The sequence below is a fragment of the Hevea brasiliensis genome, chromosome 11, assembly GCF_030052815.1.
Source record: "Hevea brasiliensis isolate MT/VB/25A 57/8 chromosome 11, ASM3005281v1, whole genome shotgun sequence".
Lineage (NCBI taxonomy): Eukaryota > Viridiplantae > Streptophyta > Magnoliopsida > Malpighiales > Euphorbiaceae > Hevea > Hevea brasiliensis.
In genome coordinates, this window is record NC_079503.1 from 1,974,934 (window position 1) to 2,038,882 (window position 63,949).

The following is a 63,949-nucleotide window of genomic DNA, read 5'->3' on the forward strand; positions in this document are numbered from 1 at the left end:
ATAAATTAATAATATCATTTTTAAACGTTAATTTATATTTTTTATTTTAAATTAAAAAACACGTTAATATAATTACTTAATTTAAAAATTATTAGTAAAATTAATAATAAAAATAAATTTTTTATTATTTTAATTAATATTCAATAGATTTTATGTTAAATAATACTTCTATTTACATTAAAAATAATTATTTTAATTAATTTTTATAATTATTTGATTCAAAAAAGTGAAAATACAATTTTAAATGATATATTTAATATTTGATATATTCACACATTTTTTAAGATATTAGTTAAGTAAATTATATTTTAGAAAAATAATTTTAAAAATTAAATTATAAAATACCCTTCTTTTTATTCTCTCATATGCTGCTTCGTCTCCTTCCTCTCTTCTTATGACTTGATTATACGACAACTATGGCTACTTTGTACTTTATTTTCAATTATAATAGCAAGATAATTATAATGCAGAAATAAATAAACATTGAAATTGAATCCTAAATTATTGGGTAACTTTTAAATTGGAAGGTCCAATCAACATAATTTTTGTTATATATAAAAAAAAATTATATTAGTCTAAGGTCTAATGACAAGGAAAGTGGAATTTAAGTAAGTTTGAATCCGTGTGAGATGACAACAGAGAGGGGCTGGCTGCTGCCTCTATAGTTTCCTTAGTGGGGCACATCTTATTAATCATCTGATAATTATTATTAATTTATTTTATCAACTCGCTAATCTCACCTTCATCAGTTGCATTCACAATGATGTAGCGTTGAAAGCAAAGATCATTGGCTTTGTTAAGAGTTAAAAAATAATTAATGACATAATAGGTAATAGCATTTAGTTGGATGTTAATAAAAAAAAAAATTTTAAATGAAAGTGTAATATTACTCTATATGTTACATCTTTTTTTTTTTTTAAGATTAATATTTAATATTAAAAAAATAATTTATTTTTTTATTACATTTAAATAATATTAATAAAAAATTAAAAATTAAAAATAAATAATTAATTTTATTAAATTAATATAATTCAATTCAAAATTCGATTGTGTTCGGGTTGAACTTAATGGTGACTCAACCCAAACATGGCAAACTGGCTAGGTTGTAATTTGACCGACCTTGGTTGAGATCGATTGAGTTCAAGCCATGAAATAATTGCCCGCAGGATCATTGGTAGTTCAATTACAGTACATCACGAGGAGATCGCTCTGCAAAACTTATCATTAGCTTGGATACAAGGGTGAGCATTCGGTTTAAACCGAACCGAATCAAATTAAATTATAAAAATCAAACCGTAAATTTTAGAAACCGAACCGAATCGAAATGGGTGAAAAATCAAATCGAATCGAACCATTCTATTTCGGTTCGATTTGGTTTAAACCGATCAATTTGATTTTTTATTAGTGTTTTAATTTAGACTTAATTTTCATGTTATTTGGTCTAATTTTAACTTTGGTTTGAACCTAATAACCATTAATCAATGAAATTAAACAATTAATATATATATAATTAAATATAATTCATAAAATTTTCATAAAAATAAATCAATTCAAAAATCGATTCGATTTGATTTAGTTTGATTTAACTATATAAATTACTATTCGGTTCGGTTCGGTTTAATCGATTTTTTTATCTTCAAAACCGAACCGAACAGAAATAATCGAAATTTTTATAATATAAAATCGAACCGAACCGAACCAATTTAATTTTAAAATCTAACTGATTGAACCGAATTAACTCGGTTCGATTCGATTTTTCAATTTGAACCGAATTCTGCTCAGCCCTACTTGGATATACTTGGACCCAGCATGACGTGAGCTTAAAAATAAATTCAATTAAATGCGGAAAAAATGTGATTCCCAGTGAAAATCACACTACCTCGTGTATGAATAATGGAGCTTATAAATTAGGATTATAAAATTCAATAATTTAGATAATTTCCTTTTCTAATTTTGCATATTAAAAGTATTTTATGGTTGTCACCAATGTGCATCTAATTAATGGGTTATGGATACATCCAAAAAAGTTATAAGATATACCTAGCTGGCCTTTCATTTTTTGCAATGTGAGATTCCATTAATTAACACACTAGTCCATTAATCATATTGCCTCATTTTATGTATTTTAATATGAAATCACATGAAACAAATTATTTCTATTATTAAAATAATTAATCATCAATTATGCTAAGTGATTTTTCTTTTTTTACTTCATCAATTGTTTTATACAATAAAAGTTAAATAATTTATATTATTTTAATATTTATTTTAAATACATAGTTTTTTTTATGATTATTGAAATTAAATTCTATCACAACAAAAAAAAAAGTTATTAAGATTCATAAAAAATAATTAAATGTAATGATAATGTTCATTGCACTTTTAATAAAAATTTTAGATTTGATCAGATATTATTAAGAGGGATAATAATAAATTTTAAAAGATTAGCATTAAAAAATACCTAATAATTAAAAAAAAAAAGGTTATTGAGGTTGAATAGTCATAAGGTATCATACATTTGGAGGGAGAAGGCTTTTGACCAATGCACTAGCTAGGTGTTTTCTTTCCTTAAAGCATCAACTTTATAATATATAGTTTTTATAATAATTATAGAAAAGACCCATGATATCCATGAGGTGATAATATAAAAATCTCCTCTCCCACCTCATACAATTACATACATAATATAAAAGAATTTCATAAAATTTGATGTCACCAACTCATCAAATTTTGAAGTGCATGAATATCTACTCCAATTTGACCACATTCTGACACACTCACTTTGTAACACCCTCACTGTAACAATTTCGCATATTCTACTATTTCGGTGATCGGTGTCAATCTCAACAGGTAGAACGTTTAAAAAAAATATTTACACTAGAATGAAAAGTCATAAATAATTCAAATAAGTGTAAGAAAAATTAAGTATAAAAAATGATTGAAATAAAAAATAATATTTTTATACACTGTGTGACATATCTTATTCGACTATACTATAGACGGTAAGTTTCATCTTCCTCCATGCACTTTCTACATTGGTTCAAGTTAAAGGTTCTTCCCCTTGCCTCATTATTTAATCACCACTCCTTTATTATCTTAATCAACTTGTATTAGACACACTCCTAAATTTCCTACTTAAATTATTCTTTTTGTGGTTGTCTCATTATTACAACCCTCTTTGATATTGTGGATAAGCTCAAATTAGCCTAGTACATAAATTATTTTTTGAATATTTGTATGGATTAATTATTCTTATAAAATTGAATTAATTTGAACTTAAATCAATAGATAAATTAAGCTAAAAACTAAAAAATTTAAAATGACAAAAAAATTTAGAGGCAAAAATATTTTTTTTTTCCTTAATATTTTAGATTATTCTTCTCCTCTTCTCCCACATGATCTTTCTTTGCAACTTGCTAGGCATTTGCCTAAATCCTACCCAACATGAGCTCATGGTCTATGGACTTTTTGTTTACTTCCTAATTAGTGCCTTTTTTTTTTTTTAAAAGATTTAGCCAGCAATATCTTAATTAGTTAGACTAGCCCAACAAAACCCATCAATATTAAAAAAAAATTGAGATATTATTTTATTTTTCTATAATCTAAGAGAAAAAAAAAAGAAAATACTAGTAAAAATATAAAAGGAGTAAAAATATTATTTTATTTTTAAATTTCTCAATTAAATGACATTTTTTTTAATTTCAAAAAAATAAATTTAAAATTTGTTTAACATTATTATTAGAGTTATTTTTAAGAAAAAATAAGTTTTTAAATATGTTAGTTAAAGAATATTTAAAATTAAAATTAAAAAAATTACATTAGTTTCAAACAGGTGGATAAGCTAACTAATACACTTGTGGTGAATTTCCTGGCAATTTCTTCCAAGAACCCAAATGAAGCATAGGAGCAGAGAGGGTTATGGCGTTCAGAGAGGTGAGTGGTGTGATGTGAGATGTGATGTGATCCCACCAAGCCATATGCATAGAAATTGAAATTCCAATTCCATCATAAACAAGATTTAATTGTGTTGTAATGTTGGTGGATAATAGGATAAATGGAGTCCATGCTTGCTTGCTGGCTGCTCTCCTCCCATCTTATCACCTAACATTTCATTATCCCACACCCACTTTCTATGTTGCAACTTGGCCAAAGTTTGGTTCACAAATTAAGACCTACCTGATTAAATTAGATATCCAAATCAGTTAATCATTTACGCATTTAAATCAAACTATATATATATATTTCCATTTAAATAGAATTAAATGATTTTAATTTAGGCCATTTCCCTAACAACTTTTAAAATAACATTTTATGTTTTGACCTCTTTTTATTTATACTGTTTTAGAGCTTGAAAGAATAGTTCATAAAAATGTACTCTCATATGTCGTTTTGACTAGAATTGATAAGATAATATCACTATTTTACATTTAACGATTAATTTAATAATTATTTAAGTGTTAATTATAAATTAGTTGGAGTTCATTATGCAAATATGATCTCATCTTTTTCTTCTATTTTTTTCATTATTAATTTATTTTTTTATATACAAATATTTAATTATATGCATTACCCTATGATTATTTATAATCTTATTTATTATCGTGATAACAGAAATTTATCTCAATATCATTGTGAATAGTTAAATTGACTTAAAATGATTGAATCCAGAGTTGATTACATACAATTCAATTTAAAGCATTTAATTCCATTAACCAAAATTGTCAATTTCAATCTGAAATCAAAGCGAAATTAACTGCGGCCGAACTAGTTGGATGTATGAAGGAGTTCTACCTCAATACAACGTTCCTTTCCAATTCAATGTTTAGAATTTGAATAGTTGCCTTTAGGTTGAGCACCGCAGACCATTGAAAAGAAACAAGCTTTCACACTATTTCATTTTAATAATTTTGGATGGTGAAAGTCAATGATGAAAATAAATTATGATGAATCTTCACTTTTCATAGGCAAATTAGGCATCCATAAGCATGAAAACCACATGGTTTAGCCTTTTAATCACATGGGCTAAGAAGGTCCAATCCATGATGGAGGCAATTTGACTTCTGAGTATTTTGTTTTTACATTCTAGATTGCTATTATCATATTATTTATGTAATTTCAACTGAAATTGAATTTAAAATTTTATTTGATTAAGAAAAACTAAAAATCAATAACATAAAAACAAGCTACACATTTTTGTTCCACCCAAAAGGCCTAAAAGGAAAAAAAAAAAAAAAAAAAAAAGGCTGCTATAATAATCATACAGAGGAATTAGGAGACTAGAACCTAACACCTGCTAAGTTTGAGGTATGCCATTAGCTAATGGAACTAAGCCTGCTAGGTGCAACCTTTAGGCGATATTCAAGGAAGGAGAAAGCACTTGTAAAATTTCCAGCTTATTTAGTCATACAAACCCTCTTGTTCCCAAACGTCAACAAGAAAATCCACCATTTCCTGCCATTAACATCCCAGAAGATATCAGAAGAGGAGGAGAGTAGCTTGCAAATCAGAAGAATACTTGCAAAAGGAAAAAAAGTTGACTTACACCAAGAGGGACAGGTCGGGGGAAAGGCTTGTTTATCCCAAGCAAACTATCGTAAGTGGCATTCCAACTGCAAATTCACAAAATTGTTGATAAAAATCTGTGAATGACACAGCCAAATTGCAAATAACAAAATCCCACTAAGCTGAAATGGTAGCAGCTTCTGCAAAGACGTTTTGTCTGCAAAAAGGTTTTTTAGTGGGTAGCATTTGATCTAGGGAAAAGTACAAAAAAGTCCGTTGTGGTTTGAGTCGTGTTCAAGTAGGGAGCAGTGGTTTGAGTTTTGACAAAACAGTACGATGTGTCGAGGAGGAGGAAAGAGGGAGGTGGTGGAAGATCAACAGAATCAATTAAAATTAACTGTCACTTGTTCACAACATGATGTGTGGATCAAGAAAACCAAAGGAAGCAGAATTGCAAGGAGACATAAGAGAACATTTTATGTTCTAAAATGCATACATGCCATGTTGGCAACTAAAATCTTCACAGGAATTTTAGCTTCAAAAAGGGGAAAGGGATATTTCACCTTATTGCTGGTTCTCGAACTTGTTTCCCGCTTGGAGACCTCTTATTTGCAAGCCATTGCTGCCTTGTTTGCATCCAAAGAAGAAGGCCTGCATCCAAGAAGCTTACATTGTTAGAAGTAATTTCATAGATGCATCAGCAAAGCAAGGGGAAAAAAGAGAAAAAAAAAATGCATAATTATTAAAATTGCAAACAATCAAGTAGTAGATTTCCAGAACACTCACAGAGAACAACTAACTATGCGACTCTAACAAGGAAGTAGAGGGAAGCAATATCTTAAAAGAGATAAGCTAATGTGTGTTGAAATTGAGGAACAACATGGACATATTGAAGAAGCTAATAGATAAAAACTTGCCATGATTTACAAATTCAGAAGGATTGCTTGTGCTGCCAGCATTAGTATAGGGATCAAAGGGCTGATTCAAGGTGCTGATTGATGAAATACTTCTTTGGGATTGTAGTCCACTACAGTCCATTTCACCTGCACTGGTGCTCCAAAAGTCGTCTGAAATGCTGTCTCGCTTTGCTGTTTGGTCTTGAATTCTCAGACCCTTTGATGAGTGATCAACCGCAAGAATTGTAGGAGGTTTAGCACAGCATCCAAAACAACCTCTGCTCTGTTACAAATCAGGTTTCACCGTAGACGTGATTAGCACCAAACGTTAACAAACTGAATCCCACTTCAGGTTTAGCAGCTTGAATAAAAAATGATGATGCTCGAAAAGAGAAAAAATATGCAAGAGAATAAAATTAAGCATTCAGGTATACAAACAGTTCCCAAAAGACTCCACCCCTTGGTGGGTCCCTTCACCAAAAAGGGATGGGGGATCTCAAGCTTGCAGATGTGTCAACTTATGGCGAACAATAAATCCCTCCCTCAAAAAACATAAAAGTGCCATTTGATAAATAACAGTCAGTCAACCACAACAGAAGACAGTGGCAAGGTAGAGAAGTTAAATTCTACATCTTCTTCAGCAAGTTGATAAGTGGCAAAAAAATTCCATGAGTCAGAATCTCATCATTTGGCCCAAGCATAAAATAACTATATGGAAAACTCTTAAACATAAACAAGATATTTAGAGAACATAAAATCACACCATTATCATTGTGATTAAAGAAAAAAAAAATCTGAAAAATAAAGAGAAGGAGAAGAGATATGATACATCTCCTTTATCAATCAAAGCCAGAAAAAATCACCAAAAAAATTACCGCACCTGTATCCACTAAAATAAACAGAACTTAATACGATCACATTCATCACTAAAGGAGCAAAATTTTCCACCAATTTTCACAAAAATAATTATCTACTAGGTCTGTGAAGACACAGCCAGTTAAATTGTAACACAGCAGTTTGGGCCTGCCATAAGAAAATGTGTCCAGCTTAATGGACACAATCTACAAATACCATCTGGATACAATAATTGCTACAAATTCATACACCTGGAACAAAGTTCAGTTCAAGCCCGACTACATTGCTATTGCTGAACAAAGTATATATTCAAACAAAAACAAAATTCCCGTCCTATATAAATTCAGACTCAAAAAGAAGGAAACAGATAAAAAGATTTCCTCACACTGAAAATATCCTTGCATTTGTTCTTAAATGATTCCATAGTTACAAACAAAAGAGCCTGGAAACAAGCACCAGAAAAGAATACAAATGAACAGCCAGGTTACTTCTCAAATCATGTCTCCGTTTCTTTCGGGAAACAACACCCAGAATACAGTAACCACAGAAACTTGTGCTAAAGAATAATCCTATCTATAGGGTACAAGATTGACAACTGCTTCAAGGAAAGAATGACTAATACAGAATAAAAGACAGAGCATGCTTTTCTGTTCACTCCACTCAAGCTAGCTTACAGATTAAGCAAACAGAAAAGATTCCAAACCAAATAAAAAGTAAACTGAACCTACACAATTAATCCTTCTGATTTAGTGATCCAGAACCAGAAAGCTTACGCAAGCAAACTAGAACAGTAAAAGAATTATAGGCGTTCAATCTTCTGTTGAAAAAGTCAAAAATCAAAATTTTTTCTCCAGAATCAAACAGAATGTACTTTCATACATAGTAAAAGGAACCGAAAAGCTCACCCCATGCATGCAATAATATGACAGATCCAAGGAGGAAGCAGTCTACAAAGATGCATTACAAGCGCCACGACAGAGATGTTAGCTGCGAAACCCTAAATCCAGGAAGGAGAGGCCAAACAATCCTGCACAGCAATCAACAAATTCGATCAAATCTATTTTAAAAAAAAACAACTATTTTAGGTAAAAATAACCTTTCACTGTGAATTAGTAAAAACGAATGATGCCGAGGATAAAAGAAAAGAAAAATGAAGTTCAACAAAACCAGCAAGAAACAGGTCCTGTTTGTTTTCCAAGAAAAATCAAAACCTTCTTTTGTTGTTGCTGTTTAAAAAAGAAAGGGTTTGGTGAGACCTCAAAAATGGCATGATTGGAGAGGGAGAATTATGGGTTCTTCTCTCCTTCCTGAAACAATATTTCTACCCTCTGGCTCTGGTGACTGAACCAACCAAAGGGGGCTCTCTTTCTTTCTTTCTCTATCTCCTTTCCCTTTGCATCATGATTATAGTCTTTGCGGTTTCTTTATATATTCATTTATCTATTGCTGGCCAAAAGAAGCCTCATGGCCACAACAGAAGGTAAGGTCATTGCTTGTCTGTGTTAGTGAAATATTCCATCTTTGGTGCACCGCTTTCGTACTTTACAACTGCCCCTCCGTTCTGATTACGGCAACTTGTGAGCCCCACAATTAGATGCTGATCGTTGGAATGTCTATGATTAAGGGAAATTATTGTCTGTGATTGGACCTATGGTCTCCTCTTGGTCCCAAGAATAATTTTTCATGATTGATCATTTAATTGACTAATAAAGTTATTGTAATTAAATTCCACTTATAATGCTGAGAGATAGTCCATTCAATAATGCAGGAATTAATACATAATTACATTTGTGATATTGATTAGAGAGTGAGATAAAGCTAGGTGGTGAGGATCGGAGGAAGGTAATCAGATTTGGTGCCTAGGATGCGAGCCTTGGTGTCAGGGAAATACTCGGTTCCTGGCATAGTTGTAACGGCTCCATCGTTGGTCACTTCAATGGGATAGCGAAGGAGGTGGCCTATGAGATCCTGGTCAAAAGCTTCACTTGCATAAATTTCCCAGAGTTCATCAGCAATCTTATTCACCGTCTGGACACACTCAACGCTTTCAGGATGGTGGAAGGAACGCTCAATGAATCCAAGGTGTTCATACCAGAGTGCCAATCTTAAACCATTTATCTGACCCCTGGCTGGCTGTGTTGTTGCCAAATGGTGTGGTTGGAACCCTCCCATTGCAATTTCAGAGTCCCTTGCGCCATCCATTGACCTCTGGTTGATGTTTGCGGATCCAATGATTATGTACTCATCATCAACTGAAGAACCAACAAAATTTCAGGATGGAACTAGGATGAATTAATTGTTGATTCAGAATTCATAATGAAAAGGTAAAACAGTCACTCACCAATCATCATCTTTGCATGAACGTAGATCATGAATCGACGGGCCTGCTGAGCTCTGCTGTAATTAGAATCGGGGTCCGGTGTTTCTGGATGCGCATATTCTCCTATCTTCTTTGTCTCCCTGTTCCCAAGGCAGAAAAACGACAAGTAATCCCTTGGATGATGTTGAAGTTCATTTCTTCTAAGGGCATCAGAAATATCAGAATACATCATCTCCATTGTTCTTCTTTGCCAATCTAGTATTGCCTGAACAGAAGCACTCTCAGGTATGCCTTCTGGCCACATTGGGATCACAATGTAGACAGTAAACCTTTCTCCTGCGTCTATCTTACTAGCTATCTTCAGCGACAGCTCCTTTGGGATAAGATGCAAGGCATTGATATCCTTGACCTTGATATCATTTGATTTCCAGCCAAATGAGCTTCCGAGGAAATACTGATTTTCGATGTAGATAAAATTCTTTGCCCGCCGAATGGCGTTGATATAAGCATCTTGAATGCTTCTGTCAATGATGTTGTCCTTCCCACTGACAAGGCCAGATACAGCTACTTCCTCAGGTCTCGTAGGGAAGCCAACAACAGCTCCACCATCAATGGAACGGAACAACTGGACATTCCATGTATCAGTGTCCGATGATTGCAACACCGGCAATGGGCGGGTTGTATACTCTTCCAGGGTCTGTTGTGGAATTAAGAAACTTTCCCCAACTTGCTTTTTCCACCTTTGCTCGAAATTGTAGAGGACATCCCATGCGACAGGTCCTTCTAGCTTGCAATGAATATCATGCCAAGGCTCCCTTGGACCTCCTTTCTTGATGGAGGAGCCAGGAAAGTTGGGTTGATGAAAATCATCATGATGGATTGTGTCCAAGGTCTTGAATAGAGGATGGTCTTGTGTATCGTATCTCCCATCGCAAAGATCAATGCCTCCAACAAAACTCACTATTCTCCTTTTCTGTGATGTGCTATCAGGCATTTCACAGTCGACAACCACTGTCTTCTGGTGGTGAGTAAACATGGTAGAGATTTCAAATCCCTGAATTATGCTTCTTCCATCGTCGGGATTGCGGGGGCATAGAAAGCAATGCACGTTCGTGTTCCTGAAGTAGTTTTCAGTTTCTTGATCATGGGTTGCCATTAGGCCATCCTTCTTCAGTTCCTCAACAGAGGTTCTGTCATCCCAAACGAGCATAAGAACTCTCACACCTTCATCAGCCTTCTTCTTGAGCAGATCCCCAAGTTTTAGGTCACCTCCTGGTTTTCGCCTATGAGGATCCCTAACCAAAGTTATCTCAGTATAAACAGACCACCCAGTTATGTAAATCAGGTACTTGGCATTAGTGATGGCATCAAAGATGTCTTCCCAGCATCTGTGAGCTTCATAGGTCTTTCCTTCTATTGGAATCCTAGGAATAAAACTGTTAGGGACATGAGCATCCTGATACAGAGTAACCCGGCAACCCTGTCGTTGATTGAAGAATGTGTAAGGAACTCCATCATAGCGTGGATTCTTGATTCCCTGAGACCAATTACTGTCATGGGCAGCACTCAAGAAGTGCAGCTTAACATGGATCCTAGAGCCAATGGGGTTGCGATATACATCTAATATATCTACCCATTTGTCAACAATGTACCCTTTGATGACATCTTCAACAGGTATATAAGCTCTTCCAATCAGCTCTGCCCCAACAACTTGGTCATCTTTTACTGTGAAAATAACATGTGAGATCAAATGGGCACAATATATGTTGAAGGACTCGTACCACTGAGGGTTATAGGGTTGATTTTCTATCATTCTAGTTCTTCCAACCCTTGCCTTGTCCAGATCAACTGTTGCATAGAGTCTAGAACCAACAATCTGCATAACATTAAATCCAAGAATATTAATTACATGGGGAAAAACTTATACATATCAGATTTTATATGGTGCAGAGAAGAAATGAATACCTCACGCCTGCAAAGCACCATTCTCTTGACTTTGGATAGAAATTTTTTCCCACAACTTTTTTGTCCAGTACCCTCCAGATTTTAAGAAAACAAAAACACAATTGAATTAAATCCATTTACAATTTAGCTTAAATAGAAAACAAATGAAAAAAAAAAGAATATATGTTGATGAACCTTCATATGAAATTCTACAGTTAATTTCCTTGCATTCTAAAATTCGAGTAAAGATTTGGCTTTTTGATGTAATTAGGGCATAAGAAATATATGGCTCAAGGGACAAAATAATCAATATGAATTTTAATATCATAAATTTAAAAACATATATCATTTGAAATTCATATCCATATTCAGTTCACTAAACCCAAGACACAACATATATTTAATAGGTATATTGTACCATATATCTCATGTCTTAGTTTCATAATGGACTGTATCTAGGAGCAAAAAATTCATTCAGTCATACAAAGTAGACATGAACCAGGGACACCCTATCCATCAGCCCATAGAGATTAAAGCACAAGAAATCCAGCAAGTACTGAGAAACTTTTAGATCTACTTCTTTTACTACTGTAGGTGGAAAATCAAATCAATATTTTAGGATTAGACCAATAAATTTGACCCCATATCTGTTTTTTAAACATAAATCCAACAAAAGCCAATTCAATTCTTATTTGAAGCAACCAGATATCTCTATACAACCACAACAGCTTTCCCTAACTATCAGATTCCCCCTAAATGAGGAAATGATAGAGAATAATAAATTCTTGTAAAGCAACACCTCAATTATTTCACATCATATCCAGCAATCCTATCACCAATAAGTTTTATCTTCGCTTGAACTGAAATCATTTTCAAGACTCTTGAGATTTCGAGTTTCAGTTCTGATTTTGATTAGCAACAACAATTGAATTGATCTTGTTGCATAGTTTTTATCACATCCTTGAAATCTATGTTGGTTTACAAAATCATACTTAAATCATCAATCTTTAAAGCTTAAAATAAGTATATACTAATTACCTTGCTGAAGAAATTGAATCCACACCCATTTTGTATCCTGTCAACCTCAAATATCGTCACAGAAAGGGTCCCATGGAGCAAACTAGGCATCCTTTTCACCCTTTGAGATCACCCACTTAAGCAAGAAAAAAAAAAAAAAGATTTATCTAAAACAAACCAAGAAAAACAAGAAAAAAGATCAGCAAATAGCACCAACCCACTTGAAGAAATAAGTATGGAGTTGAAAACAGTAGAAAGATCAAAGATCCAATACTTGGGAGGTGAAAAAGATCCTTGTAGAGAAATCTGGAGGCACTGTTAAGAGATTCTAGGCAGGTTGTTCTCATAGATATGGAGAGAGAAAAGAAGAGAATCTCATGCATTCTTGTTCTTGTAGTATGAAGGAAGAGATTGATTTCTCAATAGTATTCAAGTTAGAATCAATTCCGCCTTTGCTCACTACTAGTTCATTGTCTCAAGGCATTCTATGCAAGATTATGAAATGGGATTACTGTATTAAGTTTCTTGTGATGCCTGAGTATCAATTCTAATAACTTTTGATGAATTATTCGAGTAATTATGTAATTATTCACTGCCATGAAAGTACAATATAAGGATCTTTTTCTTATTATGGAGTTAGCTATTTGCAAGTTTCTTGATTATTAAGGTTTGAATCAATTATCTATTCTTGCAAAAAGGCATGAAAGACATATTCAATAATTCATAATTCTCATGTTCCTCATTATCAAATTATTTATTTAAAAATAAAGTTATTTTTGTACTTTAATTATTATTATCATGAATAGTTTTATTATTATATTTACTAAAAAAACTCAGATTTAATTAATAAGTTTTAATTAAGCGACACTATGTGAGATTTCGAATATGAATTTTAATTGAAGCTAATTATAAAAAAATAAGTTATTTTCATATTTATTAAATATTGATGAAATTATTAAGTAGGGTTAAGAAAGGATCATTAGTTATTTGATCATATAGCTTAAGTGCTATATTGAGTGAAAATACATTCAGGTTTTAGGCTTTTGATATGTTGATGATTTGGAGTAGGGTTTTGGTACGGTATGTGAATTGGACCAGGATCAATTTGGGTCAAATTCAAAATCGATCAGATTCAATGGCTTCAAATCGAAACTGAACCGAACTAGTAGTTCTAACCCAAAACATGACCGGAACCGGGGGCCTGGTATTTTTGCAGTGCAACTCTTTGTTGACTACCAGCAATTGATTGGAACTGCTAAATTAATAGGCTCCAAGTTTACTGGGCCTTGGTAAATATTTATATATATATTTTAAGAAGTGGTCCATTCAGTTGGGCTTGTGAGGTGGGATATTGCCAAAGATTTCAAAGCAAAATAAGGTCCAAAATAACAATATGGCCCTAAACTCCAATGCCATAGCAAGCACATACCCACATGAACCGTCAACAAAAGTTGACATATCACGGCAATTAGAAAGAACCAGAAGTTAAGCACCACCGCCGCCGCAGCCGCCACCACCACATTGTAATTTCTTTCTGTTATAAAGCAAAGAACCACCACAACCACATTTTCACTTATTTTCTTTAAAAAAAAAAGAAAGAAAAAGAAAAGCCTCCTTATAAATATGCTTAACCAGAAAGTTGACATCCCCAAGTAAATCCAAAAGTTTCAGCGACACCAATAAATAATTACATACATGGGGAGGAAAGAAGACTTGGTCCCCTTCCACAAACTATAATTTACATTAAATTTTGTCTGCAATTGTTTTCTCAATTAGTCAATCAACCTCCAACTCAACTACAACTGTAGAAGAAAAATTGCATATATTCGTACGTAATTGCATGTATGAGTACGATTGCACGTCAATTGACTTTTTTTAAATTAGAGAAATGAAAGCTTAAATATAAATATAACAGGTGAATAATACATTTTTAATCACTGAATTAATTTCAGACTAAGTACATGTAAATCACTTTAATTAAATGAAAACAGATGAAATACGTTTATATGCTAAACACTAATTTGCTGTGTTTAAGGATATGTCAAATGTTAATTAAAAATCCTGCCGACTTTGAATAAGCGAACCATATGAGGAGTTTCATGCAACCCACGATGATGCTTGAGGGCAAAAGTCATAGAAATATTAACCAATGGTAATGAATTTTACCAGAAGAAAGCATTGAAATATCAATGGGTTATCAAAAGAGACACATGTACATTGGAAAAATTTTTACGAGGGGAATTATTATTTAATTAATTTCAGATGAAAATTGGAAGAAGAAAGAGAAGAAAAGAGGGGAGTTGAGGAGGGGACCAGACGTTTGCTTTTCAAGTGCAAATTAATGCTTTATATATATTATTATATACAAGAGAAGAAAGATTTCAAGAAATCATGTGGGTGTCACAACTTCCGTATATATATATATATATATATATTAGTATTTGGATTCAAGTATAAAATTAAAAAAATTATTTTCTTTTAGTTTTTTTCCTTCTGGTTGGTTGATTTTTATGAATATTAAGTTTTGGATGTTTATCTTTTATATTATAATATTTTTTAAAATTAAGATAATTTTAATATCATTAAATTAAAATTTATCAATCATAAAATACATATTTAAGTTAAAACAAGTATACATATTTAAATCACGAGATATAAAAACAAATTTATTATGATGAAAAAATAGTAAAATATAATAAGCTCTAATTGGTCTTTTGAGATTTCATATCAATTATAGACAGATGCGTGTGTGGCTTATATGAAAATAAGAACCATGTTAAAATTATTATGACTTTAACAAGCATATATTTTCGTCACTGAACCATGTGTGTCTGTCTCTTAAAAAAAAAAAAAAACTCTAATTTTACATGCTTTATAAGATGTTAATTACATTAAGGTCACACTGCAGAGTAATATCCAAAATTGAAGTTACATCATAATAATGTAATAATTACAAAGTAATTTTTGACATTTGTGGTACAGAGATTAGGTTAGTTTGGATAGAGTTTTAATGTGAAAATAAAATTAAATTAAAAAATTGAAATTATATGAATAAGAAAAATGAAGAAATAATAATAATAATAATAAAGGTGGAATAGAGATCATTTATTTAGTTGTTAAGAAGGCAAAGGTTTTTGCATAGTGCTGTGTAGGTGAAATCTTTATTGCAACTTTAGACTTTTCTATCCATTCACCGACAAAGCTCACATAATCTCTCTTATATATTTAGTAAGCTGTCCACTTTTCATGTTCAATAAGCCCTCTGTATTAAAACACTTTAAAACTTCATCATCGTCATCATCATCTCTCCAATTTAATTATCAATCTCTCTATCTCTCTCTTTCTCTGCAAATTTCTCACTCTCATCTCCATAAAAAGATATGGTACAATCAAAGAAATTCAGAGGCGTCAGGCAACGCCAGTGGGGCTCCTGGGTCTCTGAAATTCGCCACCCTTTACTGTAAGCTCACCCACTCACATTATTACACTATATTGCATGTCTTACTTATTAAATATTCATGTGGCTCCAGGCTAGTTATAAATACAAAATTGCTAGTTACCCTGCAGGCACACATTCATCATTCTAGCTAGATTTTATGGAAGGTGTTTCTGATCTTGCATTGCCATGTCTTTTTCCTTTTTTTTTGGTGGGTGTGTGTAGGAAGAGGAGGATATGGCTAGGCACATTTGAGACAGCTGAGGCAGCAGCAAGAGCTTACGACCAAGCAGCTATACTCATGAATGGTCAAAATGCCAAGACAAATTTCCCTAGAGGTGACCTGGAAGAGACAGGAAGTAATCCTCATCACTGCAATAATAATGATCAGTCTCCATTGCCTCCCCAGGCTCTCTCTGAGCTGCTCCACACCAAGCTTCGCAAGTGTTGCAAAGACCCTTCTCCTGCTTCACTCACTTGTTTAAGGCTTGACAACGACAACTCTCACATTGGAGTGTGGCAAAAGGGAGCTGGGTCTCATTCGAGATCAAATTGGGTCATGAAGGTAGAGCTTGGAAACAAGAAAACACAAGTGATGGAGGATGGATCGTCACTGTCATCATCATCACCAGCGGTTGGGATGGAACCAGGAAATAGTATGGATGATGAAGAGGATAGAATTGCAATGCAAATGATAGAAGAACTACTTAATTGGAATTGACCTGTGAGTCTCTATGTAGCCTCATCTTCAGGTGGGGTACGTACCTTCTGATAAGACATATGAATGCCTTCCTCCAGGTCTCTCTACAAGTTATGCATGTACATATATCCTTGCTCAATTTACCTTACATATCTTCAGGAATTGTTACTTATAACTAGTTATATTTTTTCTTGATGTGTCATCAGGAATTACATGTACGGACATGGTGTGATCTGTGTTGAAACTTTGTGATAAAATATGTTTTTAGTTGTAATAGATGTTTTGAGTTGTTGATGATGAGAGTGATGGATGGTATCTGTCCTTGTGTTTGATAATAAAGTATCCTGAAAATGAGACTTTCCAAGAAGTGGCCATCAGCCTGGAGGCCTTGTATAGTAGTGATATTCACTGCTACGAAGTTTTGAACACTTGAAAGCTTGAATTAGAGACGACATTAGACAAAGATATAGTATAAAAAAGATTGCGACAATAACCCAAATAGATTTTCCTATTTTTTGAAAGAGAAATCCAACTAATTGATCATGCAAAACACTCTGCTTATTACTTTTCCAGATATAAAGATATATAGATGTAATCCTTTTAAAAATCATAGCTAATTTTGGAAAAGTGAAGGCAGGACAAATGAAATGATGTAGAAAGTAGACGGAGAATTTTAAGCTACAATTTGGCAAAACTCTAAAAAAAAGGAATGTTTTGAAATTTTTTGCCCCTCAATTTGAAGTATATTGCTGATCAAATGGGGTTAAAATTGTAAAAGTTTGTGGTCATGGGTAGAAGATTCATCATCCATATACATGTTTTTTTAGTAAATTATTCATAAATAATACCCAAAACAAAAATTGTTCATGGGATGACAGCCATGGATGGTTGTATGTGGTCTGAAATAGAGTAGGATGGATAAATGGAAGATTCCCCAAAAGTCCTAACAAAATAATTAAACATAAGTTTGAAAAAGGAAAGTCGGAGAGGCACAACTCTAAGTGGTTGGATGACAATAAATGAATGCTTCACCTTCGTCTATCAACAAATGACCAGAGTTGATTGGTCATCAACAAGGTAGGACACGTTTGCTGAGCTTTCAATGGTGGTAGGATAGAATATACAAAGCAAAGTTTTGACAATAGGAAAATACAAATACAGAGAGCATAAACTTTAGATATCTAATTTACCTGCTGCATAAGTTCACGTGCGCTGGCTTTTTTAACTTGTCTGTCATCTTAGATTACGTTATTTGACATTTTTCTAGGTGAATCCACTCCAGTTTTGATGATGAAATCTTTGGCTATTTGCATTGAATATTTCAGTGCTGGCATCTTTACTGTAAATGTTTCGTGCAGCATGCGGCGATTGCATGCTCATAGAACCTTGAAGAAGAATACCAAACTTCTGTTCTCCTCCAGGACTTGGAACTCAAGACCGCACCAGGCAGTTATTGGGAATCCCTCCACTTGATAATGCCAAGTCATATGAAATTTCATCCAATGCCATTTCCAGGCCATGAACACGTGTCTCTAGAGAATTTGTTCCATCCTGGGAGCTCCTAATAAATGTCTATATTCAAGTACAGGGTTCTTCTAAAGTTTGAGCATCAGAATTTCACTATTGTGATACAATGTGAATAAAGCATTAGTAAATGATAAGCAATGAAACTCAATAGGATGTTGGAGGCAGGATTCACTTAAAAATCAAGCCAAGTAATATCAGTAGCCATACTAAGTAGATCACTAACACACATATAGACTGGTTCAAACACCCACAGCTCCAGTACTGCAAATCACATAATCAGTCTGTCCTGTTGGTTGGCAAGGAAAGTGAGAGTAAGAATCGGTAGGTGGCTCCAAATCCATGATCAAAGAAGCAAACCTCATCCCTGTAGTCAAGGAACATAGATCTTGTACCAAAGGACTGACCAACCATTTCTAATAGTAACTAATAATCACTCTGAACAACAAAATCAAGCAAATAGAGTTAGCCGAGCCCTATAGAGAGTTTGAAAACTTCATTTCAAACAAATATGAAAAACCCATTCCATATGCGATCACCAAATAGAACAGAAAATAAAAAAAAAATCCAGAAATCAACAAATACCCATTACTTACCGTCAGCCCCATAAATAAAGCCTTCAATTACATTCTGAATAATAGAAACAGCAGCCAGCTCCACCTCTCCCAAATGGCCAACAAATGCAGAAGTGACCATAAATAGTACAGCAAGTTGAAAAAAGTTTAACTAACCTCTCACCTCGAATTCCGCTGGTTGATTGAAAGGGTATGGCCAATGAAAACTGAAAATTAAAATGAGTTAGTCAAAATAAGTAAGAAATCATTTATTTAGAGGAAATTGTATATATGAAAAATGATTAAATAACTATCTTACTCGGCAATATTTGAGGCCATGAGACTGAAAATCTGCAAGCATTCAAACCCATTTCTTTCATTATCTGAACATCTTCCTATAATATAGTAACAAATTAATAATAATTAAATTAAAAAATCATTTTCACTTTTTAATTTTTATTAAAAATAAAATTATCTCTATCATACCTTGTAGCGGAGATGAATCAACAGCCACATCCCCATTGCTTTTCTATCTTTAGTCTTTATGTGTCATTTTCCATGTTTGTTAAAAATTGACGTAAAAATTTTCAGTATTGTTCAAGTGGTGGGTACTTCTCGATTAAAACATCAACCCTTCTGTAAATGTCTCTGGTAGGCCCTCCTCAGTACTGTTTATAAACTATGAATTTGTAACTATATGCATGTAGCTTCATCCGAGTTCATTTTCTTCCTAGATATGAAGGTAATTTTCCCAAGTGGCCAAGAGTTTAGTGTCCAAATCCTTCTTAACCAAGAACAATTCAGTGGGGTAAAATTCATATCAATTGAGGTTGTACATGCCAAAAACCTCCAACTGACCTCTCGTTTCTTGACAAAAATCTAACTCAACCAGGCAGCTATCAGAATATATATCCAGAAAAATAGTTACCTGCATCATATACTGTAGGAACATTTAAAAACCAAGTTCCAACTTAAAACAGTTCAATTGTGACGCCTGAATACCACTATGTGGTCCACCATAAAATTTTATTCAACATCAATGTGCCTAGAGAACAAGGCAACCAAAGTACTGACCAGATCTTAGTAATTAAAATAAATTTTATTACTATTATTTTTTTGGGATAGAGAGAAAAGCATGAAAATGGCTATTAGCCATATTGCAACTATAATACAAGACTAAGACTCAACAATGGCAGAGTGGACTTGCAGCCAATAAGCATGACATAACCACAAAAGACAAGGCTTCCGATGCTGGTCAGATCCGATCAGCCAGGTACCTCATCAGTGAGTTGACAGGCTTAGCAGTGCCAACACCTTCAATTCCCCTGCATTTTATCTTAATCCGAGCAAGGTAATCAGCTGCAATCCAAGCAAAGCTCAACATTGCAGCATTGTCAGCAGCTTCAGGCCCTTGCAACTCCAGTGACTTATTTATCCAACTGGGATGGTAAGCAACCTGGTACCATGCTGATGCCTTTCGCTCATACAGCAAGTTTTTCTCATCATCTGGGAGCTGTTCAAAATCCAAATCCATCTTCTCAAAAACCTGCCTAAATTCTTTCTTGAGACCACTGTAAGATTGCTTAAGCCTCTCTTTCAACTCTCCATTCTTCCTGCTGTTGTACTTTGGCATGGACCAAATATGACCAGTTACCACCTCTTCTTCTCTTCTCACTTTATACTGCCCCATAAGACCTTTCAGCTGCCCATCATATGAGCACTTTTGATCCCAGGCATCCAGAATGTAATCAGATGATCCGAAAACCTCCAAATCCCTATCATAAGGGATGTCACCAGGAACAATGTTGAGCTCTGAAGATGCAGACTCAACATTATCATCATAAGCATCTTTAACCTGCCGATAAAGTCTTCCCAAAATTTTGGTCGACTTGTAGGACTGATAATCCTCCTTCCCCATAAAATCTGGATACATTTTTGGTTTCAGAGAATGTGGCATAGTTACAAGCTTCCCAGTCTTAGGAAAGTCAACAGCTGTGGCTGCTAACTCTGCCAGTTTTATGCAATTCTCATCCAAAGCCCCATGTTCACTCAAGTCAGCATGAACAACATGAGCATTACAAATTGCCCCCAAATTCTCGTTTACCATGTGCTTTGCAAAAAAATCTATAATATCCTGCACATAAGACACAGAAATAGTCAGATCTTTTTCTGTGGCAAAATTGGAATTCTAAATGGTGTATTCCTCAACTAAAGGTATAATAAACTGACCCTTGGATCTGAATCTTGAGTAAGACTACACTAAGTACACTTCATTGTTGACACTGTAATCTATCTTTCATCATTTTCTAGGCACAACTAAACAAAATGATCTCATTCCATCAACTTGCTTTGCTCTCGTATCTAAATATTGCAGTTAACAACACAATAATACGGCTTATTGGGGTGGAGACATTTGAGGAACCTCATGATGTTTTTTTTAGATTCCAAAATTTAGCTAATACATAATTTACATGTTTCATGCAGTAGCAAATAATAAAAAAATAAATAAACTTACCATGGTGCCATCTAATGTGCAACAAAGCTGGTTCCTCAGAAGATCACATAATATTACACCAACGAATTATAATAATGTCCTAGATATATGAATATAACAGATTCTGTTTGTTTCAAGAATATTAGCATTAGTATCATCCTCCCTACCAAGAGTTTTTTCAACAGTCACAGTATATTAGAGTCAGGCATCAGTTCACCCAATACTTGTATGGGGGATAATAACAGGAAAAACAGATGTTAATAAAGATAGCAAGTATAAATTACTAACCAGTACACATTATATCACCACTAAAACAAAATTGTCCAATAAACTTCAAAGACAGCACATATTGAGCAAATAACTACCTGAGAACGGACAGGGCGATGTAGGAGCTTGGCTTCTGCAGCATCATATTGCATTGGTGTCCAGCTCTTCTTGCTTGGTGGAATTAGGTTTTCATCCCATGTCACAAAGTATAGATCTCCATCAAGGTCACTTCCAGAAGCTTCATTTGTGTGAGGCCTGTCACCCTTCCGTGGGAAGACAAGGCAATCATGTAAATGGTGCAGTCCAGGAGCATCAACTGCTTCCAAGATCCTTATATCTCCAGGATGAAGACAAGGATTCTTAGCTATCACCACAGTACCCTTGATTACTCGTAGATTTTTCTTAGCCTCACTAAACCTTGAGCCATGCTTCAAGAAACAGTTTTCCAAAGATGGGTTCGACACTTGTATAAAGCATTGTCCTTGTTCAAGCACCCCTAGCTCATCCAAGCAGCCCATCAACCATCTCCCTGAATGAACAAAGATTCTAGCCTTTTCTCTGAGGCCCCAAAGCTGTGCAGCTCTTATACAAGTTAGCATGCCTCGTAAGTGAGGTTCCTTCTGGGGCTTGAAACCTGCACTCAACATTATTGCTGCAGTATTACCTTGCTCAGCACATGATGCAGTGATAACATCAAATGCTACATCGGCATCCATGAGCATCTGATCTAGTTTGGAGACCATAGCAATCTGCATTTTCCAAAATATTTCATCTGGAACTTTCAAAACGGAAAGCAACGTAATAATCTGCCTATTCAAGAAACCAGGCTGAAACCTGGTCCATGAGCAGATTTCCAAAGTGGTGTGGTTTGAGTGGAACTTGTCCATACTGGGCCTTAAAGATAGGCGGATCCCATCACCCTGTGCTGGCCAGCAAGCCACAACCCCTTTACATCCTGCATACCTAATCTGGTAAGCGCATGGTGGATTAGCATCTAGTTTCAACTTTTCTGCAACTTCCTTGGCAAGATCTGGAGTTATAATACCAATACCATCAGAGAATATATAACCGTTCCTCTCAATATCAGGAAGGGAAAGATCAGCCTCTCCTGATGGAACTTCTACTGTTGCATATGTAGAGGAGAAACACTGGCCCATCCTTGCAGCACATTTTGCAATATTCCTATTGGTGAACCTACCCATCCAGTTTCTGATTTGTTGAACACTAATTTCCCCATTTTCAGCAAAAAACCATGCAGAACGATCTCTCAATTGATTGGATGAGAAGGCCAAAAATGAGTACCTTCGACCACATAAGTAAAATCCATCAGTGAGAATACCCTTCACCCTTTTGAAGACTCTTGTCTTCTGAGAGAAAGAGTTAGAAGTGATGTCTCTCACTATAGGAGCAACATAATAAGTGAGGGTGTTTGCATTGATCGTCTGCAAGCCTTCATCCATGAAGGTAACTCTTAGAAATCGATCAGCAATATCTTTATATTTTCTCAAAACTCTATTGGAGAGTTCTACTTCAGGTGGAAGGCAGTATGCTTTGGTAGGAGTAATAGCCAACCGCCTAATTTCTACAATATCATCCAGCTGTTTAGGTCTGTTGAAAAGTTTGGGGTTATTCAGCAACCATCGTTGGACAGTTTTGAGACTGATAGAAGCATCAAAAACAGGGCGCTTATAAGAACAAATGTGCTTCAATGCAACCAGATTAACATCCAGAGGTTGGCTTCTCAGTAAATCAAAGAAACTGTCAGACAGTTGATGTTGATTGAATATTCCTTTATGCATGACAGCATTCACCAGGAACATTACGTCAAAAGCAATCCCTTCCTTGTGATGAATACAAAAGAAAGTATCTGACATAGGCATCCCATAATCTGGTTCATTTGAAATCTTAAGAGGTAGTTTGAGGAATTCCAGCTGCACCCTTCTTTCTCCTAGATACCTCAAGGCCCTATTCAACTTTGCACCATGGCGAGGGGGGATGGAAACTCGATATGAATTACACCGACCAATGGCCCCACTAGCTGTAAAATCAGTAGTTCGGATCCAAGGATCATCATCATCCAACAAATCAAAGGGAACTAACACTTCAATGTCATCGTCAGCAGTTCTATAACAGACACAAGGTGCAGAAGCCAGCTGTAACAGGATCACCAGCGATGAGGTGCTCCAATCCGTGTACTGTTTCACCTCATTGATATCTCTCACTAGGAACTCCAATTTAAAGTCACATCTAATTACTGCATGCTCAGTTGTGTCTTTCAAGGAGAAGGCAGTATCCCTAGTGAAACAAAATTTGCACGTACCATCAAAAGGATCCACAAGAAAATCAACCCCAGAAGAAGGTCCTCTCCAAGCAACCAAGAATTCATTACGGCAAACTGTTCCAATCTCAATACGCGCATCAGATAATTTAAAGGGAGTTGTTGTTCTCCTCCTCTGATTCATGTGATATGGATTTTCAGGACCCAGACTAACTTTCAATGGCCTGTCATTCAAGAAAAGTTTACAGCGCCCTGCAGCATTCTTAGCCCAAGTAGCTGATTCAGGCGAGGCAAAATGCACAAATGCATGGGGCTCTATCCTCTTATGCCCTTCTGTTCTTTGGACATCTGCAGTGTTAGTTATCTCAAAATTTGGATAGGACTCTGGGGGGGTCCAAGATGTCTTCAATCTACACCTCCAAACAAGTCCAATCTCACTTTCCAAATATGCCACAAGATCTTTCGCCTTGATGTGAATGTCAAATCCACCAAAACTGACTTGAGTTACTACTGTATCCTTCTCACTTTTTTCTATATCCATTAATATGCTGATGATCTGCCAAGCTCAACAGCAAAAGATTATAGACAAAAATATATTTCCAAAGCAAACTCTTTGGATAGAAACTTGATAAAGAACCAAGTAGGCAGATAGAAATAATTCATTTGAAAAGATAATAACTTCCTGTTAGAAGAGAAAATTGGGTGAGCAAAAACAGAGGAAAAGGATAACTTCTAAGGAAAAAACAAGAATTAAAAATGAAATTGATAAGAGCTCTCCAATCTCGTTGGGTACCTATTCAAGATACTCATTCTAAATGTACCTACAACAGGAAACCATGGTGCAACAAAAAAGCATGACAAGATGTGTTTCAATTTGACCCTAAACCCAGCGCATATTTTAATAAGTAATGAAAAAATAAACAGACACAAAATATATTTTAATAACAGTAATAACACCTGTTTCAATTCTCTTTTATTAACTAAGTTAAAAGTATCCCGATTGATGCTAGAATTACGATATCAAACCCCATCCCTTCTTTTCCCCAAACTGTGCTGGCCAAGAATTGTTTCCCAAAACCACCATGGCTTAAAAACATGCGTAAACTATCTGAGTTTTATTGAAAGTGTCTTCATGGTTACTTGATTAAAATTACTTTGTTGTAAAAAAACAAGATGATTAAACATAATTTTGCAATTCATCTCACGAGATTTTTGTAAAGTGATACTTTCTTTTTTCCTGTAAAGTAGTTAATTACAAAAAATTTATTAACTTAACAAAAAAAAAAGTTCATTGAAGATAAGGTAGGAGTGGTGTCAATTGAAGATAAGTTGAGAGAAGGGAGATTGAGATGGTTTGGTCATGTGAAGCGTAGACATACGGAGGCTCCAGTTAGACAAGTAGAACACATTAGGTTAGAGGATAGAAAGAAAAAAGGGGTAGACCTAAATTGACTTGGAGGAGAGTAGTACAACATGACCTAGAAGCATTACACATTTCTGAGGATTTAACCTAAAATCGTTTAGAGTGGAGAAAGCGAATCCATATAGCCGACTCCAAATCTTTGGAATAAAGGCTTAGTTGAGTTGAGTTGAGTTAATGAATACGGTGTAGTCGTCTAATATTTAACATTTAAAATACATGATTTTAATTAAAAATATAAAATTTTATAGAAAAGTTTAAAATGTTGTAGAAAATAATTTAATATAATTTTGTAACTCACCTCACAATATTTTTGAAAAATATTTTTTTAAGTGATGTAATTAATTATGAAAATTTTGATAACTTAATTAAAAAAAAAAAAACTTCACAAAGAAAAGAAACACATAAAATATAATGTTAGTAATACTATAAAATAAAATATTAGTTAAAGACAATAATCGAATAAGATATAACATATCACATTTAAAATCTATAATTTTAATTGAAATTATAAAACTCTATAGAAAAATTTAACATATTAGTACTATTTTAGTTATTTTAGTATTTTCTATAATTAATGAGTAACCTGCTACATTTAGTGGGTATCCTATTAGTGTAGGTAAATATAATTGTATATTTATAATGTTTAATAAAATTTGAAACATGTAATTTATCTATTGGATTTTAAAAAATATTGTGTCTTTTTACATAAAAAAATTTACCTTTTCCATGAACAAATTGTTTGTAATTAACCACTTTACGAAAAAATATCATTCTTATAATCAGGTTAAATCATCTTCTTCTTTTGCAACAAAGTAATTTTACTTTTTATGAAACCAAGTAACATAGAAAGACACCTTTTGATGCTCGAGCATCCAAATTAAATTAGGATTTCAGTTTTTCTTTTTTGTTTTTTCAGTTTTCCTTCATTATGCAGATTCCTATTTAGTTTTCCTTTAGTTAGGATTCCTATTTATTAAAGTATTTTACTTCATTAATCGGAATACTTTTCCATCTAAGATTAGGATTTGTCCTGACTAGTATAAATAGAACAGTGGTAGTTAATTTCTGTATTCTATCGTACTTTTCAATTCAGAATTTTAATTTACAGGTTTTCTTTAAACCTAATTACTTTCTATTGTTCCAACCACAATCACCCTATTCTAACTCTAATTGTTGAGATCTAATTGCCCTAACTCTCCCACTACATCACCTTTATTGATACTACGATGAACATTTCAAAAGGATTTGTGGAGAAAGCATGCCATACTCATTAATCATTTATGATAAACAATACCCAACAGATAAACAAAACAATAAAATAACCCCACTAACTAAGCACAAGAATTCAACATCCCCAAATCTCAAATAATGAGAAAACTTGACACAAATTCACAATACAGAAAAAGAAAAAAAAAATCCACGAGCATGGACTATAGTGTAAACGCATTGATCAAAAAAACAGAAAACAATGCTGAATTGCATTTCTCAATCGCCAAACATACAATCCCAACCACCAATTTTGAACATGGTATCGAATACATAAACAATCCAATCAATGTATGGCAAAAACAAATATCAATCAAAGAAGAAGAACTGGACTCACCTTTTCTTTTTGTGTTTGATCAAGCTAGAGTCGAGAGAGACTGAGTAATGCGCCACTGCGTGATGCACTGAACCATTAAACGGGCATGATATTTATACTGGTTTTTTGGGGTGCCCTTCTAAGAGAAGTTGCTTTTGGTCGCCTTACTAGAGAAGTAGTTCAGTGGCACACAGCAGCGCTCTCTCTCTCTCCCTCGTTTTTGGCCTTTTGCTTTCTCTGCCGTGTGCTGTGTTTTGACATATCAACGGCTGCGATTGAGTTGATGTCCAATTCGTGGAGCCCACAGTTGAAGACCCATCTGCGCCGAGCCTGTGATCAGCAGCTTCCCCTTAAGGCCTACAATTAAATCTTGCCGTGCCCATCAAGTATTTCAACTTGGGCCCTTGTTATGTGGGCCCCCAATATTTTATTTTTTATTAAGTGAATAAAAAAATAAATAAATATTTTTAAAAGTGTCTAGAAATTAGAGAAATCCAGTAAAATTCTTTTAATTTTATAAAGAATATAATCCACAAATATTTAAGTTAATTTTTAATAAAAATCCACTCTGTATTTATATTCCTTTTGATTGATTTGATTTTAGCTTAAATTTGAGATATTATTATTTTAAAGATAATTTTAATATTATTAAATTAAAATTTATTAATTTAATATATTTTCATATTTATTTCGTTAAAGGTTGAAGAGTAAAAAATAAGATAATGATTTAATTGAGAATAATAGTGGATGAATTTTTTTATTTAACATATTTTAAATATTAAATAATAATTAGTAACTTATATAAAAAAATATTAAATATAATAAAATTTTATAATTAATAAATTAAAAAATTCAAACTCAATATCCTTTTACTCATTACACTTGTAAATAAAGAAAATCACCAAATAGACAACCACTAATTAGCAAAGAGGAATAATATAAAGCGGTCATCAAAATATTGTCTATTTAGGAATTCTATTAATAAACTAAGATTACATTTATTTTACGAAAATTGGTTTTTATATTTTAAATAAAAATATTTTTTAAATTAAAGAGAATAAAATAATTTCTTTTTAAAAGAGTAAGTTATTTTTTATTTATTAAATTTTAATAATTTTATTAAAATATAAAAATATTTATATATACATGATATAAATATATATCATTAGTGTAACACTCTTAATTTTTAAATTAATTATTTTATGGGTAAATATTAATATTTTATTTTATTTAAATTTTATGAAATTATTTGAAATTATTTGAATTTTAGAAATCAGGTTCGATTTTTCAAAAATGTGAAACTTAGATGATTTTTAAAAATTAATTTAAAGATCACGTGACAAAACTAAAAATATATTTAAACTCTATGAATTTTTCTGAGTTTTCTGAAATTTTTTCGAAATTTTTGAATCTCATTTTTGGTCCTAGGGCAGAGTAAAAATTTAATTTTCGATATCTTGAATCGAATCGGACCGGCCCTTTTCTTTGCTTCTTCTCCTTCCCCCGCGCGCCCGACACTCTCTCTCCCATCTCCATTTTCTCTCTCCTCTCTCCTCCCTTTGCCGCCCCACAACCGCCCCAGCCTTCCTCGGTCGCCGGGGCGCCTCCAAGGACCATCCCCGCCACAGGCCGATGCTCCAGGCCGCCGAAAAACTGCTCCAAAAATTCCACTACGCACGCGTGACTCTTCAATTTCCCGGGCCGATTCCGGCCGATCCGGCCACCGATTGGATTGGGTCTTGTCCCAAAACTCATTTACACCTCGAGAGCTTTCCATAAACACCAAGAATACAAAAATCCATCGAGCGGTTTGTCCAATTTTTGTCCGGAAAGTTTTTGCCTATTTCAATTTTTGGGCTAGATTTCTCGCAAATCGTGAACCTCACGAAAAATTCGAGAGCACCGGAGTGCTCCCCTCGACGAAAGCTTCACGGCAATACCCATTTCAAAATTTTCCGACACCGTTTTCTGATGAGTCCCATGAAAATTCGCAGTATTTTTTCGAGCATTAAATGAGCTTAATAAATTTCGTAAAAATTATGTACTAACTCTCGTGTTGTGGGCTTCGCGTAGGTATGCTCGTTTCGCAAGAATTCAACAATTATTCGGGTCTACAATTTCAGGCGAGGGCAGGCAAGCTACCGGGAAAGCTTCAGAATAAGGTTGAGGTTATAGGCTATCCTACCATTTTCAGACGTTTCGGACGTGTCTCAAGGGTAGTAATTGGCATAGGTAAACCTGAAACCTCATTTTTCTTAATTATCTAGTGCCTGATTTTGATTAAAAATCTATAAAATATTCATGGTAGGTTATAAAATTACAATTTCTTTTGCATTAGCTTAATAATATTGCTAAGGACCACGGGGCAAGATTTTAGAATTTTTAGAGCTCATTTGGATAGTTTTTGCAAAATGGTTAGTTATAGGGACTAAATAGTAATTTTTCAAATTATGGTGGTTGACCGTTTGCATGGACCCAGGAGGGCCATGTGATGTGATTGAGTTGTGGATGTGTGACTTGTAGATATAGAAGTGCATTTTGAGCCCTTTTGCAGATTGGGTAGGTCCTAAGTATAAGGGAGATTCTGCCGGATTTTCGACACAATTTAGGGTGTCTTTGATCATTTCTAAACTTGTATTGAGTCAAATATATTAAATAATTATAATGAAATTGTCATGAAAGCCGGGATAGCCTTTCTCCTCTGCCCAGCCGTCGCAGTGACCTCAGTTCAAGTATGTGAGTAAAATATTGATTTTAATTATAATTTCAATATTATTATATGTTCAGGCATGCCCATGCATCACTTATAAATATATATCTATGTAGTTAAATACTAGGCGCGTTTTATATTACATTCTTAATGGATGATATGTTATAGATATTGTTTTATGGTAATTTGGGGCAGTGTGCGTGTATTGACGTGCGTGTGGTGTGTGATATGGGTTATGGACAGGACGGGTAGATGCAACTGGAGCTTGACTCGCTGGAACCCGATTGGATAAGTCGGGATAGGCACGGCTCCAGATGATCTCGCTGGCCATCGTATTTGATTTGTTAAGGGAAAGTCCGGTTTAAGAGACACTTGCTGGCAGAGGTTGGATTAAGAGAGTTGTATAGGGGATCAACTCCTGTATATGTACTGTCTGAATATTATTGGGTGTGTAAGTGCTCCAAATTACCTTTTTGCTGTTATGATGTGATTTGTATGAAAATTATAATGATGTTGCATTCCACTCTTCATGATGCATTAGCTTTAGATAGTTATAGAAATTATGGTTAAAATCGGTATTTTACTATCTAAGTCGAACGCTTACTCCTGTTCACCTTATTTTTCCAGGATACAGGAGATTTCTTGTTGAGTTCTAACCTGACTCTCTCATTCGCAGGCAATCTATTAATATCTATTATACTTGTATAATTTTACTAAATTCTAGACTCTGCATGTGTTAGGAGTATTTTAATTAATTTGGAACTGTAATATAATATTATGTTGAATTTGTAAGAACATTAAATGCATGTATATGTGCGTGTGATTGGATTTGATGAGAGAGCTGAACTCCCATTTGATTTTATGACATAATGAGTATGTGGAGGGTGAGTTGAGCTCCCCAATTTGTTATATATTGTATTTACAGGTCGGGTAAGTCAAAAACTCCCTGTTGTATGGTTCATGTTATGACCGTACTCTGTCTAGTTGAATTATTGAAATTAGGCTTAAAATGGGCTTTAAGATTGAGTTAAGGAATAGTTAGGTTTAATACGGGCCTCGGAGGCTTTAGGCTGATTCAGGTCCTAGTGCCGGTCCGGCTCATAAATTGGATCGTGATAATTAATTAACATTATAATCAAATAACAAAAATATTTTTTTAGAAAATATTTAAAAAAAAAATATTTTTCATGTACAATTATTTTCTGCAAACCAACTGTCTAAGATTAATCAAATAATTAATTTTAATTGTAGAGTTTAAGGTATATTAATTATTAATTCAAGCATCCAAGGATTGTTTTATGGATTTTTAATCATCAAGTCTTATCAACCGCTTTATTTTATTTTATTTTTTCTAATCAATTCAATTGGTGGGACATGTAAAATTTCAAACCATGTTCTTTTTAGAATGAAATTCTTAAACATGGTAGATTAAATAAATGATATTTTTTTACTTTTAATTATTAACAAATTAATTGATAATAACTCCACCACTATGCCCAATTAAACTTTATTTATATTATGATAGTGCTTTAAAATTAATCTAATGTATTTTAATATTTTTCCTTTAATACTTATAATGTTGATTGACCCAACAGTAAATAAATTATAATACTTTGAAAAGTCAATTTATTAATAATTATTTATTTTAAAAAATATTTTTTTTACTTTAAAATTCAATGAGAAACGAATCATAACATTATATTCGAATAAGAGTAAGGAGGATAAATAAAAATAAAAAGAGAAATAATTTACATATCAATGTTTGAAAATAACAATAGAGAATAAGAGTAATTAAAAATAAATTTAAAAAAAAATTAAAGGTAAATTTTACTCTCCAACTAAATACTTATTTAATATTTTTTTTAAAATTAATTTTGTTAAAAATAATTTTAAAGAAATTATTTTATTATTTTAATAATTAAAATTTATTAAATTTAATATTAAATTATTTTTATTTTTAACTCTATGAGATAGTTTGTCTCATTTTGACTCTATTTCTTCGCACGAACATTAATATGATATTAAATATTATTTTTACTTAATAATATAATAAAAAATAATTATTATCTAATGATTCGTCCCATAATATTAAATCGAGAACATTAGCCGTATAGTCCAAAAAAGTGGGAGATTAACCCGACGAAAGAGATATATTCCATCCCACGAATATTCTCCACTATTTTCTTTGTATTTCTCTTTTCTTAATATTCTATCGCCATTTCTCTCGTTAACATCGCCGTTCGCAGAAGATATTGTATTATTATTATTATTATTTGTTGAAGAAATTCAGTAGGCGGAATAATATAAGAGTTGATATGCGCCGGTGGTGATCAGGTGTATAGATATGAAGTTCTGGAAGAGCCTGAGCATATTGATAGAGGACACCTTACCGGAATGGAGAGACAAGTTTTTATCCTATAAAGATTTGAAGAAACAACTCAAGCTGATTTATCCCAAGGATGGAGATAAGCCACAGAATAAACGGCCCAGATTAGAGGCTATGGCACCGACCGATAGGGAGGAGAGTGGCGGTGAGGTGACGAAGGAGGTGATTGATTTCGTTAGGCTGTTGGAGGACGAGATGGAGAAGTTTAATTCCTTTATTTTTGAAAAAGAAGAGGACTTTGTTATCAAATGGAAGGTATTTATTTCTTCATTTTTGTTGGATTTTTTTTATTTATTTCTATAATTTTGATTGATTTTCGTTGTTTTGAATATGTTAAGTTAGAATATAAGAAATTTAAATTTTTTGGATATTATGTGAGGATTTTGTATGTTTTGTAGAAAAATAATGCACAAAATTTTATATTAGAAGATGGCAAAATTTGTATGTGGCCAGTGAGTTTGTAATATTGTGTAAAAGTTTCCAATTTGAAAGGGGGAAAGGGAATTTTTTTTTTTCTTGTCTTCTATAGATTTGCAAAATAATTGGAAATCTGTGAGATGCTAATGGTTGTAGCTGATATTAGGCTCAATTTGATAAGGGTGGAAGGAATTAATTCTTTCACAATTTCATCTGGGTCTAAATGGCCTATACATCAATTGATTGACACAGTAGTTGAAGAAACAGATATTCTTCTCTCCAGCGAAGACATGTCTGCTAGACTTCTGCATTTTTTGTTACTAAACTGTTCCATATACATAAAACTCAATCTATGTGAAGCTTGCTTTTGGAGATTTTCATTGTCATAGTCTGATGTATTTCCCATCACTTGATTTGTGTGGTTGGCGTCCGTGTTTCTCTGGATGGGTTTAAATTGGTTCTTGTTGATTTTTTTTTTCCTTCATTTTCTGTAGTATGCAATATCCTGCTGTTGGATGTACAGCCATTCTTGGTGAGAATGGAAATTGGGATTCATGAACACATATTCAATTGAAATTTCTTTTTGTGATTGTGGTTTGGAATGCAGGAGCTGCAAGATAGAGTAAAAAAGGCCAAGGATTCAAATGAAGAACGGATGGAAGTGGGGAGGGAGATAGTGAATTTCCATGGAGAGATGGTTTTGTTGGAGAATTACAGTGCTCTTAACTACACAGGTGAGTTGAAAAAAAATGTGGCTTAAATATTTAGTTTTCCACTTCTACCATGCATGGAATTCCTGGAGTTTCCACAATGCACCAAATATGACATATTGACATCATTGTACCCCTATTCACAGCTAATTTTTAGGCGATTTGATAATGTGATGCTAAATATTTCCCGTATTCCTAAGAATTAATTGCCAGAATGATTGTGATATTTTGATGATGACCTTATTATTGCCAATACAAAATGCTAAAACCAAAGCAGCTGTTCTGATTAAATATTGCACAATTTTGCACAATTGAAGAAGCAAAAAATAAAAGAAGTTTTCACCAAATGGATTAGTTCAAGATTTAAGCTGTTGATTTGCTCGACTTGGAGATGTTTTCATTCATGAGTTTGTAGTTGAATTTGTTTCTAAACTTGATGTTCTTTGCGCAGGACTTGTGAAGATATTAAAAAAATATGACAAGCGAAGTGGTGCTTTGGTTCGCTTGCCTTTCATCCAAAAGGTTATGCAGCAGCCATTCTTCACTACTCATGTGCTTAACAAGCTTGTGAAGGAGTGTGAGACCATACTTGATAGTCTTTTCTCTAGAAAAGAACCGTCAATATCACCTGATGCAACTGTCGTAGGAGGTTGTGACTCCGAAACTTCATCAGAAAGCAAGGATATGCCACTTGAAGTACCAAGAGAGCTTGCTGAGATTGAGAATATGGAGAACATGTTCATGAAGCTAACTTTATCAGCATTGCGTGTCCTTAAGGAGGTTCGGAGTGGAAGCTCAACTGTGAACTTGTTTTCATTGCCCCCTTTGCAAAGTAATGCCTTGGAAGAGGATTGGAAGAAAGTTCCTATCTTAGAACAAGCTGCCAAATAGAGTTCTATTTTTAGAGTCTTACCCCCTTTTTTTGTACAAGTTTTTAAATATTGGAAGGATACTCTGACCTTCTTCCGCTTCTTTTTCTCCCTTTTCTTTTTTGGGATTGGGTGTGTGTGGTTGGTGTTGTTGATATGGTACTTGTATTTTTATTATCGTCTATTTAACAAGTTTTTTTTTTTCTTTTTATGTATTTTAGATGTCCTACCAGCCACCAACCATGGATTTCAACCATTCAAATTATCCCTTTAACCTAAAAAAAGGCCTAAAAAACATAATGAAGCACATAAAAAAAAAAAAAACTCTGCTAGTATTGTGCTAAAGCTAATGTTGAATTTGCCAATCAAAGGAAGTCTGATTAGTTATTTTACATGTAGAAAGTAGTGCAATCTATGGTTTGAGTCTTTTTTATTTATCTCTTTTGAAATTGTTAACTTTTTAGAATAAAAGCTTAGTTGAGTTGAGTAATTAAGTATTGTGCTTCTATTGACAAAAAATTAAAATTTGAATTTTAGCACTTACAAAGCTACTTGACTAGCATGTTAGTGCGGATATATTAATATTATTTTTTTTTATATTTATATAAATAAAATTATGTCAATATTGGAAATAATATATCATTTTAATTTTTATACGGTGAGATTTTAATTACTTTTCAGTTATATTATTTAAGCTTTAAATTTTGAAATAAGATGGCAATATGTCAATCAGAAGTATAAATAAGAAAGATAAAAAAATAATATTAAATATTATTTAACTATTACTTTTTTTTATCAATATAAAGTCTGTTAAAATTAATGAATAAATTGATAAAAATTAAAATAATTAGGTAAAATTAATAATAAAGCAAAAAATTTAAATTATTTTTGTCAAGTAATGAATTTAATTATTTTAATTGAATTTATTGTTAAAATTGAAATGAATATGAAAATTTGGGGATCAAATGAATTAAATTATAAATTTTAAATAATTTTTATTTACATTCGAGTGAATATACTCAACCAATAAAAAATTATTATTTTGGTTAAAATTATGATAAGTCTACTTAAAAATACATGTAGATGATTTTCTATTAGTAGTGTGTTTATACACCCTACAATAAAACCCATGCATGTACAATGATTTAATTGTGAAGTGGTGGATTACACGTAGATCGCACCATAATCAATGATTATAATTAAATCGTTATACGTAGAACGATTGTAACAAATAAAAATTCCTAGCATAGGCAAGAAATTTGCATAAATTTTGGCTAAAAATAATAATGAAGACATAACTTTGAATTTTTTTTTTTTATATAATTTGACAACAAAATATGTTAAAATTGATTTAAAATAGTTGTCAATAAGTTCATCTTTAAAATAGGTCATTTTCTGTTAAATTAAAAAAAAAATCATATGATAGCATTAGCATATTCTTTCTCAATAAAATTATATTATATTATATTTTTTATCATGAAATCATGTCCTATCAAAATTATATTTTTGACATACAAGATCTGTCTGCAGCTGAATTGATTGTGTTTCCAGCAGCAGTGGCTCATGTGGCTGGCCTAGACTTCTTGAATGAAAGGGGAGCATTGTATGCAGAGTTTTTGGCTAAGCTTGGGGTGAAAGAGATGGAGCTATTGGAGGCTGAAAGAGAATCTCACATGTTCCATGTGTTTCACCCTGAATCTGAGGCAACTCGCTTGCTCCAAAAACAGATAAGCAAGTTTATGAACATCCATTAGCATCTAAAATGGCTGCCAACTACAAACTATGTGCAGGAAGAATATCACAGAAATCTAATGAAGTTATAGTATTGATGGTATCTGGTAACCATATGAGAAATGTAGTGAAATTTGACAAGACTTCAAATAATCATTTCTACTCATCAACAGTGCTCATAAAACCACCGATAAAGCCAGCTCCATTGCAATTCCCACATAGCATTTCCTTCTTTCCTCTGCAAGATAACCCATAAATGAAGACATGATTTATGGGTGTCATACCAGCAAAACATTGACCAAGTACAAGAGGATAAAAGAAGTTCTCATTACCCACAAAGCCAACAGGAGTCGCCAGCTTTAAATTGTCCATTAAAGAGATCAACAGAGTTCACTCCTCTACCTTTACACTGTGAGCATAGAACTACACCTGGTAATTGACAGCAAAAGAAAAGAAAAAACCTATCTTTCATCCGTTGTTTCACAATTGTAACAGAAGAATATGCCAGAAGTTCTCATTAATATTTAACATTGGTTTTACTCATGAAGGCATCAACAAACAAACTTTTAATTCAACCCAACAAGAAGAATAAGAAGAAACAGGATTACAAACAAAAGTTAACGGCCATAGAATAATGCCATGGGAGGTGGACAACAAGAACAGAATGCTTTGAATTATCAAGAAAATTGAAGAATATCTTCAAACAAGCAGCAAAATTTAACTCTAGTTATTGGCTTAATTACCATTTCCATCACAGTCACCACAGATAACGCTTTTTGGTTTTGGGTTTTGATTTCTTGGTGCAGCCTATTATCAAGCATGAACAATTAGAAATAAAAATACGGTAACCAATCAACATAAAAAAATAGACATGGCTCACAACAAGGGAGTCAAATCTGACTCTAGTTTTCACATAGTAACGTCTAGCAGTAGAAGGAGCGTGGAGCAAGTCATGTATCCCAAGAATCTCCTGCTTGACAGAACTGGTTCCATATATCCCTAAGCATCAAGAATCCACGATTGTTTAGCAGTAAACATAAAAGGAAAGAAAAAAAGTGTGCTTGATGAACTTTCTGTTTGTGAAGTTAAAAGAGAGATACCTGAATCTTGCGTGGCTCCAAATGGAGGTAGCAGGCCCAAGCATGAAGCCACAGCCATTGACAGAATTCTCGACAACAATTCAACTTTGTTCAGTGGTTAGCTTTGCAAAATTGCAATGGATGGCAACCATGGAAGTTCATTACGATTAGATTGTAACTGGGCTTTGCACAATTGTTGTAGGCCTCAGAAGCTTCACTCATGAGTACAACTAAACCTTAAGCCCGTACCCATAACAAAGAGAAGGGGCATTTAGGGCAACGCGGTAGAAATATCGGTGGATTATATATTTGTTTTCAGCTGCGCAGCCTCTTCTCTATCTTTAGTCGAGGTCATTGCTGGGGTCTCCTTACACTCAAAATCTTTTCCCAATTTCTTTTAGCTCGCTAACCATTTTCCTTTGCAGACTTTCCAAACCCTAATCCTAAAACCCAAATCCACCTTTTTTTCAGAGCCTAGCAGGTATACTTATTCCTCCAATCCCAATTTCTCCTTCCTTTTTAAATTTTTTAATAAAACCCTGATCAATTTGTTTTCAAAACTCTAATTGTTTTCCCCCATCAATTGATTTTTGTTCCTAATTTATTTCAAAAGATCTAAATCAATCCTTGTTGTATTCAATAGTAACCCTGGATCAGTTTATATATCTGCACCACTAATTCGAGATCTGTTTGTTTGTTTATAGAACATGGGTGAAACAAGGGACAACGATGCTTACGAGGAGGAGCTTCTCGATTACGAGGAAGAAGAAGAGAAAGTCCCTGACTCTGTTACCAAAGTCAATGGCGAATCCGCCAAGAAGTAAGCGGTCTTTTTGGAACTAATATCTTGGTTTCTATATATATATATATATATATATATATATATATATATATATTCATTCGCTTGTTGTGTTGGGTTTGCTTTATATATATTGAAATTCTGGGGACCTCTACCTTAGGAAATTAAGAAAATGGGCTATGACAATTGAATCCTTACCATTTCTATGGTGGGGGATGAATCTGCTGGATTCATTTGGCTTTTGAAGATGAAAGTAGACATTCATGGTTTTCAGATGGAGTAGCTGATTTCTTAAGTGGTTATATTCACTTTGTTTGCTTCCACATGCTTCTTAAGTGGTTATGATGCATTTATTTATACACATGGATAGTTAAATTATGGGAGTTTCAGCTGATTTTTAGTTTGTTCTTGAAGATATATCTACCTTTTATTTGCAGGGGCTATGTAGGAATACACAGTTCCGGATTCAGAGACTTTCTTCTGAAGCCAGAGCTTCTACGTGCCATTGTGGACTCGGGATTTGAGCATCCTTCTGAAGGCAAACCATTGACCCTCTTTTCTCTTTTTATATTGTTGAAAAAACGTGCATCATTTTGTGCACGGATACTGTCATATCTTGTATGGTTTTACATTTTTTTTTCCTGAAACACATATGGGCTATGGCATTTGGGTTGGGTGGCATGCTTAGCTTGTGAGCTATTTCATGTTATGTTCGAGACCTATAATATTCTGGATTCCTGTGATTGCATGCCTCAATGAAAATATTTTGATTTGATGGTCTTGTGGACATAATTTTGCTTGAAAATGCATGCTTGATATCATTTCTTGGTTATTACTGTTAGCTAATCATTCATTTTTTAACCCCTTCTGTACTCATGAATCGGATTGTCCTTTTACTTTCCAGGTAATATACCACTATCACACTCTTGATTTTGGAGCTGTATTCTGGTTTGGTAAACCTTTCAATTAAAGGATCAGGGAGGTTTTATTTTACTTACCAAGGGTTCCTTGGATACAATTTTGTTTGGTTCTTCATCAGTTCAACATGAGTGTATCCCTCAAGCCATCTTGGGCATGGATGTTATCTGCCAAGCTAAATCTGGGATGGGGAAGACTGCTGTATTTGTTCTGTCTACTCTCCAGCAAATTGAGCCTACATCTGGCCAAGTTATTGCCCTTGTTTTGTGTCATACTAGGGAATTGGCTTACCAGGTATCATCTAGTTCTATAAACTCTCTTGCTGATGCATTATTTTAGTTTTTGCTCTATTTTATATAATTTATTGGATGATCTGTCCCCTGATTTCCCGCCGTTTTTGATAGATATGTCATGAGTTTGAGAGGTTCAGTACGTACTTGCCTGATATCAAGGTTGCTGTCTTTTATGGTGGTGTCCATATCAAAACTCACAAGGATTTATTGAAAAATGAATGCCCACATGTTGTCGTTGGGACACCTGGAAGAATACTGGCACTGGCGAGAGATAAGGAACTTTCATTGAAGAATGTGAGGCATTTTATTCTCGATGAATGTGACAAGATGCTTGAATCACTTGGTAATTGTTTTCTCTCCCTTCTTTTCTTTTCTCATTGCAATGCTCCAGCCTGTGTTCCTAATCTCCTAAATGTTCTGTTGGCTTGTTTGTATTGTTGAGATGTCTACATTTCTCATCATAATTGTTATGTGTTCTGCAGACATGAGGAGGGATGTGCAGGAGATCTTCAAGATGACTCCTCATGATAAGCAAGTTATGATGTTTTCTGCAACACTCAGCAAAGAAATCCGCCCAGTTTGCAAGAAATTTATGCAAGATGTAATGTCCTAAGGCCAGTTCTACTTCAATTTAGAAGTCTATCTTTTTATTAATGCCAGATTTCTGCAAGAGTCCTGTAGATGTTAGGATCCAGTTGTCTGTCAAAAGTGGTTTTATCCTCCTGCCATTTTAAGAATAAAAATGCAGTTTGATTGGTGAGGAAAAAATTAAGAAATTGAACGCCAAGTGAAGGCATCAAGATTTTGAGTTGATGAATATTTCATCTTTTTCTTTTATTTTTTGAAGTCTTTCATTTTTAGGCTTTGGGTATTTTGTGGGTTTGGAGTTGGGTAATTGGGTATGGTAGAGAAGGGGAGTGTGACAGTGAGAAGAATGGAAGGAGTTCTGGGTTTGGGGCTGTAATAAAGATAAGAGAGGTGTTAAGCGGCAGTGGCACTTTTTGTCGTAACAAATGTATCTGCAAGGAGACGATTCAGATGGACCAGAATCTTGATTCAAGGGCTGTGAATCCATCATTCATTTCCTTCTGGATTGCATTAGCTTGAGGAAGGCTGCTAATATGATTTACTGTGACATTTGTTCCTTTCAGCCTATGGAAATTTACGTCGATGATGAAGCCAAGTTGACCCTTCATGGTCTTGTACAGGTGCATGTTTAGATGTTGGTGCTTTTGTAACTATAATGATTTGGTTTTCTCTACTTACCTTAATGTTTGAAATGGCAGCACTACATCAAATTGACTGAGCTGGAGAAAAACCGGAAGCTGAATGATCTCCTTGATGCGCTGGACTTCAATCAAGTTGTTATTTTTGTCAAAAGTGTGAACAGAGCAGCCGAGCTTAACAAGTTACTTGTGGAGTGCAATTTTCCCTCAATTTGCATCCATTCTGGCATGTCCCAAGAAGAAAGGTTTGTATGTTTTAGATTTGCTTCAACTGATTTTATGAAGTACTATGATTTTTGTTACTAAAATTCTGCTGTCTGCAGTGCTATATGTGGTCATTTGTTTTCTTGTTTCTTATACCTTCTTTATCGTGGTCTATTTATATTGGGGATGATGATCGTTTCAAATGATATCATCAATATCTGGTTGCGTTGGTCTAGATTGTTTCTTCATGGTATTGTTTCTAGAATTCCATTTTAGTAAACTCTAATCTGGTAATTAATTGCTATAAATTGCATGCAGTCTTATCTATATGTTTGTTATGGTAGTGCAAATGGAATGTTAACAGCAATTGAAATCCCTGTTACTATATTTTGGGTAGGGGTGAGCAATAAACAGTTTTAACCGAAAAAAAGAACTGATTTGGATCGGTTTTTTGGTTTATATGGTTTGGTTTATGCTTTTTATAATTTTTGGTTTTTGGATTGGTTATTTTAGTCAAAAACTGACCGATTAAATGTACTTGGGACTGTTTTTTTTTTAATCCCTTAGGCCTATTTTGTCCTCAGCCCAATAACCCTTGTAACATCCGTTAGTCATTGACCATAACCTTTAGCCCAGAGAATGTATCTTCTTCTTCCCTGTTCCCATCAAGTTCTTAAGTTCCCTCTCTTCTTCTTCTTATTTTTTATTCATCTTGCCTTCCCTCCCCTTCTCTTCTCCTTGGTTCTGTTTCTCCCTCTGGACCATTGCTGGCCGCTGCATGTACTCATTCTGTTCCTCAGCTGCAAACCTTGGTTCTCAAGTGTACTCAATTGTCGATATAGGATTTTGTTCCTCAACAAGAAAATCTCAGTTCCATGCCTCTCACCCACAGACCTTGGTTCAGTTTCTTTGTAAGTAACCCTTAGGTTTAATTTTCATTAGGGCTGATCTTTTTTGTAATTGGGTTAATCTTTAATTTATTTGTAATTGTTGAATGATTTGTGAGCATTTGGCCTTTGTTGAGTGTGAGTTTGAGATTGCTTTTTCTTTTTTTCCTTTGATGAGATGGAGAGAAAGGGAAGGGGAAGATGGAAGGTGAGGGTCTGTAATCTTTGTTGTGGATTAGGGAGAGTAGACAAAGAAAAGGCTTTGTTTGCCCTGTTTGTGCACTGCAAACTGATGAACTGAACCGAAGTGATTTGGTTCCTCTATCAATTTGGTTTGGCTGGTTTTAATTTTGGGAGAATTCAGTAGTTCGATTTTTCAAAATCGGTTCAGTTCCAAACCAAACCAACTGGTTGCTCAGCTGTAGTTTCGGGTATTCCTTGTTTTAGTAGCTCCTTGAGTTTTACAATTACAAGCAAGAAAATTTTGTCACAATCACATCATTTTTATGACCCATTTATTTCGCATGGATGTGATGTGAATGCTATAAGTCTAGGCCATGTGAACGACAATGAAAAGCAATGCCATATTTCATGTGGTACTTCTAAATGTTCATAAACAAGCATAAGACATTAAAATCAAATAGTTTCCTTAATGGTTAGTTTTTTGAGTTGGTGTTGGTTAATCCTATCTTTTACAAGTTGCATTATCAGAGTCAGATATGCTACGTTACTTGCTGGTTAGCTTTGATGAAGATTTGTTTCATTTATCCTTCCCTTTTCATTTCTGAATTTTTTAAGATGCAGTTCCCTTCTCCAGCTTGTGGAAGTGCTATGCTGGTTTATTGTTGTTTCTTGGAGTTGGGCGGATTTAAGTTAGTTTGGATTATATTTGCCAATTTGATTTACTGATTTGGATTCTTTCATATGCAATCCCCTACCTATTGTATTAAGTGATTGGTTTAGAGGTAATAACTAGAGGATTTGTTGTTAAGTGAGGGCTTGCACTTGTTTTTATTGTGGTTGGACCTATCCAAGCTATTAATTTGCCTCATTTGTTCTTTTTGCATTCATTGGATTTAATTGGCAAATGATTTGCTTGTCTATAAACTTTGGTTTACTATCTGCTTGAAATACTCTTTGCTTTTCTGAACTTCTTTTAATTGCAGTTACCATAGTTGTATTTTGTTTGAGGTTATGTTTTTAATAGGAAGCTTTTTATAAACTAACTAAGAATGCATCTTTGTTGTTTTCCTCGGTCTTGTTATAGACCATAACTCTTATCTTTTCCAAAAGTGGAAATTTTTACAAAGTTATTTTGTTAAGTAGAGGCAGTTGAGTATTATATATCATGCTGAATGTTTCAATGTTTGTAGGTTGACACGCTACAAGGGATTCAAGGAGGGGCATAAAAGGATTCTCGTGGCCACAGATTTGGTTGGTCGGGGAATTGATATTGAACGTGTAAACATTGTTATCAACTATGACATGCCAGACTCTGCTGACACTTATCTACATAGAGTAAGTTCAATAAGATTTTTTAGTATGTCCGATTGCTTTCTTTCTTTCCATTTCTCTATGATCTGACTGTTGTCTTCAATTTATTGAGTTGACAGGTTGGTAGAGCTGGTAGGTTTGGCACTAAAGGGCTCGCAATTACATTTGTATCATCTGCTTCAGACTCTGATGTTCTCAATCAGGTCTCAAACTTATGTTCTTTGACCTGACTTGCATTACCAAGTTGCCTAGTTTCAGTTTTAAACAATTTTTGGTTGATTGCAGGTTCAGGAGAGGTTTGAGGTGGACATAAAGGAGCTTCCTGAGCAGATTGATACGTCTACATACAGTAAGTTATTTTGAAAATCCGTTTTAACCAAGAGTCTTTCCTTCTTTCTGGCACAATAAGTAGTTGAAGTATTAAACTTCAGAAGTTCACAACTTTTCTATTCCTCCATACAACTTAAAATTTTTATGCTAGTGAAAAACCAATAGCAGAAACCCTTGCCTTTGTTTTGAGGCGGTGTTAACTTGAGACTCTTACCCTGTTTGGTTACTAGGATAAAGGGAACAGAAAGGCCATCATTTCCATTATTGGTTTTCTTGATTCCTTGCTTCCTAGACCTGGCGACCAGTCTGATGCAATTGTGGGCCAAATGCGCCTTTTGAAAAAAAAAAAAGTTGGATTTGATCAAAACTGGACCAGACCCAGGACCGGAATGTGGTCCTTTCTTGGTTCCTATGAACCTTGAACTGGAATTGCTTGTTTTGGCCCTGCCCAGTGGCCACTCCTACTTGCCCCCGTATACAGCATTTTCATTTCTGATTTACCAATCCCTTCTCTTTATACCGGTTGTCAATATGGATAATCTGATTCTTGACCTACCATTCCAGATAACTGAACGGTTTCTTATGATTAATTGTATCTGTGTTGCAAACTGCCTTCATTTTTTACTTGTGCATGTATTTCAACCTTTTTTTTCTCCGATGAGGAGAGATAAATTTTTTTGTTCCTTTTTCTAGGGGTGTTTCTTTCATCGGAATGCTTTGATGGAAGGGCTCATCTTTTCAGCTTCTTTTCTCTCTTTCTTTTTTTTTTTGGGCATTGATGTGGTGTTCTAATGGATTGTTTTGCAGTGCCTTCTTAGAGGAGGTTCACTTTGCGACATGAATTTAATGTTTGAGGCCGAAACAATGTGTTGTGGTGCAGAGGATTTGATTGTATCATGTTCTTCGACCTTGTGTGTAGTACTTATATTGGACCATAGAAGGCAGATTTCTCTACTCGATGGATTTCAGTGGTTTTGAGTTATTGTAGAATGAGAACTCTTGAGGCCGTGCACATGGGGAATAGGGGGTAGACTTTACTAGAGTTTCTCATGAACTGCTAGCCTTGATTTACGTTTATAACTAATTCATATTTGCAGGTTATGTGGCCAAATAGCTGAGTTGTGCGTTAGTCAACGGAATTTGGAAATATATATATTTTTAATGTCTAATCACTTGGTACTGTTGATTCTGCTTTGTGATTTCCTTTTTATTTGCTTCTATTTATGTGTGTTTTATTTAATGATGGAAGAACTTATCAAGCAAATCCAGAAAATGGGTTTGAAGAAATTTTTCTTTGGCATTATGGCAGAATGATCATTAGTCTGCCAAATTTGTGTACTTGTCATATTGAGGATCTATTGGGCATGGTAGTTTCTTGATCTTGTGGTAGGGGGTTTGTGGCCTTGTGGGATCTGTGCCGACATCTAAAAGTCGCTAATTTATGTAGTAAGCGTCGCTGTGTAAAGTTATGATGATTAAAATTGTAAATTGTGAGAGTTTTGTGATGTAAGCCTTTAATAAACACGATAATGTGATGTGCAGCGTATGTGAGGGCAGTGCTAAGACTTGCCTTGCTCTGGTGCCTCCTGTCTGCTTTCCTTGATTGTGCTTTCGTTGGCAACCCTCATAAAATGCTTAACATCTGTTAGATATTAATTATAAAGACTTTTTAACAGTTATTTTAACTTATTTAATGTGTTTTATCCATGGGGAGGTTTGAACTTTAATTCTATAAGTTAGTGTTTTTGGGTATTTATTTCTACGGGGCCATCTGTTTGTATCTTTAATGGATGATAGGGCTTGTTTTTCAAAGGAATGATGGAGAAGAAAAAGTAAATAAAATTTGCAAGTAAGATTTCTACTACAAAGCAAATATTGGAGAGAATAATTGACGAGTATGAGAGAATGTAAATGGAATTGATAGGCAAGCATGTTCAAGCTTTCTAATGTGGTGGATTGTGGTGCCACCGGTGATGGCCTAAGTAGTGCAAAATAATGCACTACATCTATTCATAAAATTTTCGCAAATGTAAGGTTATGTATTTCTTTAAAAGAAATCAATGGAGAGAAAAGAATTCAATTGAAATATTACATAATTATTTGTTTTAAAAAGATTTTTTTTAAATTAAAAAAATTAATTCTTTCATTCTAAATAGCTTCCTTTGTTGTAAGGAAAAAAAAATTAATTATGTTTAATTTTTATTTTTTTTAATAAAATGATTTTTTTTTAAGATTAAAAGAATTTTATTTTTTTATTGTAAATGACTTTTTTTGAAATAAATTACTTGTAAGAAAAGAATACTCACATAATTATGTTTGATTTTTATTTATTATAATAAAATAATTTTTTTTTAAGATAAAAAGAATTAAATTCTTTTATTACAAACATAAGAATCATAAAAGAAAATTAATTTAATTAAATTCTTATAAAATTTTAATTTAGAAACAAGAAAAATGTGATAGACATGAAAAATTTTTATTTTAAGGGTACTTTCTTTTAAAATATAATATGACATAGGTTTATCAACATTATCAATGTTGTTGTGTGTGCATGGACCAGCAGTTCATGGGATCAAGTTTAACAGTTGGACATGCATGTTATGGAACTACTAAAGTGCAAATATCTGAATGAAAAGTTGGATTTTACTATGTTATTTGAAATTCTAATGATTTTTTTTAAAAAAAAAAAGAAAAGAAAAATGGCTCTACAATTCATAAATGAAATTACATCCATATTAATTTAGTACAAAATCAACCACGCTAAGGGTAGGATTCATAAAGAAAAATCAACCAATCTACCCTTAACGTGGTTGATTTGGATGCCACTGGGGATGGCCAAACCGATGATTCCAGTGTAATTAACATATAGATTTCTTTTTCAAGATATTTAATTCTAGCTAAATTAACCAGAAAATGAGCTCATCATAATGTTCATGTTCTTATGATATATATCCTGTATTAATTTCCCACTGATTACTGAGAGGACTTTTTTGCTTGTATTTTAGGCTTTTCTAAAAGCATGGCAAGCTTTATATGCAGCTGGGGGTACTCCAACCCCTCAGTGTTCCGATTCAGGTAAAAGATAGATATCCTAATGCATTTTTGTATGCAATTGTGCTTCATTGCCTGTCATCCTAATGGGCAACTATTGAAAACTTTGAATTAAATAATTATCACTAAATATGTAATAATTATTAATCGATATCCTTTAAGATTTGTGTGAGTATGAAAAATGTAATATTTCTTAATACTTATCAGATATATGGTCAACTTAACTATACACCTCTTTTATTCATAAGTTATAAGCAAAACAGAAGTTAAGATACATTAAAACAATACACTTATAAAGGAAATATATAGATTTTTCAATTTTATATATTTAATTTTTTTAATTTTATAGTGAATAATTTTTTTTTAATAAATGATGGATAGTAAATAGTAGAATATTATAATTTAAGCTAATTTTAAAGAATCTTATTTTACAAATTATAAAGGAAATATAATTAATCCAAAAATGAAGTGAACACATAAAAAAATAGCAGAATCTGTAATTTCCATATTAGTAAAGATTAAAATTTATTTTCTTTTATTTAAAAAAAATTATTTTCTTTAATTTAAGTAATTTTTTATCCAAACATGTAATATCATATAAGTGGTTGAAGTGAGAAGGGTTTTTTTGCATAATAAAAATATAAATTTTATGAATTGTGAGCATAGGGTGGAGAAAGAGATGAAAAGATTCTTTTATAGAGATAACTTAGTAAGCCAACATTCAACTCAAATACTTTCAGTTCATGGCACTTTGGCCCCTACATTATAAGGAGGTTAGAGTTGCACCTCTGTTAACAGCTTAAACTTTTGATATAGTGGAAAGCGTTCGATTCTACAAATATAATTTAAGATTTGAGTTGAATAATTTTAATTAAAATAAAATTAAAAAGAAATCTCTAACTCGTTTTATTAATTTGGAAAAGTTATATATAAACCCTCTTCCGGTCCACATTCTATTTAGTAAAATTGAAATATGAAAATTTTTAATAAAATTAATTTCAAGCTTTTGCCTGCCTTAAAATATCTCAAATTCTTCTTAAATTAATGATATGGAAACCATGCATGCAGAAATATTACAAAATGAATCCTAAATTAAGTAGAAAATTAAATTAAAACATATATAATATGAATTCTAGACTAAATTCTAATTGAAATATTTCATAATTTTGTCAGTTTAATATACTGCTCAATATATAAATTGTAAATGAGTGACGTGCAAATACCACCCTCAACTCTTTAATTGAAACTGAATGAATGAAAAATTATGTATGATAATTAAAAATTTTAATTGCTGTAAATGTTCTATTTAGAGAAATTACAATATAAAAGAACAAGATTGGTGGATCTAAATCAGGGCTTCAAACTATCAAGGGCTAAATAATTACATCTAAATTATCAATCTGCTTTAGCTTATTGCTGGAATCATATTTAAAATTATGAAATCTCTCGAATTTGAATATCAATCGAAGTTAAATAAAAAATAATAAAAAAAACTTATAAAAATTATGTCTTCGATTAACTATTCAATTACTTTTAACATCATTATTCTCAAATTCAAGTAGGGAAAGAACTTGCTAACTTGAGTTTTGCAAGTTAGTCATGAAAAACATATTGATAAGTGAGTTTTGGTGAAGATATTTGTTGTTTGATTAATGATGCGTCGTTATAACAAGCTTATAGATTTAAAGTATATGTATAATCGCATAATTATAATATAAAAAAATGCAAACAAAATTTACGTTATTCAACTATAAAATTTATGTATGTAGACAATACATAAGAGAAAAAAAAAATCCACTATAACAAGTTTAAAACTAATTACAAGAAATGTTAGATTTAGTAACAAAAATTATAATTTGTTATAAGTTTATGACGGCAATATATGAATTATTGTATATTGTTACTATAAAATTGTGACAATAAGTATTTTATAACAAAATTATGATTGCTAAAAAAAAAAGTTGTTACTGGTATATTACTTCCAAGTGATGAGATGGGATAGCAAGAGTATCTTCTCTCTTAACTAGTGGTCTTGAGTTCGAACTCTAGATATGGAGTACCTTTAAAACTTGGAAGGGAGCGCTTTGCCTTCCTTTGTGGCCTTGCCCGACATGAATTCGGATTAGTCAGGCTAATTGACTTCGGATACCGGGTGATTCCTACCAAAAAAAAGTTATTGGTATGTTGCTACTACAAAATTGTGATAATAAGTATTTTATAATAAAATTATGGTTGCTAGAAAAAGAAATTATTAGTAGCAATGATTATTATTACCGTAAAAAATTTATAAATGGTAACAATAAATGTTAGCATATATATTTTTTTATATATAATCATTAATAATAATGGTTCATGTTACCATTGCATGTTACTTTTACAGCAGTAGAATGAAAAGTATTGTAAAATTTTTATTACTAATTTTAACATTTGTTGTAGCGTAACTGCTTGTTTTGCATGCTCATTATTGGATATTCTCTAGGACAAATGAAAGGAGTAGAATTGTATAATCAACTTCAGGGAATTCATTCATTTACCATAGTGATTGCAGTGGTAGTTTAATTCAAAGATAACTTCTTGCTTTTCTTTATTATTTTTTTATAAGCAAAGAATTATTAGATGAAGGCAGAAGTTGGAAGGATGATGAACTCTTGATGACAACACCTTTGCTAGCAGGCAATGCCCAAATACTCCTATTTAGCAGCAGCCTCCCAGCCAAAATAAAGATGTACAAAACAAAGAAACAAGTCAAAGGAAAGCTACAAAATCCTCTCTGCGTAGCAAGCCTTGCTTTGTCAAGGAATCAGTCTCTAAGAATATGAGAAAGTACAGCATGAGGAGACCATATCAATCCAAATTTAATTCTTTAATTTAATTTATCAAGACCAAGTACCAATGTTGTCAATCGAAATTCCCTTAATTATTTAATACTCTCTCGAATAATTAATATTAAAATTTTTAACTTATTACAGTTGATCTATCTGTAATATGAATTTAATCATAAGATAACACATTAAGAACTATAGAATTTCATACACTAAATCTCTTTTATGCATTCAACCCATGGTAAATCATTGCAAGAAGGCAATCCCACACATTATCTCTCGATTTCAATATGAACATAAAGCTTGAATAAAATAACAATCAACCAAGGCAAGTCTTCATGACGAGGCTATTTTGGTAACCTAGAAGGGAAATTTAGTTAATCAATATCATCATGAAATTACGCAAAAACATAATGAAGAGTAATATCAAAATTAGCAAAAATTTTGTAATATTAAATTTCCTTGTCAATAAAGTTAATATATAGCAATAACATAAACAAGTGTTGCCAATGATATATAAAAAAAAAATAACAATAATTGTTGTTATCATTGAAAATTTTTTATAGCAATAATTATTGTTGTTAATAACTATTTTTTTTTACAGCAACAACAATTTTATTATAAAATACTTACAGCTAAAATTTTATAGCAACAGCATGTTTATATATTATTGTCATAATTGTATAGTAGCAAATTTTATACTTTTCGTATTAAAATTTTTTGCGCATAATCTAACATTTCTTGTAGTGGTTAGAGTCCCACATCGACACATCGACCAATTACAAATAATTGAAGGAGAATATGTAGCAAGAGGGAGCTAAGCAAAATTGGTTTTAGCCATTTTATTGGAGGCAACCTCAAGCACAACAGTTGAACTACACTAATAGTCTTAAGCACTCTGTGGATCAGAAAATTTCATATAAGCAAAAATGCCTTTTGGTATGCCTCATAGACTCATTTATATTACTTTCTCTCTTCTCTTCTCTTTCCACGTCTAACTCTCTCCAAGACTCATTGATATTAGATTCTCTCTTCTGTTCTCTTTCCATGTCTAACTCTCTCCAAAAATGACTGAGATTCACTAGTTATTCATAAAGATAAGGCTGGAATCAACGTTTGAGATTAATCCAAAATCCAACTTTTCATGTTTAACAAGGAAAGAAATTTATCCAACCTTTTTAAGTCTTAATTTTATTCGGCTCTAGATTCTTCCTTATGTCAATTTTTAAGTGATTCAACAGCCGCCGACACGTTTTAGAAGAGTCTTAGTAGATTTCAATCTTGATCTCTTTTTATAGACACATGGTACAACGCATTTACTAGCTACAGCATCTTGCTCTTTGCCTGATCTTGAGGAATGGGGTCTTATACCTCTCGATTTCATTTGTGATGCTGTATTTTTTTATTTAGCAAAATACAGTTTTGCCCTAGAAAAAAAGAGAAGTTAGCTTTATGCTCTCGTTCTTCTCTTATTTTGATCATCATAGAATTCCAATTAATTTAATGGAACTTTACTCTTTTAATTAATGTTTTATTTGGATCCAGAGAAGTGAAGAGAGGAGAAAAGAAAAGAAATCTGATTTCTCCAATTCTTTTTTTTGTTTTGAACATTAAATAGAGGGGAGAAAGGAAGAGAGTATGAGAGAAATTTCAATTTCCAAATCCTTTTAATTGACCCAAAACATTTCCTTTTAAATAGGAGTGAAATGAAATGAACTATGAGAATAAAAGTGTTATTTATATCAAAATTACTTATAAATACCATTAGATATAAGTAAAAGAATGAAGATATGATATAATTATTATTTCTCCTTTTTTTCTTTAGCTCTCCTATTTTACTAATCTATGTAAAGAAAATTAAATTTTTTTTTCTTTTCTCTTTATGTCCACTATTCAATTTCTCTTTATTTCCTTACACTATTAAGAATCCAAAGAAAGGATTAAGGGTAACATCTTAATTAAGAACCTCTACAAACATGAGCTCACTCATATACGCAAAATATAGCATGTCTGAAGTCTATATTTACAAAGTTGACGCAATTTCCCTCAACAATTTAATGCAACAACTTTGACAAGTTCCACAACCTTCAATTGAGCTTATAGTATATGGTTGGAAAGCTCCTTTTATAGGCACACTTTCCTTCAATCCGCAATTATTTTGGAAGATTTATGGTTTCCTTTTCATCACATATATTCATAAAAATATTATCACGAACAATCTTAGCGATGCTTTGATATAAGCAAAAAAAAAACGGGTATATATACGATTTTAAATTTAAAAAAAATTGTAATAAATCAAGATTTATCCGTTCGTTGAGGGGATATTCTGTTTAACCCAGAAGAATATCAGATGAAGAAAACGTGTCTTGCATGCATGTAAAGCATATTATTCCACGAAAGAATAAGTCAAAATACTGCATGGCAATCCTAATCGTTCATATATAGCTGTGCATGGGACCATATGTCAACTTTTGTGGGACCCCGAGCAAGATTATCTTCCACAAATGGTTAATTATTTCTTTTATAATTATGGTTTATGACCAGCTCTTAATTAAAGAATCTTTACTTTGTTTCTTTTGGTTCAGGTTACATCCACCAGAGCTGTAGCTGCTGCACTTTGTTTGAAATTTCTTTTTCATTTTTTTTGCATTTTATAGTCAAATTTAAAATTAAAATCATTATAACTGAATTTCATACAGTAATTATAATTCTAATAAACTCAGAATATCTTTCATATAATCGTTAATTAACAGACTTTTTTTTTTATATAATATGGGGATTCGAAATTTAGACTCTCATGTTGTTACAAAGGTGTCATGAACACTGAATTATACCATGCCGACAATGAACAAACAATTTTTTTTTTTATTATATATATAGTACTTACCTTTAAAATATAGTAGTCTTATTCTCCTATCAAGCCAAAACAGCTTGACTTGTTACTTTAACGGTCAAGATTTAAGTTTTGAATGGCTAGTAGTAGCAGAATCCAAAGCCCACTTCTGACTTACCAAGATACTGATTGAAACTTCAGCTTAAATTACCTCAAAGCCTATATATATATATATATAGAAATACCCAAACCTAAACATAAAAGGAAGGAAAATTAAAAAATGACGTGCAAGATTAATCAAAGCAAGTTTATCCTGCCAAAAAGGGCAGGGATTAATAGGGATGTGGTATCATTAGTCTTATAAGAAACCAGGGTCAAATGAATATATGTCCAGCTTTGAAGTGATTATGTCAGTAAACTAATGGGAAGAGAGACCACACAAGGCAAGTCCACAACAAAACCAATTGTATTACTTGTCATTTTGCAGGTCTGTGAAGAAAGATTGATAAGAAAGTCTTTACTCTCTGAACCCATAATTATGATACTTGTTCTAATGTGGCATAAAGCTTCTGCCACCTTCTATAAACTTATGTTCATAACTGGCCAGACTTCTAATGTTATCTGTGTGCCTTGAACATTTTAAAAAAATGAAAATTTTGCATAAGCCTAGCTATGTATGCAGCAGCTTTATGTGAATTTCTTCTTCACTTTCCATTCCCTTTTTTTCCACACACAAACAAACTCCTTTGCCACAACAATGGCTTCAATCACTCTTGAGGAGCTTCACACCTACCATGCCATCGATCGAGAGATATTTTCTCGATTGGTAATAACTTTGATGCGAGACCCAGCTGAATCCCTACTGGTCATGGCAACATGGCTTTGGCTGGAAGAGAAGGGTTACCCCAACATGGTAGTGAAAATGGTAGACCTATCAGATGCTTTGGTGAGTGCACTAGCTGATGAAGCTGTTTTATGCCTGAAATGTTTAGAATCCAACACCTTTCCTGTGTTGCTTAATGGCGGTATCCCTCTTACTGCTAGAATTATGGAAAAAAACATTTCTTTAGAAATGTTTCACCATAACAAATTCTCTGCAATAAGTGGGATAAAGAATTTTCTCACCACTGTTTGTGCTCGTATTTTTACAGATATCTTGCAGCGTGTTTTAGCAACAACATCAATCCTTAACCAACCTCTTATCATTCCTGGTTTTCCTCACCCATTATTTGGAGGTGTTAGTATAGTGCCAAGGTCTATGGATTTTGATTTTCCTACAGGAGGGCTGTGGGGTTGGGATCCTAACAACAATGTTTCTGAGGATGATAGGACAATGTTCCTTACTTTCTCGAGGGGTTTTCCTGTGACCAAAGATGAAGTTACACAGCTTTTTACAAGGTTGCATGGTGATTGTGTTGTTAGCGTTCAAATGCAAGAAAATGTCCCTTCCAATGAGCAGCCGTTGTTTGCAAGAATGATCTTGGATTCCATCACAGCTGTTGATAGAATCCTCAACGGTAGACGCATAGCCAAGTTTCGGATCAATGGTAAGCACATTTGGGCTCGCAAGTATGAGCGTAGAGATTAATTAGATCACATAAAATTTAAGACCCTAATTGATCTAGAATTTCATTTTACTTATTTTTGTATATTTCGGTTTGTACCCTTTGATATATTTTCTAATAATAAAATTGCTTTCTTTCTACTGTAATGGTTGATTATATTTTTGTATATATATATATATATATATATATATATATATATATATATATATATATATATATATCTTCGTATTCTTTTCACTTACTCAAGATCTCACAATTTTAAGAGACGACTCTAATACGAATTTAGTTCAGGATAAATACAAAATAGCCTAAATACATAATTTTTATCCTCTTCTAACAATTGTCATGTTTTCTTGTGGTGATATTTGTATATTTATCTTTATTGCATACTTTGGTGTGTATTGTATTCAATCAAAATTAATTTTTCCCCCAATTAAACATATCTTTGTGTGGTTATAATTAAGGATCTAGTCTTATAAATTTTATGCTGTACAATGTTATTCAATATTTGTAGTATTATTATTATCTATTTATCCCATTATAATTTGTATAATTTGACGGCAAAATTATAAAGTACTAATTAAAATGTGCCACATTACCACTTTGACTGGAAATCTTTAACAGTAAGAGTAATAGTAAAAGGACAATCATAATGTAGGGGGTTAAATAGAGGTGGAGTTTGACACTTACCCAAACTAGTTTGATCCTGATTTAAACTATATATATATAGGCATAGGCACAAGTATAACAAGCCCTGTTACAGCTAAGAGTCTCAACGGCACAGACATTTATTGACCTTAAAATGGGAAGAGATATGAAGGTTCAAATTGATTATAATGCCGGGGTCAATGGAGCTCCAAGTATCTGTGGCATATTGAGGAAACCAACTAATGAGTTTTCTCAACCATTCTATTGGTATGTCCGCTAATGTTCTAAACTCCATTTATGTGGGCTTCACAGCCTCTTCAGGGCCTTACCCTGATAGCCATCGGGTCCTGAGATGGACTTTCCAGTCAACACCTCTGCTAGAGATCAAGAATGCGTCGGGAAAAATGATAAACCAAAAACCATGTCCATGTGAAAGAGAGCACCAAAAATACATTTCAACTCCAGGGTTGATGCCATGAGGGAAAGCATCTTGTTCTCCGCGTCATTAAGCCCAGAAATGTAATGTTAGATTCTGATTACAATTCCCATTTAGGTGATTTTGGCCTTGCAAGATTGCTGCACAACGATTCCTCAGTCACAACAATGCTTGTTGGCACTCCAGGCAACTTGGCCCCAGAAGTAGGCTAGCTACCCCTTAATCTGAGGTCTATAGCTTTCGTATGGTGTTGAAGTTGTTTCACGGAGGACGTCCAAGGGTATGCTGGAAGAAAATAGTTTACTAGAGTACTATGCGTGGAGCTTACATGAAAAGAATGCATTGCTTGAAGGAGCTGACAAAACGCTAGGCAATTATGATGAGCAACAAGTAAAGAAAGCACTGATTGCATTCAGATAATCAGATTTTATTGCTCAATGGCTAGGCTAAAAAACAATTGCGTTTGCCGGGAGTCGAACCCGGGTCTATTGCTTGGAAGGCAATTATCCTAACCGTTGGACTACAAACGCTTGTTGAAATAGAGAATCACAACGGTTGAAATAATAATAAAATCTCATTTCGCTCCTAAAAACCTGAAGCTGTTTTTCTTCAGGAATCAAACCCAATTTTTCAGGAATTAAAAATTCTTTCTTGCGTCTGTTTTCTTCCGTCTCAACATCAACATCAATATCCAATCACCCACCAGGTAACACACCTCTCTCTCTCTCTCTCTCTAACGAAATTCTTGTTCTTTTATGCTTTGATTCTTGCATTCTGAGATTAGAAAGAGAATTTAATCCTAAGTTTTAGACTAGAAATTAGAGAACTTGATGTCAATCTAATGAAGCAACTTTGACTCGAGTGGGGATGTGTTCTCCAGCTGTTAAAACTAACAATCTTTTGGTGGTGTTGGGTTTTCCAGTTTGGTGTGTCTTTTCTTCTTTTGACCATAGTTTTCATGTCTCTCCAATGCCATGCAATGCGTCTGTAATCCAATCATGTCCTGATTCACTCTATTATATTCACAACCCCATTAGCAGCCTCCAAGAAACTGCTTCTTTATTCCATTTGAATGCTAATATAGTTAATAGGACTGTCGATGATTTCTTGATTATCATAAGTTGCACCTGTTCAGCTGCCCACGGTTACTTCACTTGGCTCATGGACTTCTTGGTCCAACCTGGCGATTCATGGGAGAGCATTTCCTTGAAATTTGGCTCCTGTGGTGGAACAGCCTGTAGGAGGGGGGTGCGTGATGTGAAATATCATCCATTATAATTATATAAAATATACTAGGTAATGCCCAGAAAAGATGGTGGAGTCACAATGGTCTCATTTAACTACCACTTCCTTAGACAGCATTTCCTGGACATGCACTTCATACCGTCTTCCCATAACACTACCACGATACTAAGGATTTATGCCACGAAGGCATAGATAGACAGGAGTCGCCACCCGGGTAATAACCAGGACATATTCAGTGTTTCTTCCAAGGGTCATGGATGGCAACTTACTTCTTAAGTAGTTTTCACAACCGTCATTACCATAGCCCAATGTCTAGGTTCGGGATAGTGGGTACGTAAGGGAAAGGTGTTAGGCACCCTTCACGCTTGGTCTAATCTCGTTGATTCGAGTGCCAGTCCTCTAGTAATGTTTCTAGAAATCTTATTTATTATTCCTTTATTAAACTTTATCCTAAAAAATGCAATTCTAATCCTACACACGCAAGTAATTCACAGAGGGTTATAGTTTACACACAATTTTCATACACAAGTAATTTCTATCTATAGGGTTGCTAATTATTTAAATGATATTTACCAGATGACTAAAATTAATTTATTATTGAGAATTTAATTTACAAACAAATTCAATTTCAAATAGCCCTACGTTTCTATTTAACCTAATTAATTAATTTTCACCGAGTTACCCTAAGAATAATTGAACTAAGTTAATTATGTACATGTGTAATTTATTCTAATATCACATAAGGCCCAAACAATCAAAACTTAATAAAGATTTCTATCATGCAAATTTATTTTACAATCACCAAGTGTTAAATTAAATTTATTTTACATGCCAATGTTAGTTTAATTTACAAACAAGATTAATTTTAATTTACAAAGTATTTATTTAAATTAATTACATGCAAAAGTCAGTTAAATTGAAAACAAAGTTAATTTTAATTTATCAAATAAAAGTTCTATTATTACTACAATTTCATGCCAATGGTTATTCGAAAAATCTAGAGCTACTTACCTATTGGTAAATGCAGTTGCCATTAGGGCAAGCTACCCTTAAAAAAAGGGTCTTATCTTCTAGTATGGTAATGATATCCCTGGCTTACTCCCGTTTAGCTCCATACAAGCTCCACGCAAATGCTCTCTTTGGTACTTACCTTATGGCTACTTACCAATTTTGTTTGTAATAAAAAATAAAGAAACTAAAGAAAATAAAAGAAATAAAGAAAATATTAATAACAATTTACATTGGATTCTAACTCTAGTCTCTTAAAGGGTTAAGATTTCTAATTAGTTACAACTACCTAATGGTCTAAGTCTTCTAACATGATTCAAACACTTCATAACACTTCTTGAATTAAAAGAACACAGAAAAATAGATCAAATATCAATTAAAACCTAAGAAAATACAAGAATATGCATAAATATACAATTTCTAAATTCTGGCAGATTAATAGTAGCAAGAAATCTGATTTTTTAAAAATAATTAGACTTGCCTAAAAATCATAAAAAAATTACAGAAGACAGCCTACATATCATACAAGATCATAAAATTTATAAATCAAACAAAACCCTAGCCGAATGGTCTACATAAATCGTAACTTTTCTAAGTGACAGAATCGTACTACTTTTTTGTAAAATTCATAACTCATTAATCACAGTAGATATGAATGCAAAACCAATTGGAAAATATTCATAAGATTCTGAAGTTAATTTTAGACAGTAGATTTATACAAAAATATTAAGGAACAAGGGAGATATGGGCTCCACAAGTCGGATATCCTGCAAATCAGATTTTACAGGAACCCTAATTTCTAACAGTCATAACTTACAAAATATTAAAGCTTTTTTAGTGATTCTTGAGCCTAAAATTAATAGAATTTCGTGTAGAATATGAATATAATTTTTCCAAATTTTTTACAGATTCAAAAAATAAAGAAAAATAATAAAAATATGAGAGACAGAAACTAAACATATGCAGAGTTGTGTATCCCCTCAAAATAAACATGATTACATGATCTATATGAACATATAAAATAAATTGAAGACAAAGAGCATAGAATTAAAATATTGTGTGGCATAGATCTTGAAAAGAAAACAATAAAAACTGACATTCCAAAAATCTTGTATGAAAATCTTCTCGAAGAAAAGAAAAAAATAAGGAAGAACTCAAAGAGTCTTGAATATCTCTAAGTTTCCTATAGCTCTGAATTTTCTCTTCCTCTTTCCTTCCCTCTCCCTCCTTTTTTTCTTTTTTTCCTCCTTTTTTTTATTTTTTATTAGTGGGGTATTTATAGGGTTTTGGGAGAGAGGTGTGATAGGGTTTGGAGTATTTGGGTGAGACTTAGATATGGATGAGGTGTTTCAACCAATAGGAAGAGAGGGGAAGGGGAAGGCACCAATAGAAAGTGAGGAAGAGGTGTGGTAGGGTTTGAAGTCCTAGTGTGATGAGATTCAGATAACTTAAATAACTGGAATCGAGGAATTTGGGTGAGATTGGGATATGGGTGAAGTGTTCCAACCAATAGAAAGATAGGCATAGAGAAAAAGATATTTTCTTATTTTAATTTTTAAAAAATAAATTAAATATGTCTTATTTAAAATTATTAACTAGGCTTTCTTAGACCCATGGCGTCCAATTAAACTCAATTAGTTCCATCTAAGAACTATCCATTTTAAATTTAAACAAAATAAAATTTTACTTAAATTAAATTAATTTCCCAAAAAGCATATTTTTTTTTTTCAAGATCATACCACGGAATTAATAATTCAGTTCCATACCTTCAATTATATCTTACAGTCATACAATTTTTCATCATCGGGTTTCCCACGGCCTCAATGCACATGCTCATCACAAAATAAGGGTCTACACAGCCCTAAACTGCATTATATTCGTTGCAAATTATGACTTTAAATTGTTTTGTGGTTGTTTTGAAAATGCATATACGGGGCCAAAAGGGAGATACAATGTATAGGACTTGCTCTCAGTTTGAAGCTGATCCAACAATTGGAAATTATTTGAGTGACATTGATCCAGTATTGGAAGTTATTCAAGGTGATGCTAGTTTTAGATGTAATTAATTGGTACACAGTTCATTTTGGTTTACAAATCCCATATGATCCAGATGCTGCCAGCATATAATGATACGAAGGATCCTTTTTCACCCAGCTGGAGAAATGCATTCATCCAAACCTGATTGCTACCACAAAGATTCACTCTTCCAGGTATTTTTCCACTTATATTTTTTCTTTCATCCCATATCTTATGAATGATGGTACTTATCTGGCTTTAAAGTGAACATTAAATGTCTATATTACTTTTGAAGATGCAGCTGACTTGTGAATTGTGATTTTGCGGTTATAAGGTCAGTAATGTCTGCAGCACATTCAGTTTCCATTCTTCTATGAGAGGCCAAAGGAAAGATTCTCAAAGTTTAATAAGAACAGCAGTTCCTGGAACCAATCTATAAATATTTACTTGTTTTTTTATCAAGTTCTAAAGGAATATCAGTTCCACTAGGAATATTGGTAGCATTTAAAGAGAGTTTTCTCTGTATTTTCTTGAAAAGTTATTACAGTAAACATAGTTCCAGTATTCCACTATTTTGAACTAGCCTCCAAATTTCAGTTTGATTCTGCAAATTTCATCAACCTGATTGAGACATTTATACTCTTTTTATTATTTTGAGCATACACGGAACCCAAAGTGCATCATTCCTGCAAAACCAGAATGCTTGAAGCACATCATCATTGGAATAAGATTCCAAAGCTGCTTTTATGTTTTAAAGAACCTTAGATCATTCACATATATTGTTTGTTCTACTGTTATTCTTGTCATTTTCCCTTGTAAAGCATCACTGAGCTACCAAAATGTTTGATGGAGATTGGTATAGTTGATCACGAATTCCATTGGGTTATCAAGTTTAAGCTGAACTTTTGATATCCTTGATGGGTCTTAAACATGTTTCCAAATTGGTGGCTGGGCTAATCACTTCACCCAGGGAGCAAAAGTCAAGGCCCAAGACCATCTTCATTTGTGACTTTTTTTTTTTTTCCTTTGCCTTTGAAACTAAATTTAAAATCTCACAATCAAGCGGGTTCCTCTCCAATAATCAAGTTGGTGAGGCAAATTTATTTAAAAAAATAATGAAATAATGATGTAAATCCAAACTTAAGTCCACCACTTTTGTTTAATGTATTATTTAATTAGAAAAAAATTGTATTTTAGATTAAGTAAAAGATAAACTGATTGTTTTATGGCAGCACATGCAATCTTATTATAGTAAAATGGGATCAAGGCACGAATATGCTTCAAAGAAATGGGCAAAATATGACAAGGTGGAGGAGAGCGATTGCAGAGAGAAAAAGACAAAATGGAAGACTTATGAGCCAAAGCCACACTTTTCCAGATAAGGTAATTAATGGTGGCCATTGGTTTAGTTTGGACTGATTTTTATTCAGAATTTGATAATTTTTATTTAAAATTATAAATTTTAATTTAATTTTCATTTATGAGCATTTTTAGAGAGAGACTTCACTTTCTCTCTAGAAATTTATTTTTCTTTAATTAGATTTATTTTTTGAATAGCTATTGGTGAGTTTTTTTACCTGTGGTTATTCTCAAATTATTTTTTTTTTAATAATTATCATTTTTGTATCCATTAAGAACCAATCTAAGTTTTTCTTCTTAATATTGGGTCTTATTCCTTATTATTGGGTCTTGTCTCCAGGTTTTTTTTTTTTTTAATATTTTTATATGCTTTTTAGCCATTCAAAACACAATTTGGATTATTTATTTCTTTTTATTGAAAATTTTCGATCTTTAAATACGAGCAATGATATTCTATCAATATTGTCTGTTCGTACAACTTATTCTTTCATGAGGTTCACTGGTTTAAAACTCTTATACGAGCCACAAAAATAATAAGTTTTTGAAAAATAGTGTTGTAGATTTTATCATCCAATATGAGAAAAAAATCAGTTATTATGTGAAAGATTATTATTTTTCTTACTCAGATTATCTCTGAATAATTTTTTTTTATAAGAAGATTATGGTATACTTGATTATAATATTTATTAATTAATTATCAAATTTAAAAAAAAATTGAAAATGTTTGAATGCATTTATTAATAATTAAGAAATGTATGCAATTTGAAAAGGTTTAGTATTTTCTTTTTCAGTGGGTAAGGTTTAGAGATGCTTTAAATTTCTCATGTTCTATTGCATTTGTTTGGTTATTTAACTATGCAGTGAGAATGAAAACAGATTAAATTAATATATATATATATATATATATATATATATATATATATATATATATATATATATTGTTTGATTACTTTTTGAACAAAAAATAAAAAGAAAAAATTATAAAATCTATTTTTATTATTATAATCTTATTATATCATTTTTGTTATTTATATAGTATCAAAAATATATTCATAATTTCAGTTTCTATAATTTTTTTTTACTCTCATTTTTTTTGTTTTCACTTTTAAATTTCTGAATTATTTTAAAAAAAATTAGAGAGAGCTCAATAAATGTAATTTTTATTTTTTTTAATTTCTCTTTAAATAAAAATAAATAAACCAATGAACATTAATTTAGTGGTACTGAAATTATTTTTAAAATTATAAAATTTCGAATTCAAATATCAAGTAAAATTAATTATAGTAAAAAAATAAAAGTAAATAAGAAAATAATATTTTTTTATTCTCTAATAATTATCAAAACTGAAAACTCTTAATTCATATAAATACTCATATTGAAATTTCATATTTTCATTATGGAATTCAAGTTTACCCGATATATTTTATATTAATATTAATTGAGAATGACTTAGAATTTAATTCAGCCATCGATGGTGATAGAAGTCTAGCTCTAGTCGACCACCCAATGAAAAGCCAACGCCATTCTTTCACGTTTGACACTCCAAAGAAAAGAAAACAAAAAAAAAAAGACTTAGAAAATATTTTTATGAAAAATATTAAAAAATATTTTTCATGAAAAAACATTTTTATATATAATTTATTTTTTACGAAATAAATGGAGTTTTAAATTTATAATATATTTAAATATATTTTTATTAATTAAAAATTAAAAGTATATTTATTAATAAAAATTTAAATAGTAGTATTAAATAAACATTAAATGGAGAAATTTTACATTGACTAATTGAACAACAAGTTGTTTTAAATGTCAAATTTTCATACCAAAAAAATAAGGCATGAAGTTAGGGTTTGGCAAATGGATAAAGAAATGGTCCAAATATTGTTGTGTGCATCCATGAAGTGTCCATCTCTTAACAATTACATCCATTGACTAATTCCATAAATTAGTGGAAGTTCTTACATTTATTTGATTAGGTATTTTTGGTGGATTTAATATTTAATTTGCTCACTAAACCCTTTTGTCCATCCATTGATGTAACTTCCACTCTATAATTAATGCTTACTAATTATATTATGCACTACTTATCCAAACAAATTTATTTTATATTTTATGTATCATATCACAACTCACAATCATACATTGCAATTAATCCAATGAAACTCCACTTATTTTTTCTATGATATGATATTCTTTTAAATCAAAATTATTAGGGTGTAATTTATATAAAAATACCCTAATAATTTTTATATAAAATTTATATATAAATAATTAAAATTTGTATATAATTAAAATATTAAATTTAATGATCAAGAATAAATAAAATTATTAAAAAATAAATTTATAATAATTGCATATAAGTTATTATAAATATTTAAGTTTGTTGGAATAAATCAGTTGAAGAAAAAAATTTAATTAAATTTTTATATAATTTTTTTTATTTTTTTAAATATATTTTTTTAAATTAAAAACAGTTGAATTTTTTAATTCTAAAACATTAAAATTAAAAAAAATTAATTAAATTAAATTTTTATAAAATTAAAGATTATATTAAAATTAAAAAAATTTCTTTGCAACAACTAAAGAAAAATAAAGGAATAATTGAAACACATCATCTTACTTAGACCTCTCCAAACATAAGAATTTTAATAGTATTAAAATTGTTATTAAAATCATGAAGTTTGGAGTTTAAATTTTAATTAAATTCAAATAAATTAAAAAATAAAACATAAAATTTAATTCAATTTAATTTAATTAATTATCATAAGTTAAAAAAAAAGTGTGTTTTCAGAGAATTAAGAAGCACGGCAGTTGCTTCTTTTTAGAATGGAGAGAAACAATTTTAATTTTGAAACTAACAAGAATGTTTATGTATTATTTAGTTTTCTGAAGAAGGAAGCAAAGGGAGGAGTAGTGAAATAATTAATAAGATTTTTTTATTTAAATTCGATCTATTATAAATTTAAAATAGAAGATGTATGATTTAATTAATTTATTAAATACATGTCTCATATATTTAAGTCTTGGATTAATGATAGACCCGAAATAAGCAAAAATTTTTCCTGATCAAATAACGCTCAAAATTCTTTCCCTTTTCTCCAAAGAAAGAATAATTGCAAGTGTGATTAAGTGATTGTAGTTATGGATCTTTGATTTTGCGGTATAATTGTATTTTTGAATATGTGATTAATTACATGTATGATTTTCTTGAAATTGTTTGAGATTACAATAATTAAAATTTTCATTAAAATTTGAAAATTATTTCTCTACAAATTTGGAAATTTTATGAACTAAGTTAAATAAAAGAATTTTCAATTAAATTTCTTTTAATTTCTGATATAGTTCAATTTAATTTATTTTTTATAATTTTAAAATATAATGTTTAATTGAATTCGATAAAAAAAAAATTCTGTGCATTACTTAAGATTTTTCTTTCCTCTTTTCCATTTTGGTCATCTTTAGTTTTAGAGACTATTTAATTTAGCCATTAAAAATAACTGATAATTAATAATTAATAATTAATAACTAATAATTCATCATAGCTTATTTACGTTGTGCTTTTGGTAAAATATGTATAGTTGTTATTATTAATATGTAAAATATTGATAATGATATATTTTATAATTTATTTTATTATTAAAATAAATATATAATTATTAATTTATTATATTATATTATTTTTTTATTATTAAAATATATAAATAAAAATAATTTAAAAACACATAATTTAATAACTTAAAAGTAAATAAAAAAATAAATGTTAAAAAAAAGTGAAATTAAAGTGATAAATTAAAAATAGAAAAAATGAATTTTAATAATATTAAATAAATAATTTCATCTTTTGTTGTTATAAAAAATTTGTAAAAATTATCAATATATATATATATATATATACATTACTTAAAAGTTATTAAAAAATGTGATTTTCAATATTCTTATAATCTTATTGTTTTGAAGGGAAAAAAAAAATTTATGAGTATTTTTATTGAAAAAAAATATTATAATTCATAAATAACTCATAGTAGAGCTGATAAAAAAATATTTATTAGCTATCAACCGTCTTTTAATAAGAATTGTCAAATAATTTTTTTAAATTATTTAAATATATATTAATTACCGGT

At 32.3% G+C, this 63,949-nt stretch overlaps 8 protein-coding genes and 1 non-coding gene across 17 annotated transcripts; 4 read left to right on the forward strand and 5 right to left on the reverse strand.

Moving 5' to 3' along the window:
- Positions 1 to 5,130: 5,130 nt before the first annotated feature.
- On the reverse strand, positions 5,131 to 8,750 carry LOC110657882 (uncharacterized). 4 transcript variants are annotated; one of them, XM_021815307.2, is made up of 6 exons: positions 8,510 to 8,750; positions 8,159 to 8,280; positions 6,420 to 6,676; positions 6,066 to 6,153; positions 5,543 to 5,609; positions 5,131 to 5,451 (listed from the first exon to the last, which is right to left on the reverse strand). In XM_021815307.2, exons 2-6 carry the CDS (start codon positions 8,212 to 8,214, stop codon positions 5,398 to 5,400), a joined length of 522 nt encoding a protein of 173 aa, XP_021670999.2. In that variant the 5' UTR covers positions 8,215 to 8,280; positions 8,510 to 8,750; the 3' UTR covers positions 5,131 to 5,397. The 4 variants fall into 4 exon arrangements, with proteins under 4 accessions (XP_021670999.2, XP_021670995.2, XP_021670998.2 ...); XM_021815303.2 differs by having other exon boundaries at positions 8,465 to 8,748; XM_021815306.2 differs by lacking the exon at positions 8,510 to 8,750 and having other exon boundaries at positions 6,420 to 6,681; positions 8,159 to 8,286.
- A 202-nt stretch (positions 8,751 to 8,952) lies between these two features.
- Positions 8,953 to 13,150, reverse strand: LOC110657881 (phospholipase D alpha 1). 3 transcript variants are annotated; one of them, XM_058129631.1, is made up of 5 exons: positions 12,809 to 13,150; positions 12,556 to 12,670; positions 11,539 to 11,610; positions 9,595 to 11,449; positions 8,953 to 9,505 (listed from the first exon to the last, which is right to left on the reverse strand). In XM_058129631.1, exons 2-5 carry the CDS (start codon positions 12,643 to 12,645, stop codon positions 9,072 to 9,074), a joined length of 2,451 nt encoding a protein of 816 aa, XP_057985614.1. In that variant the 5' UTR covers positions 12,646 to 12,670; positions 12,809 to 13,150; the 3' UTR covers positions 8,953 to 9,071. The 3 variants fall into 3 exon arrangements, with proteins under 3 accessions (XP_057985614.1, XP_057985612.1, XP_057985613.1); XM_058129629.1 differs by having other exon boundaries at positions 12,556 to 12,701; XM_058129630.1 differs by having other exon boundaries at positions 12,756 to 13,150.
- Positions 13,151 to 15,774: 2,624 nt separating this feature from the next.
- LOC110657880 (ethylene-responsive transcription factor SHINE 2) lies at positions 15,775 to 16,964 on the forward strand. Its single transcript, XM_021815300.2, has 2 exons — positions 15,775 to 15,994; positions 16,196 to 16,964. The coding sequence occupies exons 1-2, from the start codon at positions 15,915 to 15,917 to the stop codon at positions 16,689 to 16,691; spliced, it is 576 nt and encodes a 191-aa protein (XP_021670992.2). The 5' UTR covers positions 15,775 to 15,914; the 3' UTR covers positions 16,692 to 16,964.
- Positions 16,965 to 19,733: 2,769 nt separating this feature from the next.
- LOC110657879 (RNA-dependent RNA polymerase 6) lies at positions 19,734 to 27,004 on the reverse strand. 2 transcript variants are annotated; one of them, XM_021815298.2, is made up of 3 exons: positions 26,814 to 27,004; positions 21,608 to 24,343; positions 19,734 to 20,882 (listed from the first exon to the last, which is right to left on the reverse strand). In XM_021815298.2, the coding sequence occupies exons 2-3, from the start codon at positions 24,326 to 24,328 to the stop codon at positions 20,004 to 20,006; spliced, it is 3,600 nt and encodes a 1,199-aa protein (XP_021670990.2). In that variant the 5' UTR covers positions 24,329 to 24,343; positions 26,814 to 27,004; the 3' UTR covers positions 19,734 to 20,003. The 2 variants fall into 2 exon arrangements, with proteins under 2 accessions (XP_021670990.2, XP_021670991.2); XM_021815299.2 differs by having other exon boundaries at positions 21,608 to 24,469; positions 26,814 to 26,995.
- Positions 27,005 to 31,639: 4,635 nt separating this feature from the next.
- Positions 31,640 to 34,061, forward strand: LOC110657878 (SPX domain-containing protein 1). Its single transcript, XM_021815297.2, has 3 exons — positions 31,640 to 32,143; positions 32,913 to 33,039; positions 33,467 to 34,061. The coding sequence occupies exons 1-3, from the start codon at positions 31,847 to 31,849 to the stop codon at positions 33,904 to 33,906; spliced, it is 864 nt and encodes a 287-aa protein (XP_021670989.2). The 5' UTR covers positions 31,640 to 31,846; the 3' UTR covers positions 33,907 to 34,061.
- A 1,549-nt stretch (positions 34,062 to 35,610) lies between these two features.
- On the reverse strand, positions 35,611 to 36,912 carry LOC110657877 (protein BUNDLE SHEATH DEFECTIVE 2, chloroplastic). Of its 2 annotated transcripts, none has more exons than XM_021815295.2 (5): positions 36,716 to 36,912; positions 36,517 to 36,614; positions 36,359 to 36,422; positions 35,948 to 36,044; positions 35,611 to 35,853 (listed from the first exon to the last, which is right to left on the reverse strand). In XM_021815295.2, the coding sequence occupies exons 1-5, from the start codon at positions 36,771 to 36,773 to the stop codon at positions 35,775 to 35,777; spliced, it is 396 nt and encodes a 131-aa protein (XP_021670987.2). In that variant the 5' UTR covers positions 36,774 to 36,912; the 3' UTR covers positions 35,611 to 35,774. The 2 variants fall into 2 exon arrangements, with proteins under 2 accessions (XP_021670987.2, XP_021670986.2); XM_021815294.2 differs by having other exon boundaries at positions 36,496 to 36,614.
- A 111-nt stretch (positions 36,913 to 37,023) lies between these two features.
- On the forward strand, positions 37,024 to 44,035 carry LOC110657875 (DEAD-box ATP-dependent RNA helicase 15). Of its 2 annotated transcripts, XM_021815292.2 has the most exons (12): positions 37,025 to 37,175; positions 37,399 to 37,514; positions 37,931 to 38,031; positions 38,533 to 38,705; positions 38,816 to 39,047; positions 39,187 to 39,305; positions 39,856 to 39,912; positions 39,991 to 40,175; positions 42,395 to 42,539; positions 42,635 to 42,718; positions 42,801 to 42,864; positions 43,653 to 44,035. In XM_021815292.2, exons 2-12 carry the CDS (start codon positions 37,402 to 37,404, stop codon positions 43,661 to 43,663), a joined length of 1,284 nt encoding a protein of 427 aa, XP_021670984.1. In that variant the 5' UTR covers positions 37,025 to 37,175; positions 37,399 to 37,401; the 3' UTR covers positions 43,664 to 44,035. The 2 variants fall into 2 exon arrangements, with proteins under 2 accessions (XP_057985615.1, XP_021670984.1); XM_058129632.1 differs by lacking the exon at positions 43,653 to 44,035 and having other exon boundaries at positions 37,024 to 37,175; positions 42,801 to 43,624.
- An 8,163-nt stretch (positions 44,036 to 52,198) lies between these two features.
- Positions 52,199 to 53,143, forward strand: LOC110657815 (uncharacterized). Its single transcript, XM_021815179.2, has one exon. It carries the CDS (start codon positions 52,228 to 52,230, stop codon positions 53,137 to 53,139), a length of 912 nt encoding a protein of 303 aa, XP_021670871.2. The 5' UTR covers positions 52,199 to 52,227; the 3' UTR covers positions 53,140 to 53,143.
- A 1,515-nt stretch (positions 53,144 to 54,658) lies between these two features.
- TRNAG-UCC (transfer RNA glycine (anticodon UCC)) lies at positions 54,659 to 54,730 on the reverse strand. The gene has a single exon. It is a non-coding gene; the product is annotated as a tRNA-Gly (tRNA).
- Positions 54,731 to 63,949: the final 9,219 nt, after the last annotated feature.

Coding starts and splice junctions, on each gene's coding strand:
- LOC110657815 (XM_021815179.2), top strand. CDS start 52,228: ATGCAGCAGCTTTATGTGAATTTCTTCTTCACTTTCCATTCCCTTTTT.
- LOC110657879 (XM_021815298.2), bottom strand. CDS start 24,328: ATGGATATAGAAAAAAGTGAGAAGGATACAGTAGTAACTCAAGTCAGT. Junction 20,883..21,607: donor ATCGCCCTGTCCGTTCTCAG/GTAGTTATTTGC, acceptor TCTTATGTGCAG/GATATTATAGATTTTTTTGC.
- LOC110657882 (XM_021815307.2), bottom strand. CDS start 8,214: ATGCATCTTTGTAGACTGCTTCCTCCTTGGATCTGTCATATTATTGCA. Junction 6,677..8,158: donor CATATTATTGCATGCATGGG/GTGAGCTTTTCG, acceptor GTAACAGAGCAG/AGGTTGTTTTGGATGCTGTG. Junction 5,452..5,542: donor CCCGACCTGTCCCTCTTGGT/GTAAGTCAACTT, acceptor TGTTAATGGCAG/GAAATGGTGGATTTTCTTGT.
- LOC110657875 (XM_058129632.1), top strand. CDS start 37,402: ATGGGTGAAACAAGGGACAACGATGCTTACGAGGAGGAGCTTCTCGAT. Junction 37,515..37,930: donor AATGGCGAATCCGCCAAGAA/GTAAGCGGTCTT, acceptor TTTTATTTGCAG/GGGCTATGTAGGAATACACA. Junction 39,913..39,990: donor CCCTTCATGGTCTTGTACAG/GTGCATGTTTAG, acceptor TTGAAATGGCAG/CACTACATCAAATTGACTGA.
- LOC110657881 (XM_058129631.1), bottom strand. CDS start 12,645: ATGCCTAGTTTGCTCCATGGGACCCTTTCTGTGACGATATTTGAGGTT. Junction 11,611..12,555: donor GATTCAATTTCTTCAGCAAG/GTAATTAGTATA, acceptor TAAAATCTGGAG/GGTACTGGACAAAAAAGTTG. Junction 11,450..11,538: donor TGGTGCTTTGCAGGCGTGAG/GTATTCATTTCT, acceptor AATGTTATGCAG/ATTGTTGGTTCTAGACTCTA.
- LOC110657877 (XM_021815294.2), bottom strand. CDS start 36,773: ATGGCTGTGGCTTCATGCTTGGGCCTGCTACCTCCATTTGGAGCCACG. Junction 36,423..36,495: donor TCAGATTTGACTCCCTTGTT/GTGAGCCATGTC, acceptor GCTTGATAATAG/GCTGCACCAAGAAATCAAAA. Junction 35,854..35,947: donor GACTCCTGTTGGCTTTGTGG/GTAATGAGAACT, acceptor GTTATCTTGCAG/AGGAAAGAAGGAAATGCTAT.
- LOC110657880 (XM_021815300.2), top strand. CDS start 15,915: ATGGTACAATCAAAGAAATTCAGAGGCGTCAGGCAACGCCAGTGGGGC. Junction 15,995..16,195: donor GAAATTCGCCACCCTTTACT/GTAAGCTCACCC, acceptor GGGTGTGTGTAG/GAAGAGGAGGATATGGCTAG.
- LOC110657878 (XM_021815297.2), top strand. CDS start 31,847: ATGAAGTTCTGGAAGAGCCTGAGCATATTGATAGAGGACACCTTACCG. Junction 32,144..32,912: donor ACTTTGTTATCAAATGGAAG/GTATTTATTTCT, acceptor TTTGGAATGCAG/GAGCTGCAAGATAGAGTAAA. Junction 33,040..33,466: donor CAGTGCTCTTAACTACACAG/GTGAGTTGAAAA, acceptor TTCTTTGCGCAG/GACTTGTGAAGATATTAAAA.